Source organism: Tripterygium wilfordii, chromosome 9 (genome assembly GCF_013401445.1).
Source record: "Tripterygium wilfordii isolate XIE 37 chromosome 9, ASM1340144v1, whole genome shotgun sequence".
Classification (NCBI taxonomy): Eukaryota; Viridiplantae; Streptophyta; class Magnoliopsida; order Celastrales; family Celastraceae; genus Tripterygium; species Tripterygium wilfordii.
Window position 1 is genome coordinate 10,557,480 of NC_052240.1, and position 68,639 is coordinate 10,626,118.

The window sequence follows — 68,639 nt, forward strand, 5'->3', positions numbered from 1 at the left end:
GACAAGTGAAGCTGTAAGCACAATGTTGGAGGAGAAATGGTCAATCAACTATGTTGCAAGTCCCTTGTTTCGGAATGTTTCCCGAAATCTAATTTGAGTTACTATTCACTAGCTTTTTTTAGTTTAGTGTGTGCTATGAGATGGGGTGTGTGCCCCTTTTGGTTGCCTGTAGATGCAAATTGTGTTGGGTCAGTTAAAATTGCATGTAAGGGTCAGCTGTAGTTTGAATGTTTTGTGCTTCTGTCAGTCAAACAGTCACCAGTTACTGGTTTGTGTTATGTCAGTGTTAGCAAACGGTCCTTTTGGCAATTTTGTCGCAAAATTATGTCAATTTCTGCCAGTTGTTGTTGACAAAGTATTTTGTTTCTGTGCACATTGGCCCTCTCTTCAATGGATTGTGTATATGTTATGTAATATGGTCAGAGCTTGACATTCCATACATAAAAGAGTTGGCATGGATCTCAAGTTGAGTTTTAATCTGTTTATGAATGTCAAATAGTTTAACTTTAAATCTGATCATAAGCTTTTAGAAAATAATTTACGTTCTTTAGGCAGATTTGGAGGGTGAGGTTTTGAGTTAAAATGTTACATTGTTTGCTCAAATAGTTTGACTTTAATATACACGTTGGGTCATTGGGAGTCTGGGTCATTGGGAGTTTGGGAAGCATACGAGTAAAATTGACACCCTGTGGAACATACTACCCTTGTCCTTAAATTGCATATGAAGCCATTGCATCATTGAACTCTTCTCTACTAGCAAATATTGACCATTACGTCCTTGAACTCTTCTCTACTAGCAAATATTGTGTGTAGTGAGACACATCTTTTCTAAGAATAAAATTTGGATAATTATGTAGAACAACGCATTCCTTCTTTAGAGATACCATCATCACTAGGAATACTATGCAACTCCTCATATTCATTGCCATCATCACTAAGACCCCTAACAGTCACAGTAATCCCTCCTCAACTATTTTCAAGCACATCTTCTTCATCCTCATTGTTATAACTACCCAACAAAGGCTCCGCCTCAACTCCACTGTCAACATAGTTGTCGTGTGCAAGCTCTATCTTCTTCAATACCAAATGACCTATCATCACTGTCATACAGACTGCCATTATCAGAACTAGCACTGTCATGGGCATCACCAAAATCACCCAATTCAACCATTATAAAAACCTTCCTATATGTAAATTTCGATAAAAAATACAAAAAAAAGCTTCAAATACTTTGCTACTCCACGACAAATGACCAAAAAAAAATTGATTGTGGAAGAATAAACAACTCATAGTGATCACGACTCTGCACCCTATGAACACACGAAACACAATCCTTCAGGTTCCAATTCCAATGGTGCGAACTTGTGCATCTTGCACATTAATCTCCAGTCCTTCACGAACTCGAGCCTAGGTTTTTTATCGATTTGGGGTAAACTTGTTTGAGTCAAGGATTTTGGTTTTGTTTATTGAGTATTAAAAATGACATGTAATTGTTTTAATGTTTAAAGCCAAGTAGGATCCTACGTGGCTTTCACTCACCAAAGGTGAGTGCCACGTAGGATAACTCGTCCAACAAACTTATTAGAAAATTATGTCAGGATAGAAACGATAAATTTTGTGATACGTCGAGACATAATTGATAAATTTTAAAGTTTAAGGACATAAATGAGAATATGATGATAGTTGAATAACAAACAATCATTTTGTTCATTTTTTTGTTATGTGCTTATGAACTTATAAATGATTGCTAATTGTTCAATGTAGATATTATTGATGTATTTTTATAGTATTATGAGTATTATAAAATATGAAATGTGTTTAATATATATAATAATTTATTATGTTGAATCCGGTTTGAATCCCAAATTGAACCATTACACCGTGAGCCGAAGATTTTTTCAGTTACATGACCGATCCGGTTTTTAAAAAACTGTGTTGGGTCACCTTGTTATGTTCTCTTGCCTGTTGGTGCAAAACGCAAATCGTCTGTCGTTTTAGGTGGGTCTTTCGCTCTTTTAGAAGTGAACACACTTCTTCCTCCTCTGCAACATATATCGATCTTCCCTCTGGATCTCTTCGGTTGTTCCTCAGCAATCTCTCTTTTCATCGTCCTTCCTACGCTTTTCTTGGCTCCATTACCATCGCCAGAGTAACAGTTGCATTCCATTCACAGGTATCTTATCTTCGTTTCTTCAATTTCGGGAGATTTATTTGCAGATCTGTCAACGCCCAAGAGTTTTGTAAGTATAGAATGATTCGGTTAGCTTTTCTGATACACATCGTACGATACGAATTGATTATCAGTCAAGATCAATAAGTTCTACTGGTTTCGTAACCATGATGCGATTAGGCTGTAGATGTGATTAGTCTGTAGACTATGGTACCGGGCTTTAGGTTTTATATTCTTTCATCTTTTGCGATGTTCATGCTTGATCTATATTTTGATAACCATGAACTTATTCAGATTTCCATTTTGCAGTCTCTGATTATAAGGATCTGCGTGGCCTTCTTTTAATTGGTGGTTGTCTGTTCGTGATTGATCAAGATGGTCAGTATTTCCTTTTGTTAACTTACAGATCTACGTAAATATAGCATGTGTGTTTAGGACTGCTTCTTGTAATTATCATATTGTACGAGATTTTGTTTCATTTACATTCTATCTCTGATGTAGGTTGTTCTTGCTGCTTCCATTGTAAGCAAGTCTGGAAAAGGTTAGTTTTCTTCGTTTTCCTTACTTTTTATTTTACAAGGACTGTCTTTCTGTTTCCTTGCATGTATTGTCTCATTTCCTATTACATTAGTCAGTTGGTCATGCCTATGTTGTCATCTCGCATGCCCATTGGTTATGGGTAACTTAACCTTGAACCAATACCCATTTTAGGTTCTGTAGTTTTGTTTGGCATAGTTTGGGTTATCATATTGTTGCAGCCCAGATGCTACCTTTTAAATTTCTGTTTCATTGCTGACACTCAGTTCCTTGCTGCAGTTCTTGTTTCGAGACAGTTTGTAGAAGTGACTCGGATAAGAATTGAAGGCCTTCTTGCGGCCTTCCCAAAGTTGGTAGGCACGGGGAAGCAACACACGTATGTGGAAACTGAGAATGTTCGATATGTTTACCAGCCAATTGAAGCTTTGTACCTGCTGCTAGTCACAAACAAGCAGAGCAACATCCTTGAAGATTTGGAGACTCTGAGGACGCTCTCCAAGCTTGTATCCTTTTTCTGCTGGTCAAAGTTTTTCTTTAACATCATAAATCAAATATTTTGATAATTTGATTACCCTGTATTATATGCATAGCATAGGGGAGATAGGTTGAACATTGATTTAATGATTCTAATTTTTTCTCTCGCGATTGATCTCACGCATGCTTATTTATTTATCTGTTGAACTTTTGTCTGTTGTTAATTTACTCTTTTAGTCTCTCTCGGGCTCTGTCGTTTAGTTTTGAAAATTTTGAAAACATGTGATTACAGAGGTACAGAGAGATGCACTGTGTTGACTCCTTAAGTGTTCTTAGGTACCTGAATATTCATTCTCTCTTGATGAAGAGGGTATTTGCAGGGCAGCATTTGAGCTGATTTTTGCTTTTGATGAGGTCATTTCCCTCGGGCACAAGGAAAATGTGACTGTTGCACAGGTGAAGCAGTACTGTGAGATGGAGAGTCATGAAGAGAAGCTGCACAAGTTGGTACTGCAGAGCAAGATCAATGAAACCAAGGATGTCATGAAACGCAAAGCTAGTGAGATTGACAAAAGCAAGGTATTACGGTCCTGAAGTTTTGTAGTATGTTGCCCTTTTGAAGTTTGAACTCTTTTATGTTATGAATCTTTTTACCCCCTTCCCAGATTGAAAAGAATAGAGGTGATAAAGGAGGGTATAGTTCAATGCCATCAATGGGCTCTGGAAGAATTGATGGTAGCTATGCTGATATCAGCATTTCTAGCAGTGGAAGTGGATTTGGAAGTGGTTCTGTGTTTGGATCAACCACTGATGTTGAATCCTATCCTAGCAAGTCCAAAGGTTTGTTTTCTGTTATCCAAATAACATTTCCAAGTGTGCTTCTAGCATAAAGAAGTAGTCAATTATGCTCTGCGTGCCACAAGTTAAAAAAACTTTAGCATACATTATAGACATTTTTTCATTTGTGTATATATATATTTTTTCTATCGAAGTATGGTTTGCATGAGAGCTTTAAATCGTTTAACGATTTGGTCATATTTAATACAAGTCTATTATCTGTTGATTGGCTGTTAGGGGACAATGGGATAGTAGATTTCGTTTATGATGTTTTTTTCACATAGACTTTTTATGTACAAATTGAGTAGTTCTGTTGGCTGTGTACATATCCACCAGGACGGGCACCTTCTTTTGCCACAGCTCCATCTAAAGGTCTTGGAATGAAGCTTGGTAAGTCCCAGAAGACAAATCAGTTCCTTGAATCCCTGAAGGCTGAAGGCGAAGTCATTCTTGAGGATGTTCAGCCAAAAGTTGGCTTGTCCAAATCAGCTGCGCCACCACCAACTGATCCAGTCACTTTGACTGTGGAGGAGAAACTTAATGTGACACTAAAACGTGATGGTGGAATTAGTAACTTTGATGTTCAAGGAACACTGTCTCTTCAAATTCTTAACCAAGAAGATGGGCTAATTCAAGTACAGGTGCTCTCTCTCTCTCTCTCTCTCTCGTGTTGGTATGATATTGCATGTGTACTTGTCTTTGTGCTTTTAACTTCCTTGTCTATGTTCGGAAAAAAGTATTTTTTGCTGTGCATCAATGGAAATAGATTTGTTATGCGAAATGTTTGGTGGTGCTTTTGGATTTCTTTATGCTCTGCTAGTAAGCAATGGACCATCTTCTTTCCAGTTGGAATGCCATGGCTTAGGATATTACGCAACATTTTCATTTTAGGTGATGTAAAAATGATATAATGGGATATAGGAATTATAGTTTGGTTCATCATTTTTTATTTTATGTGTTGGTAAGTGTTCATTTAGAAGTAATGATATTTGATCCTTTTGCTACTTGGGAATTGGAATGGTACTTTCTAGAGTTCTATTGCTTGCACCAATACTTTAGGTTAATGCCTGATATTAAGTTCAGTTTGCTGAAGTAAAATTACATTAAGTATGGTGCTCTGGTGCTGCTTTGATTTTTAATTGTTACATGATTACTCCTTCTGACTGGTGAAAAACTCTCGATGTTTTTTGCTGTATTATTTATTCTTTTTGTCCCTTGAGATGGAGTTTTATTTAAATCTTTTTTCTCAAGTGTACGTTGTAGTTTACGATATTTCATTGAATTACTTTGTCTTCTGATGATATAAAATTACAAATTTATGGTAACAGTGCATTTAGTTGAAATATATGTTTGGTGATTTGTATTTGATTTTGTATAGTGACGAGTTTCTCTATTACTGTTTGAATAACTCTAGATTATTTTTATCACAATTTATTTTTTGTTTCTTAAGATAATACTTGTTAAACAGTTGCTGTTGTTAAAGCCATGTTTTTCTATCTGTGTTTTTTTGTGGGCTGATTTTTATTTTGAATAATGGCTGCATAAATTTGTTAGTTTATTTTTAATGCTTGGGTCGTCTTTTTTTTTTTTGATAAGGTTGAGTCGTCTCCTTGGAGCACCTCTAACATGGACTAGAGTTTCATATTTTGTTAGCGTATTATCAATTTTTTTTTTTTTGCTTGTTTTAAGAGATATGACTACCTTCTTATGATTGTAGTACCACACTTATCCCTCTCTCTCTCCCCGACCCCTTATTGAAAATGAATTTGTCTTTTGCTTCATTCTTCAGGACCCTCTTTCATTTATTTTCAAATGAAGATTTGAGATTATAAACAATGATTTCCTGCTAATGAGATTGTTCTAGCATGTTGACTTTGTGCCAAGTGATGGCTGCGATTTGCTGTCACCACCTCACTTTACCGAATTGAAGAACTTTTAGTTTTCTCTGTTGCAATATGTCTTTTATGAATGTTTTGACTCAGATACTATATAGTTTTGTGGATGGTGTTCTATTTTTGTTTTAGCAGTAAACATCTCTTAGAATTCCTCTTCCAGCTTTTATCATTTGAAGAATTATATCTTAGATGTTTTAGGTATCTGTTGTGATTTATTATATCGATTTTGTTATGTGGTGTTTCTTGTTTCCAGGTTGAAACAGGGGGAAATCCTGGCATTCTTTTCAAGACACACCCTAACATGAACAAGGAATTATTTGCCAGTGAAAATATTCTAGGCTTGAAGGACCCAAATCGACCTTTTCCTACTGGTCAAGCTGGTGATGCAGCTGGTGTTGGTCTTTTGAAATGGAGAATGCAGAGTGCAGATGAGTCAATGGTGCCACTGACAAGTATGATAACCTAGGCTCTTTGTCGTTCATGATGTTTTCTGTGCTCCCATTGTTAACCAACTTTTGTTGCATTGCAGTTAATTGCTGGCCCTCTGTTTCTGGAAATGAAACTTACGTAAGCATAGAGTATGAAGCTTCATCAATGTTTGATCTGCGAAATGTAGTGGTCTCAGTACCCCTTCCAGCTCTTCGTGAGGCACCAAGTGTTAGACAGATTGACGGTGAATGGAGGTGAGAATGTATATCTATGTGTATATGCATGTGTTTCTGCAGACATCTTTGTGCTGACGTAGATGTATATTTTGTCTGTGAGCTGTGGAATTTCAATATAGAACCATGGAAGCTATAATTTGGTCAGCTGTTTGTTTTGCATTTTCCTCCACCTTCATGTGTTTATTTACTGGACTTTGCCTGGTAGTTGAATATGCTGAATATAGAAAGCAAAATCTTTAAGAAACTTATGTATTAGAAAAAGCGTCCAGTTGGTGAAGTACCACATATTAAATGAAGTATACAATCATTATAATTAAAGTCTATCCTGACCAATTTGGTGTTGGCTACATGAATCCTTGCAAGAAATTAGTTGGAATCCATTGTCTGGATTTTCATCATCTAGTTGTTCCAATCTAAAGCTACATCCTCTGTGAGTCTTTGAAGTCTAAATCTTTCATTATCACTTTCATCCATGTCTTTTTAGCTTTACTTTCGTCTTTTTTGTATCTTCTGCTTGAATTCCCTCAACTCTCTGCACAAGTAAATTCGACAATGAAAATAAGAAGAAAAAAAACACTTTAGACAATTCATATTTTGCTTTAAAGCTATAGAAGTAACTTCATATTCTTATTACTGTTGTTGTTCCAATCTAAAGCTACATCCTCTGTGGGTCTTTAAAGTATATATCTTTCATTGTCACTTTCATCCATGTCTTTTTAGCTTTCCTTTCGTCTTTTTTGTATCTTCTGCTTGAATTTCCTCAACTCTCCGCCCAAGTAAATTCTACAATGAAAATAAGGAAAAAAACACTTTAGACAATTCATATTTTGCTTTTAAGCTATAGAAGTAACTTTACATTCTTATTACTGTAGTGTTGAGGAATTGCTTCATCTTTTTGACTTAGTATTTTAATTTATTAGTATTTTAGTTGGATGTTTCCTTTTCTGAATCATACTTCATCTCTTACTTCCACCGTTGAAGGTGGCTATGAATTAGAGCTCAGATTTCCCTTAAAATATGCAAATAGAAATTTATGAGAGAAATGTTGGGTTACTGATTACTTGGTGATGGTATTTTCTCATTTTTACTTTTCTACTCTTTTTTTCTTATATTTTCATCTCCCAACTTGGTTTGCCTCATGTGCACTCTTTTTGGCTGCATTTTTTCTTTTCATATTTATTGTCAAAGTCATTTATATATTATTGTTCGTTAGTGGGTTTTAAATATTTGCACCTCTTTCACTTGCAGGTATGACTCTAGAAATTCTGTTATCGAGTGGTCCATCCTTCTCATTGATGACTCAAACCGCAGGTTAGCAATCATTGGAGTGCTTTATTAACTTTAGATTTTCTTTCTTAATTTTCTATCCATGCTAGTTCTTATTGGTTTGTCATATGATGCTAAATTAAATTGTTTGCAGTGGATCAATGGAGTTTGTTGTGCCTCCAGCAGATTCATCAGTATTTTTCCCCATTTCTGTACGCTTTTCAGCCACCAGCACGTACAGTGACCTGAAGGTTAGTTTAATTTATTAGTTATTGCCTAATAAATAATTGTTCTGTGCTATATAATAACGCTATTATATCCAGATTTATGGCCCATCTTATGTTTATTTATGTTTCTTTTGAATGGATTGCTGAATCATATCTTTGTACTTCTGGCGCCTTTTGTCATGATTGCATTTGAACTGGATATAATATATTTTTTAATCGCTGGGTGCCATTTTGGAATCCATCGCAGGACAGTTGCACTGGGACAAGGCATGAATTTATCGTTTTCACCTCTTTTAGCTTTAGTTTGTATGTAATTTGCAATTCTGATATAGTGTGAATTGCTTACGGGAACTCCCTTTCAGCTTCTTCATAGCCGGACCTCTTTAGTTCAATATAATATAAGGCCACATGTTTGAACTTGTGTTTTTAAACTACACAGATTTTTGAATTGGTTCAAGATTCTCACAGAGCATTTGTAACCAATACTTGAAGCTACTTTTGTTAGAATTTGAAACTTCTTGCATTGTCCCCCGTGGATTGGGGGGGGGGGGGGGGGGGATGCGTTGACCATAACAAACAATTATGATAGAAAATCATCCCAACACAAGTTAATAGTTAGTTATCAAGCCAATCGACTCTTGTGGTTTAGGGTAGACTTGTTGTTGACTCCATGAATGAATCTTTTTAACTTTATATTTTTTTCTGTAGGTTGCAAATGTCATCCCCCTGAGAGGTGGTGCCCCGCCCAGGTTTGCTCAGAGGACACAATTGGTCACAGAGAATTACCAAGTAGTATAACTGTGTCATCCTAGGAAATTTGAGAATTGAAACTGCTGGCTTCATTATTTTTGGGGTTAATTTTTTGTGTTTCTTTTTGTCAACTTCTGGATATCTTGCATCATCATTATGAGATTGTATGGATTGGACAAATTTTAAGGTTGAAGTAGCCATGAACCATCATCTCACAACATCGTAATCTTGATGATTGTGTAGGGAGTTTTATGAACTTAAAAGGAGACGAACATTTTCATTTCTTTGCTTTATACTTTAAAATTACTTTCCAGAACCCCACTCTATCTATGTTTATACGTTCCTAATCAAATCAACAAGTGCATTGAACTGTGCAGCAATGAACCAGTCCCTAGATTCTGTTGATAATTCAAAAGGGAATAAAAATCGATGAACCTTAACATGAAATGTGAAATGATATATGGACAAGAATCCAACAACAACTAGTCTAACAACAAAATAAGCTCCAGTAGAATCGTTTGTCCTAGCAAGTGCAAAAACAAAATAACTCTTCCTGAAGCTATGGAGCATGACAACATATGTAAGTCTTAATTAATTACTTGCCCACCTTGACCACCCTTAACGATAACATCTGTGTATCTCATAAACAAGTCATTATCCATATTGTCATCGAACCTTTCATTCACAACACTTTTATCATTGTCAGCATCTGTGCTATCCTCACCATTAACCTCAATATCTGCAGTTACGTTTTGTGATCTCATACAATCATCATCACCATGCGACATACTAGAAGCCTTTGCTTTAGAAGAACTTGTCTTCACCATTTTACGATACCTACAAGTCAGATTAGTGCTGTTTAGAGACACTTAGAGAGATGCCAAATGAAATCTGTGGAAACAAATCGATCAAAGAGAGCAACCTATGATCATACAGTCATAGTACACCCAAAAATGAACAATCGCAGAGAGAAGTCATAGTGCAAGGAGAGCTTCGGCTTATCGAACAGTCATAGTGCACCCATAAATCAACAGTTCTGGACACCCATTAGCTCAAATCGACTAATCAATTCAAACTAGAATCATCAAATGAGAAGACAATAACTACAATCATCAAATAGACTAATCAGCCCGTACATAATGGAACCGAAGAAACATTACCCAGCAGACGACAAATGGGACGAATTCTAAGTTAGGTCGTGACATTGCAAAGGAAATTGAAGGGAGAAGGATCAACGAATCAAATATTCCCAATTGAGACTAGAATCTAGGAAATGTTATTCTATGGATTAAATATCGAATACCGTACAATCACCGATCCTTTGGTTATCGAAAATGACATTGTGGTGGTATACCTTTACCAATTCTTCGGTACGATATTTTACCACGAACTTTTTTTTTTTTTGAAAAGCAACCGCTAACTTTTGTACCAGTAACGGTGATCAAAATTCAAAATCGAGAATTTTACCGATTACCGATTACTTAATTCTATATGTCCAAGTGCAATTAAAATGAACTTTAAAATTGCCGGTTGCTATTGCATAGTCTTATGGTGGAATGATTTAGGCTATTGATTACTTGAAGTACTGTTAACTGTGCATTGAGTTCGAATTGTGCATTCATTTTTGCATAGTCTTATGGTGGAATGATTTAGGCTATTGATTACTTGAAGGACTGTTAACTGTGCATTGAGTTCGAATTGTGTATTCATTTTTGCATAGTTTTATGGTGGAATGTCTTATTTTACCATGAGACTTAATTGTTGATGTAGATTTATTGATAGATACTCTATGAGCATAACTTCTTGAGAATTGATAATTTATCAATTATCGATTCCCTATTATCGGTCGAGATCGGTATACCGACTGCAAGACGAAGATGGAGATAATCTCTAAAATGGGAAAATTAGGGGATTAGGGTCATTTGCTTCACATCTTATTCCTCGTGTTTTGTTTGTCCTACATGGATTCTTACACATCATTCCAGTTTGTAGAACTTACACCATCTTGGATGCCAAAAATGATTTTTCCGTCACCGAAACTTTTCGAGGGACAAACTAGGTACTTTCCCATATTTGAGACACGAAACTGGGAAAAAAAAATTTAAAGGACGAAAATGAAACCACTTGTATAATTTATATTTTGAACGGATGCATGTGGTGCACCCTACATAATTTTTATATCCCAAGTGAAATTAGAGCTTAGATTGTGATGACTAGAGTCAACTGAAAGTTGTACGTTCGATAGCCTTAAATTTCTTATTCGTGACACTTTAGCAGCCAAAGGGGCTGATAAATCATACAAAACAATAAAATAATATTTTCCAATCTTCTAACATATGATAATTTAAGAATTTGACATCATGTTAATTGATGAATTATTATTAATCAATTGTAAATTGAGGTATTAATCAAGAAAATCAACAAAGAATTGATGATGTGCAAAACTACCAGTTTGTCTGTCTGGCTACTTGGTTTTGTCTGCATAGGAGAAAGCATGAGTTTTGGGTCTCGAAGTGTACCCCAAGAGACGCTCCGCTCAGTAGGCAATGAGACTATTAAGACTGTTCGGTGCTTGGAGCTCACTCTTTAGCTAATAGACAATTATATTGGTCAATCAAACATTCAAACCTGCCAATGTCCACTCAAGGAGTATCGAATATTACGTTAAAAAAATTTGCTAAAACAAGTATGGTCTTTCATGTTGAACTAAAAATCAGGAGATGCGATTAGGAATTCTGAATGCCGTAATCAGTACATTATTATTCTTCAGCTTTCTAGGCAAACAGATGAATACAAAATGGAACTTTCCCACATATTTTACACAGGAACTGTTTCCAGCTCCTTCACTGCTGAACAAAGAATGTGGGACAAACTCATTTGCTTTGCCTTTGACCCAACTTACATATTTGCAACATTATGACATGGAAACTTGAGTTCGTGAAACTTATCTTCTCTTCTGAGGTTACCATTTACCAAGTACCTTCTCTATTTCCTGCACATGACATGAATGCATCATTGTTTACATGCAAAAGAAAGAGACAAAGGAAAAAAACACAGTAACCACTTGCTAACAAATTAAACCTAATGTCTAGAAACTTGAAATTACTATAAGAGCCATAATGGAGATTTAAACACTTCCACTCTCTCAACCGTTCATTCATTGGTTCAAACTTGAAAGTAAGATACTTGCATGCTCACGAAACTGTCAGCCGAGAAGGGAAAATTTTAAAATAAAGAAAATAAGTTTTTTACCCTGAATTTTCTTTTAATATGACATTGGTAAATACTTAGCTAAGAGCAAAAATATATCTCATTTGACATGGGTTACTGCCAGAGTAGCAATATTCAGTAGAGACCTGACAGAGTACATACCAAGGAAACTTGAAAGTGTCTTTCCACCATCCCTGTTTTGAGCAGTTGGCAACTATTTTGTCCAAACGTACAATGATCTGAGAAAAAGTTGGCCTAACAACTGGTTCTGGATCCCAACATTCCTCAATCAACCTTCACATAAGATAGTATGAAGAAGGCCTTAGAACTTTAACATCGCTGTGTTAGTGCACAAGCAACATGTAGCATAATTCATCACAAGCTTTGCCATTGCCATCAAAAGTTCTCTGTGCAGTTAGTAATTTTAAGCAACTCGATGGTGTAAAATCGTGGCTATTTCTAGTGTATAAATAGAAGAAGCAGTATAACCGAAGAGGGATTTGGTGATTGCGAAGGAATCAACAGTTTGTTAAGCTCGTGTAATGTAGAAACATTTGCAGTTTAAAGGTCACCCTCTCAACCCACAAATGCAATTTTGACGAAAACCCCCATCCCCTTTCATCCTCACCCAAGGGAAACGGCAAGACAGAGAAAAGCCACACCAAGACTTATTTTGGCATAAATACAGTTACAGTTCAAAATCTGAGGGAAAAATATCCTCCAACTAAGCAAAAACCTTAAAGTAGACTTATGTATAATGGTTTTGTTAATAGTTGAATGAACTCTAATAAACATTATAATAGAAATTCAAGTTCACCATTGACAGCACATCTGAGGCTAGAAAGTTAAAAAACATTTCCTTGGGTGAGATCACAAAAACTAGACAGCTTAAAACGAAGTCATTCTGTTATGATATATGAAAACTAGACTTACTCTTTTAGATCTGGAGGATAACTTCTTGATTTGATTTTGAATTGCGGTCTCTTTTCCTCCAAACACAGCAATTTTAGAGCCTCTTCAGGGGGCTTGGGATGGAAAGGCTGCACTCCCTCAATCATCTAAGGACAAATGGAAAAAGTACAACAAACAAGTGCTTAACAAATAGTTCCTACTGACGAAAATAGCATAGACGCAAATGCATACAGATACAGGACATATTTTACAATTAACAAAAGCGCCATCAAAATAAAATCAACATAAAATGTGGAAAAAAAATCATCAGTTCCATCGCTTTCTCACCTACAACTTTTTTTAACTAAACACTAATGCAAAATAGAATTGATCTCTCACTTGGGAAAACCAGTGAATTTTTGTCTATAGGAGAAGGCAAGACATGCATATGAAGACGGATGTGCCAGGGGTTATAAAAAATATTCTTATAACCGTTAGTATGTAACACTGTTAACATTTCTGGACCTCGGGGTTAGCCCTTGTTAGTGGGCCTTGACATAGCTTACAATACAAGAGTTGGTAACCCACATTTGCTCAAAAGCCAATGGCTCATGAGCTAGGAGCCTAGGGCCAAACCTAACGCATTATAAACTAGTTTCACTTCTCTTAAGTTTTCAATGTGGGAATCATTGTGTGGGTTATCTCCAACAGATACACAATAAAAGAAATTAAATAAAAAATTTGAGAAAAGAAAGGTACCTCATATAAAACAAGACCATAAGAATATGCATCAACGCCTCTATCAAATATTTCATCTTTGAAAATCTCTGGGGCCAAGTACAAGTCTACGATAAATAATGCAATACCATTAGTTGAACATATCATCATCTAATATTCATCAAGTAAAGTGTGACTACACATTCATTATGTGCATCAGCTGATACCACAAGCACAAATGAAGTACACTATAACAGCAGTGGAAGACTAGCAATGTTGTTAAAGACATGCATAATGCAAAAGTGAAAGAAAATAAAAAAAAAAAACGGAAGAAAGATCCTTTGCTCTTTCATAATTGTACAAGTGTAATTCAACATGGAGATATTTTCAAATTGCTGCGAGAACTTAAAATCGCTCTTTCTACCCAATTAAGCAAAAGCTTAAGGCAATTTCATAATTGTAGCATAAGTAATTCAACATGTAGATGCCAAAATCCTTTGCACCTTGCCCCTTTTTTATAAATTGTGTAGAAAATTACTAGTAAGGCTATGTCATAATTGCACAGAAATTTGTTAATCAAGTTTCATATGAGTTACTTTCAGCATATACGGAAACAGGAATTAGAACTGAGCATTGAAGGTGATGTTTCATAGATGAAACATCCAGTTGAGTGATTTTGAGTCCTATATAACTTACTTGAATGGTCAATTTGAGAATCTGGATGCGCTAGCTTTGCTTTGTCAGATGATATTTTTGACAACTTTATCACGCCAAATCCAGCTACCTTCAACTGACCTCCACTATCCAGCAAAATATTTCTGGCACCTTACCAAAATTTCAAATATTAAAGAACAGTTCATTCAAAATGAATTCATGCCAAAGAAAAAATTGCACTTTGTGTAGGAATCAATCAACTTTTGCATTTAATCGTCTTACTTTGGCCTTAAATCACAGTGAATGATTGGATCCGGCTTACATTCGTGAAGATAATTCATGCCCCTGATAACAAGAAGTTACCAAAATCTCTTTAGAAAGCTGAAAAAATTAGACTTCTGACAGAAAACCCAAAATAGAGCTATTAGAACTTCGAAATTTCCTTAGGCTACATGCAAACGGAAAGACTTATGAGCACATCTAGAAAATCAGTAAGGGCAGAGGTCTCTTTAGAAAACATGCTTGGATTTTTAGTCCATAACCATGCAGAAATAAGCTTTTAGATACGAGAAACTGCGCATGCCTGGCAATGTCAAGAGCAAATCTTAAAGCTTTAGATGGTGAAAGTCGCCCTTTCTTTTGAAGATAGCTTCCCAAGTCACCCTGCAAGAATATAAATAGATTCAATCAATACAATGAAGTATTCCTGCTACCACCATCTGCTTCATGGAAAAAGTTCAACTAATCCAAGGAAGCAACTTTCTACAAAATATGTACTTCAGCATATCATCAACTCTGCCATATGATATTTTATACATACCTTAACACAAGTATTAAAGAAAATATAAATATAAAGGGGAGGAAAGCAGGGATTTTGGACGGGTTTGAGAGAGAGAGAGAGAGAGAGAGGCTTGCTTACTTTTGCATGATACTCTGAAACAATCATCATCGGTATATTTTGGGTAACAGCTCCAACAAACTGAACAACATTAGGATGCCGGACCTTTTCCAATAGTGTTAGTTCATGTTTGAAAGCATTTCTGTTGGGAAAAGAGAAGAGAATAAGAATATGGAGTCGGGATGTATTTTTAAGCTACGCGATAAAGTTAGAAAAGAACGTCATATTTTGTAACTCATTAAAATCTAAACAGAATCTTTTCTGGAGATTAGGGAGAACTTGTTCAGTCAATTAATGGTTATAAAAGGATATCTTCATATTTACTAATCTTGAAAACTACAAATCCCTTTTTCTTCTGAACACAAAGCTGTTACAAAATATGCTCATGCACAATCTAAACTCACTTCGGTGGGCCTTAGATGGTCATTTATTTTTCATAGTTGGAGTAAAGCTTGGTAATATGGATGAGTACTCTTTCTCTTTTTGATCAATAAGCAGGGTGGGGGATTCGAACTTGGTACTACCAAGTCAAGTGCATACCTTAACCACCTCGGTTGAGAGGTTGTTGGCTATGGATGAGTACTCCCTACTCAATGTAATCTAACTAATATCTTGTCAACAACTTAATGTCATACCCAGGTGGCACCCCCTTAGTGGCTCCATTATCAATTCAAATATTTCTGTTTCAAACAAAAAAGGCCCATGAACCATCAGTACCCTGAAGAATTGGAAGCGTTACATTCCAATATTCGGGGCCAGATTGTTGTATTCATTCAACCAAAAGCAAAAATAACTTTCTGTTCCATCATAAGATTGCGACTCAGAGGTATTCTCTAGTCTAATAGGAGGAAAAGGATACCCTAAAAATGCATCCGTTAATTCTTAAAGGTAGGCTGAATATCATATACAGAGCATATGCAGTCATCTTAAAGAATCTCAAAAGGAATTTTCCTTGCCGTAAACATTAAGCAATATCAAAGGAAGGAAGATTAATGCATTTTGGCTTTTTCTCTGAATTTTTGTGCACATGAATCTGTTAATCCCAAAAAGAAAAACCAAGCGACAGTTAGAAACAGACTACTAGTTCTTTGTATGTGCCACTCACACATGCAGTCCATGCTCCTACTGAGCTATTATGGAAGGATGCAAGGTTTACCAAGTGGCAAATAGATACAGAAAACAAAGAAAGTATGTCCAACTCCAAGATGAAAAGACCATAAAAAAAAAAAAAAAAAAAAGGCATCCTGCAGATAGAATGATGAAAGGTTTCCTCAACGCCAAACAAAAAGAAATGAAATAATTATTTTAACTTATAAGCACATGATGAAATGAAAGACTCAATAACATGGAATTACTAGTGACCAATGAAATGGGCATCAAGGAAATATAATTTAACTACTGGTATCAAAGAAATGAGAGCATAATAAAATGGGTCAGTTATTAGCGAATTGAGCAATCTACAAAAGTAAAAACATAATAGCAAAGAAACTAAAACGCATGATGTTTGAACATACATGATATCAGGATCTGAATAACCATCCTTATCAAGTATCTTCACAGAAACCTTTGTGCCATTCCATTTAGCCACTTGATATGTTCCCTGTCAATATGGGAGGCATCTATTAGCCATTCGCATTGATTAATTAGCTGACAGGACTTCAGAGGAAGATCAAGAAAGACGTGTAACTTTCCCAATTAAGAAAATGCAAAACGCAACATGCCCAGACATTTATAAAGATGCAAAGAAATCATCATTTTACTGAAAATATAATGAGTGTAAATTTAGAATGAAAAAAAAAGAAGCACATTTTATGAGGTGTTACACTGGAAAGAGGAAAAATGAAACTTAAAATTGCAGCATTCAATAATTAGCTTCATGGAACTGCAAGATGCAAAAATGAACTAGCAGAACTATTTCACAAAAAATAAAATAAATAAATAAAAAAAGAAAAGAGCATATGAATGACTAGGCTTTGCCTCATTGTTGAACTCCAGAGGTACAGAAAATATAATCCTATAGTGGTATTGAGGTAACGTCAAAACACGCTAAAGGGAAAATTTTGTTTTATACATGTTTAGTAGAACTTTCAAAGGGGTCAAACCATTGTAGAATTCTATTGAAAATTTCTTGATAATATCTTACCAAAAGCAACTTTTAACAGATGACAAGATAAGTCAGTAACTTCTAATAGACATAAGAGAGGTTCAACGTTGTTCATATTTAGGACAAGGTTAGTGAATAGTGATACTTCTTTGAGACTAACGCAACGTGTCAAAGACTCAAAAAATGATATAAGCACTGCAAATTTGTTCCATGCCATAAATCATCCTAAAGAGAGTAATGAGAAAATGATTGTCATATATTGCCAATACTTAAAAACTATGGAGCCCCAATGCCCCTTCAATGTAGTTTCCCAAGGCTGTATTAGAAATGCTGAAATAGCAATTATCAACTACGAATCAAACGAGGAACTAGTCCAATTAGTTTTTACTAAACAAAAGCGATGGAGAACTACTAGCAACATCAGTAAGTGAACATGCCTTTGAGATACCATCAGACTTCCGGACTTGAAGCTCCAATGGATTCAGTTCGTACTCTGGAACTTCACGAGGATTTGCGACAGCCATTGGTGTCCTCCTGGTTTTCTAAAATAGCATAAAAGATTTAAAAACCAGTGCCCATACAATAGCCAACTTTTAAACAATAAACAGAGGTAAAAATGGATGAATTTCAGTTATCTGAAAGAGAAAGGTAAAGTAAATATTATACCGGGACTTTGGCTCCACGGGCCTTCAAAATATTGTAAACTTCAGCGTTCCCATAATACTTGGCATCCGCAGCTGCCTGTCCAAAAACATTTTTAAGAAAAATCAGTCGGTTGAGTACCGTGACTAGGCATCAAATCATTGCAGACAAAAAAACTCTTGAACAAATATTCCCTTAAAATCAGAGATTAAATTTTCGAAAAGACAAGAAAGACGAAATATCCAGGAACTCGTGAAAGAAAGAGAAAATGTGAATACCGTACTCCCCCAACGATCACGAGCATCAATATTAGCCTTCCGGCTAAGGAGATGCTTGACGACCTCCACGTGACCTTCGCAAGCGGCGATGTGGAGGGCAGTGCGTCCATCCAAATCGATACTATTGACATCGACGCCGTCATTCAACAAGTCATCAACGCCCCTGACGTCGTTACGGCAGGCCAAGAAGAGGAGCTGCATGGTGGAATCGAGGTTCTCTGGAACAGAGAGCTCATCCTGGGCGGGACTCCTTCGGATGGGATCGAGAGAGGACTGTCGGCCAAAGCTAAAGCGGAGGTTGTTCCTGCGGGGATCCAGCGAGGATTGGCGCGTGAACTGTCGGCTAAAGGTCCGCCTCAGCGACCCCGTCGAGAATTGCCTCGATATCCCCCGCTTCAATTGCGCCGCGATGTTCTCCATCTCCGATTACTCCTCTTATTCGTGGTTGTCGTAGTTGCGGTTCAAAATGGCGAACAAACTACAACATAATATGTTGATGCAGAAAGTGTAGAATAATGGCTCGACGGATCGAGAGCGAATAGAGAAGGAGAAAGGGAGCGCTCGCTCTCGATGCCGAGCTGTTATTGTTGTGGAAGGAATCAGGAATTTGGATGGAAGGAAAGAAAGAAAGCAAGCATAGACAGTTTTGAGATCCGAGCGAAATGCGAGGGAGGGAGAGAGCTGGTTTCCACAAAATGGAGCGAGAAAGTCGTTACCGGCTCCCCTCTTTCTTTCTTTTTTTCATAGTAGAAGAAGAGGTATAACCTTGGTTGATGCCAAATATAGGCGAGTCCAGTCCACTTGTGGTAGTTAATAGTACCGGGACAGCGGCAAGAAAGGGAGGGAGAGGGAGATGGTGGGTGGAGGCCCACATGTAACCGACATTTGGAGAAAAGCTCACGCGCAGAGGCTGGACAACTGGCGTCTGGCAGTCACAGTGGTGTCCTCCATTTATTTCAGCGTGTCGGAGTAAATAAAGGATAAGGGATATATTATTTAGACGGATCTTGATGTGCTGTCCATGCTATGCTGTCACTTTTCATAATCAAGTTGCTTCCACTAGATTTTGCATATTAATTAATTAATAATATTGTTTAATTAACAATATCGTTTTGTGCAATAATTCAATATTAAAGAACCCAAAGCTGATAATTAGGGGTTTATTTTGTTGACTGTTTCTGAAGAAACCCCGTGCATATGATTCATTTACTAATTTCAACCAATAATGAAGGAGACAAATTATTTTGAATAAGAAGCACAAACTTTTTTTCTTGAGTACAAGTACAATGTACGACACCTCATCAGATCAAACCTATGAAAGTACATATGTCAACATGCCCCACGCAACGTAGGGGCAGACTAAGCCCACACACCTCTTTATAAATATTCGAAGGAGGTGAGACTAGAACTTCTTACCTAAGTCAGGGACATGCAGAGTCATTGCCACTCAACCAATGGCTCATTTACAATAAGAAGCACAAACTTGTCTTACATGATTATATAAAAAAAATAATATATATCTCGTTGGGTTGGTAAAACCAATCAAATAACAAATATTATTTTTTCAAATTTTTAAAAAATATTTTAAACCCTAGAGTAATTCTAAAAGTTAGAAATAAGATTTCATCGGAAAATTCATATCTATATATATATATATATATATATATATATATATAGGGTTCATCTAAATACACCCATGTTTTTACTCTACACAATCCCTCCCTTTTTTTGTTTTTTTTCTCTATACACCCCCTCGGTCCCACAATTGACCCCACATCTTTTATATTTTTATAATTTTAAATTTATTTGGATAAAAAAATTATTATGAAAATAATACTATTAAAAAATAATACTATTGAAATATAATATTAGAATTTTTATTTTAATATTTTGTGTTATGATGTGAATTTTTTGTATGTTTATTATTATTTTAATTTTAATTTTTATGATGTGAATTATTTTTGTAGGTTTGCAATAATTTTAGTATGAATTATAATTTTTACGATGTGAATTCCTTTGTATGTTTATAATTATTTTAGTTTGAATTTTTATGATGTGAATTTTTTTGTATGTTTGTAATTATTTTACATCGAATTTTTATGATGTAAATTTTTTTTGTGGGTTTGTAATCATTTTAGTATGAATAATAATTTGTATGATGTGAAATTTTTTGTATGTTTGTAATTATTTTACATTGAATTTTTATGATATGAAATTTTTTTGTAGGTTTGTAATCATTTCAGTATGAATTATAATTTTTATGATGTGAACTTTTTTGTATGTTTGTAATTATTTTAATTTGTATGTTAAATTACTATAATACCCTTTTCGAGTATTATAAATACATGACTTCAGTATCATTTTCTCAACATCTTTTTTTTTGGTATATTATACTCTACGTTTGGTTGTAGATTAAGTTACCTATCCACTATAATTTAAGTAACTTATCTATACTATTTTTCTAACTTATGGATAATTATATAAGTTTATGGATGGACGATTTAAGATTATCCAGTGGAGGATAAAGTGAGGTATTTTCATGCATTACTGTTTGTACAATTTTAAAAAAAAAAACACACATATATGCATATACATATTTCTAATATTTATATTAATTCATTTATAAGCATGATCATCCAAGCCAAGAATAAGTTGGATCAACATCAAGCAAGTTGGATCAACGTTTGAGCAAGTTGAGCAAGATTTTACTAATGAATTTATAACAGATACGGTATGTTTATATGTAAATGGTATAGTTTGAAACACTATATTGCAAAATTCTAATTATTTATAATATGTGAAAATATTCCAGTCTCGAGAAGAATTAATCCAATGGACACGTCATATTGGACGAAATCTTGGGTTCATTGTTATCATCTTATGATCAGAAATTGGAGGTCTTGGAAAGCGTCACAAATTGTTAATGGCATGCGAGCGTGGTGGAAATTATAGATCCTTGAAGAACTCGACAAAACTTACAGGATCTAAGAAATGTAATTGCCCATTTCGATTGAAAAGAATGAAATTGGAAACCAATGATGATTGGATGATCAGGGTTCTTAGTGGAATTCATAATCATCCAGCAACAGTTTACATGGAAGGTCATTCGTTTGCTGGCAAACTCTCAACTGAGGAAAACAATATTATGATTGATATGTCAACGAATTTGGTAGAGGCACGCAACATATTGTCTACACTAAAGAGCAAAGATCCAGAGAATGTCTCCACTATAAAAAAATCTACAATGCTCGCCAAAAGTATCGAGTTGTAGAAAAGGCTAGTAAGTTTCAAATGCAACAACTTCTCCATATATTTCTATCTGGCTAATGATGAGACTAACGAGCTACAAGATTTTTTTTTGCTCATCCACGCTCATTAGATATATTGCGTGTCTTTCCATTTGTTTTGTTCATGGATTCTAGTTACAATATTGTTTTCTTACCAAATAAATTATAAATTATAACCAAATAAATTATAAATTATACAAATATAAATTATAAATTATAAAAATATAAAATATAAATTAAAAAATATAAAATATACATATATACAAATTTAAAAATTTAAAAATTTAAAAATATAAATTTAAAAATTTAATATATAAATTTAAAAAAATTTAAATAAAAAATTTAAATATAAATTATACAAATATAAAAAATATAAAAATATAAATTATAAAATATAAAAGAGGTGGGGTCGGGGTATATAGAGAAAAAAAAATTAAGGGGGTGTATAGAGTAAAAATATGGGTGCATTTAGACTTTGGCATATATATATCACCACAATCAATTATGCGTAGAATAAAATAATGGTGGGATGTATCTCTCACTACATTAGCATAAAATAAGTGTGCCTCTTCAATTTTGAATGTTAATCACCTCAATCTTATCAAGTACGTGATAAATCGTAAAGTACTAATATGAATAGTTAAACTTGGGTTTTCAAGAGTTGAAAGGATTCATCCCCAGCCAACTCGATCACTCCTGAGTCGTTAATATATGAATTTAATTATCTACTTGTTTTGGTGGTTTTACTCTTTTTTATTACATTTCAGGTACAATATAATATATGGTAAGGAAATCATGAAAAAAAAATCAAGAACCTTAAGATGCAAAAGACTAGTTTATGGAAGAAAACACAATATAATAGAAGCAAAGATTATTCATCAATTAAGTGTAAAGTTGCAAGGCCAGGTTACAATGAAAGCCCAGAACGAGGCCCATAACACCACAGGCTCAAGCAATAAGGTCCGTTCCTAATAGTACTAGTACATACTCATTGTTGTATACATGTATGGTAGTACATAGATATTTATTATTAAACTCCCTTACAAGCAGGCTGAACAGGACCAGAGTCAGTTCCACCAGCATTAACACAGGAGGCTTGAGCTGGTTTGTTCATGTAAGTAAGCTTCACATCCTCCATTGTAATACCACTACATGGGTTCTTGTTGCTACAATCCAACTTCACTGCAACCTCTGTCGCCGACGATCCATGGATGTCTTGGTACACCACATCGCTTATCTTAACTCCAGAAGCCTCTCCGGGACAACCTTTGTCGTCAGGGCAATAATTTTGATCGATGACAATCGGGTTTTGAACACTGGTCATGGTGCAATGTTGGAACAAAATGTTCCTAGCAAAGCCATTACTTGCTCTTCCCCAAGACTTGATTCTCACTCCATTCTCTGTTCCACTGAATTGAGCACCGGTTACTGTCACATTCTGTACCCCAGCCTCTTGAGCCTCCTTTCCTAAACTTCCAATACTACAATCAACATTAACGTATATATGTTTTAGCATACATTATGACCAAACTAATACTTATTTGTGATTTACATTAGGTTAATTTTAGGAGTTAATTACCTAATGCCATGACCAGGGCCACAAGCGACGTTTTCAATCCAGAGGTTGGTGGTGCCAGGGCCAACGGAGACACAATCGTCACCAGTTGCAATCCTGGCATTTGAGATTGTGACGCCGGTGGATCTCTGGACGTGAATACCGTCAGTGTTTGGGCTATTTCCTGAGGCGGACACCTTTACTCCTTGCAATTTCACATTGTGGCAGCCATTGATGACAATGTGGAACATTTTGCTGTTTAAGGATGTTAATCCTCCGATCACTATGTTGTCTGAATTTGTGAATTCCAGTGACTGCAAAACATATATAGTTCTCCAATCATACCCCAAAATTTCAAGAAAGAAATCCACAAAGTGTAACAAATGGATTCAATTAGAACATACCGTAGCGCCTTGGTTACAGCTCTTCCCGGAAGCCTTGCAAGCCCACAAGGATGAGCCTTGGCCGTCGAGTGTCCCTCCAGAGACGGTGACACCACTGACATCCCTGAAGATGACCCAATTGTCAGCATTCAAGTCAGAAGGAGCCACAAGTGTACCATCAATTTGGACAACAATGGCAGTATTCTTGCAAGGACCCTTCAAATCCAAATTGCCAAGCAAGAAACTTCCTTTGGGGACATAAATGGTGGCTGGGCTTGTGGAGCCACAAGCCTGAGCCCATGCAGCCATGAAGGCCTTAGTTGAGTCAGTGTTGCCATCTGGTGTTGCTCCTAAAGTGACCACATTGTATTGTGCTGCAAATGCTCCAAAATGAGAGTATGTGAAGAAAAGCAGAAATAAGACAGCTGAACAAGTATAAGTATATGCTGCCATTTATATGTAATTTGTATTTATCTGTATCAAGTGTATGAAAGGCAAAGGAATAAGAGAATTATGTGAGAAGTTGTGGGAAGTTGGAAGGGTATTGGGAGGTATTTATAGATACAATTTCACTAGTGTTGATATTAAATTGCACTTTTTTTATGTTTTATTTATTCAAAAATAAAATAAAACAAAGAAATAAAAAGTTGGTGTTGAATTGTTGGATTTGATGGGATTGGGATGAGAAGAATCTACACACAGACAGTCCAACCGTATTCCTTAATTTCATCGATTTTTCCGTGTATGTCTGATGCATGTAAATTATGTTGAATTTAATTAAATATTAACATTAATATTAATATTAAAGAGGTCAACATATCTATGCCCAGTGATTTTGGATGGTATAAAAAGTGACTTGAAGAATCACTGAAGGTGAAGGTAAGAAAATCAACAGATTCATCATTCATGTGTGTGTGTTGTGTGTTGTGTGTGTGTGTATATATATATATATATATATATATATATATTGCTTGAAATTTGGATTATTATAAAATTATGATTCCAACAATGAGAATAAACGAACCAAAAATAAGTTAGGCTTTGAAGTGCTTTTAAGAGTCTTGTCTGTGTTGTTCTCTGTTCAGGTACACAAACTGTGCCTTTTTATGAGGGCAAGCAGTCATGGGATTTTAATTTTATTTTTTCTAGTAAATTAAGGAGGAGGACATGCACTGATGGGACAAATGTGCATATATATATATGCGTTCTAGATTTTCATTAATATAAAAACAGAAACTGAAAGAAAATGTAAATTAAACAAAGAGAGACTACAAATTGAGGGTTGTAAGTGCAATATATGGGAAGTTGGAGGGGCAAAATATAAACAAAAAAAAAAAAAAAAAAGGGAGGGAACGTGGGTTGAGGCATGATAAGTGGAATGTAAAACGGAGAAGAAAACGGCTGAAGATTGAAGAAGAATTAATAATCTTCTTCCTTTATCCGAATCTATGCCTTGTTTCTGGTTTCAATCATATCTTAATTGCCTAACCATGCATGTATACACACACACACACTTTATGTAACTTACATAAATCAACTACTATTGTAATCCAAGGCATGGTGGCATGAGTCACTCTTTTTAGGCCTCCATTTCTATTGCCCAGTTCTGAGTAAAGGAATTCATTCAGGTCAACTGATCTTTTACAAAAAAAAGTAAATCAATTAATTAAATTTTATTACTATAAATATAATAAATAATTTCTCTTTCACACCTGTACCCATTCTTCAAATTATGACATTACAAAAAAAAAAAAAAAGAGTTCAAATATAATTATCATACAAATCTCATAATTTTTATTTTTTAATAAAAATATCTTATTGACTCTATATGGCGCACCGCGCACGTATAAATTCTAAAGGTTTCAGCTTTTAGATATTTTCCTTAGAGGCAACACTACTAGTGATTAGTGTACTAGCATTAGTAAATATTGTTGCACACACATACCTAAGCAATTAAGTTCATGCATTTTGAAGATGATTTTTTACTTCGATTACCAAATTCAATCACATCTGCTTTTTTATTTTAATTTTTTTGGTGATTGATTTATAAGCTTCATGTACATTAATCCTAATCCACATCCAATTTTATATATATTCAATCCCCATGTGAAGAATGAAGATCTACACGTCATATGTTGACAATATTGACATATATCGTAAGTTTAGCAGAAGTTCATGATGGTTTATAGAATTTGCTATTTTTCTTTCTTTTAGAAATATGTTGACAATGTTGACATATATCGTAATTTGAGCAGAAGTTCACGATGGTCTATATAGAATTTGCTATTTTTTCAGCAGAAGTTCATGTTGGTCTATAGAATTTGCTATTTTTCTTTCTTTTAGAAATATAGAGAAAGAGGGGACCATTTGAGCAATGGTGATGCAGCGCCGCCTCACACACCCAAGAGAGTTTTCTTGGGCCTGGGCCCAAACCCAACATCATAAGTTGGGTCTAACTTATAACTGAAAATCATGGTTGACAGAGAGAGGATTGTCCGCCCTTATAAGCAAGACTTGAGACTCCAGTTTTAACGATGTGGGATAGTCCTATATCAAATAGTCTAGTTGGTGAATCTCTCTAAGACTAAATCGTATGGATTCGGGAGGTCTTGAGTTCGATTTCAACTAAAATCAATACCCTTGTGGCCACCAGTTAGATTTTGGCCCAAATTACTCTATCATCAGGTGGAAACCTTTTATACGCACGGGGTCTGACAGTCCGAGTTTAGGCTTATATGATGTCATTATCTGTTAAAAATGAGACACATATAAACGTATATATACATAGAAGATGGGGGCCTCTTCAGTGTTTTAGGGTTTTGATTAGAATGCCTTATTTCAAGGCATCCTTGTTTCAGTCATACTTTGTTTTTCACATAATTAACGTTGAATAAACCAGAAAATTAGTGTTGAAAAACATAGATTCTAATGGTAGGTATAATGTGAAATACAAGTAAGAATTTTACTTGGCCGCCTCTTAAGATTATTCATGTCAACAATCGCCCGTATGATCCACTATACTTGGTCAAATCTAATTGATCATCTTTCGCAGTTAATCACGCATTTGATTTATTAGCTACTGAGTAAGAACCCAATTCATACCCAAATATACAATATATGTTGATGATTTTCAAAATATTAATGAGTATTGAAAATATTTTCTTTTCATATAAAAAAGTGTAATTAAAATGATATTGTAGTGTTTTTTTTTTTTTTTAAAGGGGGAGGGGGATTCAAACCTAGTCATTCAATTCATCCTTATAACCCTAACTAGTGGTTCGAATATAAAATGATACTGTATAAAAATAATAATAGAAAAATAATTTTGATTATATAATAATGATAATAACAATAATAATAGAAAAACAATGTGTAGCGAAAGGTAATTAAAGATATATATCCATATGGTCTTGGTGAGTAAATGGCATATTGTCAAGCTAAAAGTCAATTGCTTTTCAAAATCAAATTTTGGTCAAACTTTATAAACTAACTTCAACTGTATTTTAACCGACTCTCAAGTGCTCTCTTTTGCTTTATCCTTGATTGGAGGCCAGCCCACCTTGAATTTTGTTTTAAATTATTTTTTTAATGTAAAAAAAAGTTAGACCCTTTAAAGTTTGGTATACTTTAGGATGGTATAAATTCTTTTATTTGATGTGGAATTTAATTTATATATATAATTTTCAATTGTGGTGCATTAAGTTTTTAGACATAGGTGCTTGTGCAAAATTGTGTTGTCCATGTACTATATTTCGTGCTAAACAAACTTTTCTACTTTGTGTAAGGTTTGCTTGAACCCTTAACTCAAATTTATGTGAAGTGTTCGCTACATCAACATCGATTTAACGGAAATTTTGAGTTTCAAAAAGTAAAGAGGCTTGTTTGACACTTTCTTCAAAGTACATGATCTTTTGTCAAATCTTATCACAAATGATCATGCGATTCAAAGTCATTCTCATTGTCTTGTTCATGTGGGGTTTGGTAAAGGATAAAGGGAAATAGAGCACGTCAGAGTCAGTTAAAATACAGTTGAAGTTGGTTTATAAGTTTGGCCTAGATTTGATTTTGAGAAGCAATTGGCTTTTAGCTTGACAATATGTTATTATATACGTACTCACCATGACCATATGGATATATGATAGATCTTCACCTTTAGCTACACATTTCTTACTTGTATTTCACATTACGCCTACCATTAATCTATGTTTTTCAACACCAATTTGTTGATTTGTTCAACGTCATGTCATGTGAAAAACAAAGTGTGCTTGAAACAAGGATCCCTTGAAATAAGGCATTCTCATCAAAACCTAAAACACTGATGAGTCCCCATCTTCTATGTTTATATATGTCTATCTCTTTTTTAATCGATAATGATACCATATAAGTTTGTCTTTGAACATTCTATATAAGCCTAAACTCGGATCATATATCAAGCCCATGCACATAGAAGTTTCACATCCAATGACAGGGTAAGTTGAGCCAAAACTCAATGTGTAGCCACAAGGATATTGCTCATAATGAAAAATTGAATTCAGAAACTCTCGAGCTCATACAGCTTGGTTTCAGAGAAATTCATCAACTAAATTATCACTCAAGTGTTCCCCTAACTCCCTCTCTCTATATATATAAGACATGTTGATGTAACGTATATTTCTAGAAGAAAGAAAAAAAAAAGAAAATTCTATAGACCATCAACTTCTGCTAAAATTACGATCGTACGTCAATATTGTCAACATATGACATGTATATCTTCATTCTTCACATGGGGATTGAATATATATTCCAAGTGGAGGTGGATCAGGATTAATGTACATATATAGAGCTTATAAATCAATCACAAAAAATTAAAAAGCAGAAGTGATTGCGGCGTGGTACTATTAATAAATCATTTCATTGACGGAATTTGGTAATTGAAGTCAAAAATCATCTTCAAAATGCATGAACTTAATTGGTTAGATATGTGTGTGCAACACATATCTAACCAATTAAAAACGGATGGAATAAGTGGAAGAGTGCATCCGGGGTGTTATGGAACCGGATAATTCTCTTAAAGTTGAAGGGAAAATTCTATAAGTCAGTTATTCATCCTGCAATAATGTATGGTTTCGAGTGTTGGGCTATCAAGAGACAACATATCCAAAAAATGCGTGTAGCAGAAATGCGAATACTTCGTTGGATGTGTGGTCACACTAGGAAAGATATGATAAGAAATAAAATTATTAGATTTAAAGTAGGAGTAGCACATATTAAAGATAAGTTATGAGAAAATCGGTTAAGATGGTATGGACATGTCCAACGTAGAGATAGCGATGCGACAGTGAGGAGGAATGAAAGAATTTTTATAGGAGAGAGTAGGAGGAGGCGAGGTAAACCTAAAAAGACATAGCTTGAAATTATATGAATTTAATATGAGTGGATAAATGTATGATTCATGATAGAAATGAATAGAGAAAACAAATACATGTGGTGAATTTCCAATGATGTTCTCATAAACTTGTGTAGATGACCCCAAACTTTTGGGATAAAGGCTCGGATGATGATGAGGATGATGAGGATAATGATATGTGTGTGCAACAATATTTACTAATATTGGAGGGGATGGAGATCCTTCCTCTCCAACTCCCCCCCTTTATTTTATTTCTTTCTCGCGGGGTAGCCTTAGTAAGCTAGATAAATACATATGTGTACGTGCGCATGTTTGACGAACCAAACTTAAACACATAGCGAATGTTGAAAGGAAAAACTTATATGATATCTTATTGGTTAAAAAAAATGTATGTATGCAACCAAGCCAGTAGTGTAACGACAAATTGGTTTGTATGTATGGGACAGCCCACCCTAGCGTGAGGGTTCGAATCCAACCCCTCCCAATTCGCCAATACCAAAAAAAAAAAAAATTGTATACATGCATGGTTAGGCAATTAAGACCAGAGAGAGAGAATAGGAGATAGTCTGGTTGGTCAGGTTGTCTGCCCAGGACCTTGAGGTCCAGGGTTCTATTCTCACCAGGGGGTTTGGGATTTGGGTAGTTTTCCATCCGCAGTGGTGGCCTTCATGCCCCTTGGGCACGGCTTAGCATGTGTGACCTGTGGGCCTTTAAAAAAAAAAAAAAAAACCAGAGAGAGAGAAAAAAAATAAAAATAAAAATAAAAGGCATAGATTCGGATAAAGGAAGAGTATTAATTGTTCAGCCGATTTCTTCTCCGTTTTAGATTCCATTTCTCACGCCTAACCCACATGTCCTCCTTAATTTACTAGCAAAAAAATAAAATTAAAAAACCCATGACTGCTTGCCCTTATTAAAAGGCTCAGTTTGTGTACCTGAACAGAGAACAACACAGACTTGGACTCCTAAAAACACTTCAAAGCCTAACTTATTTTTGGTTGGTTTATTCTCATTAATGTTGGAAATCATAATTTTATGATTAATTGGATTTTGGCCCCTCATTTTCAAGCAATTTATGTATACACACACACATGAATCTGTTCATTTTCTTACATTGAATGGTTCTTAAAGTCAATTTTTATACCATCCAAAATCATGGGGATAGAATTGTTGACCTCTTTAATATTGTTCATAATATTTACTTAATTTTAGCATAATTTACGCTCATGTGACTGTTTATACATGGAAACATTGATGAAATTAAGGAATATGATCTTGGACTCATGATCTCATCCCATCCCATCAAGTCATTTTTTCTTTCTTCTATTAAATAAAACAAAAAAAAGAAAGTGATCTCTCTTTGAAATTTAATATCAACACTAGTGAATTTGTATCTATAAATACCTCCCAATACCCTTCCAACTTCCCACAACTTCTCTCATAGTTCTCTTATTCCTTTGTCTTTCATACACTTTATACATACAAATACAAATTACATATACATGGCAGCATATACTTATACTAGTTCAGTTGTCTTATTTGTGCTTTTCTTCACATGCTTTCTTTTAGGAGCATTTGCAGCACAATACAGTGTGGTCACTTTTGGAGCAACACCAGATGGCACCACTGACTCAACTGAGGCCTTCATGGCTGCATGGGCTCAAGCATGTGGCTCAACAAGCCCAGCCACCATTTATGTCCCCAAAGGAAGCTTCTTGCTTGGCAATTTGGATTTGAAGGGTCCTTGCAAGAATACTGCCGTTGTTGTTCAAATTGATGGAACACTTGTGGCTCCTTCTGACTTGAATGCTGACAATTGGGTCATCTTCAGGGATGTCAGCGGTGTCACCGTCTCCGGAGGGACACTCGACGGCCAAGGCTCATCCTTGTGGGCTTGCAAGGCTTCCGGGAAGAGCTGCAACCAAGGCGCTACGGTATGTTCTAGTTGAATCCATTTGTTACACTTTGTGGATTTCTTTCTTGAAATTTTGGGGTATGATTGGACAAATATATATGTGTTGCAGTCACTGGAATTCACAAATTCAGACAACATAGTGATCGGAGGATTAACATCCTTAAACAGCAAAATGTTCCACATTGTCATCAATGGCTGCCACAATGTGAAATTGCAAGGAGTAAAGGTGTCCGCCTCAGGAAATAGCCCAAACACTGACGGTATTCACGTCCAGGGATCCACCGGCGTCACAATCTCAAATGCCAGGATTGCAACTGGCGACGATTGTGTCTCCGTCGGCCCTGACACCACCAACCTCTGGATTGAAAACGTCGCTTGTGGCCCCGGTCATGGCATCAGGTAATTAACTCCTAAAATTAACATAATCTAAATCACAAATAAGTACTAGTTTGGTCATAATGTATGCTAAAACATATATACGTTAATGTCGATTGTAGTATTGGAAGTTTAGGGAAGGAGGCTCAAGAGGCTGGGGTACAAAATGTGACAGTAACCAGTGCTCAATTTAGTGGAACGGAGAATGGAGTGAGAATCAAGTCTTGGGGAAGAGCAAGTAATGGCTTTGCCAGGAACATTTTGTTCCAACATTGCACCATGACCAGTGTTCAAAACCCGATAGTCATCGACCAAAATTATTGCCCCGACGACAAAGGTTGTCCCGGAGAGGCTTCTGGAGTTAAGATAAGCGATGTGGTATACCAAGACATCCATGGATCGTCGGCGACAGAGGTTGCAGTGAAGTTGGATTGTAGCAATAAGAACCCATGTAGTGGTATTACAATGGAGGATGTGAAGCTTACTTACAAGAACAAACCAGCTCAAGCCTCCTGTGTTAATGCTGGTGGAACTGATTCGGGTCCTGTTGCAGCCTGCTTGTAGGGGCGATTAATAATAAATATCCATACATATATAGAACAATCAGTGTGTACTACTAGTAGTATTAGGAATGGACCTTATTGCTTGAGCCTGTGGTGTATGGGCCTCGTTCTGGTCGCCTGGCCTTGCAACTTTACACTTAATTGATTGAATAAATTCCCCTTTATTATATTGTGTTTTCTTCCACAAACTAAAAGTCTTTTGCATCTTAAAGTTCTTGAATTTTTATGATTTCCTTACCATATATTATATTGTGCATGAAATGTACTAAAAAGGTAAAACCACCAAACAATTAACTAATTAAATTCATATATTAACCGTACAAAGGATGACCAAATTGGTTGGGATGAATCATTCCAACTACGGACTCAAGTTCAACTCTTTACATAAAAACTCTACGATTTATCAGGCACTTGATATGAATGAGGCCATTACCATTCAAGATTGACGAGACATACTTATTATATGTTGATGGACCGAGTGGTTTCATCTTATTCTAGGCATAATTGAATATCAAACATGACACTCAACGATGATAATATAAAACATCAACAACCAGGAAATATTTTCTCTCTATCACTTTGTTCTTGATTTACAGAAGTTTATCGTTGCGTCAACCGTCTCGGCACCAGAGTGTGGATGTCCAAAAAATTGCATCAACAACTCTCTTCCTAATAACAAACTCTATCTTTAATGCTTAAAGTACAATTAAGCTTAAAAAAATACATATATATACATGTAGGGTGAAAGTTGTTGGGAGTCACGACTTTTGAAGAGCAATATCTGTCGCAAGCAAACGTTCTCTGTGTCCGCAAGCTCTTCCACGATGCACGCTCTTCCTTTAGACTCTGTCAATCATCTCTGTTTCTCTTCCTCTTCTGGTTTTCTTCCCATTTTTCAACCTCCATCCATTCCATTTCACCTTTTTTTTCCTTTCTATATGATTTTTTCTAATCCTCCATGGATGACCGCATTGAAGACGATGAAAAGGAGGCATTAGCGGGCCTAACCTCCGCCCCCACGAGAGCCCAGAAGATACATTCTCACAGCCAACAACTTCGTGCCTCCTCCGGACAGAAACGCCACCATCATGTCCGCAAGCACAGTCTCGACGACATCCCCAAACCCATCATCTCTACCACCGAGGGACACTTCTGCGAATCCTCCGACGATGAGTTCTTTCCCTACTCCACCACCACAAACAAGGCTGGTGAAGCGTACGTCACGCAGAGGCTAGATCAAGGCCTTGGATTGGACATTGGGCCCGAAGAGCTTCGACAATACCAACCAATGCCGGAATTCATTGGGAGTGGTGGCGGAAGTGGAATCTTCAAAGTTCCAATTCGGGCCGCTGCCCATCCCGCACGCCCACCGTGCCTCGAATTGAGGCCGCACCCTTTGAGGGAAACACAAGTGGGTAAGTTCTTGAGGAACATTGTGTGTACGGACAAGCAATTGTGGGCTGGGCAGGAGAGCGGGGTCAGGGTCTGGAGTTTCGAGGATGCGCACGAGGCTGGCTGCGGGTTCAGCGGGAAGGTCAGGAGGGGGGACGAGGATGCGGCTCCATTCCACGAGTCCGTTCACATGTCGCCCACCATGTGTTTGATGGCTGATTGCGGGAACAGGTTGGTCTGGAGTGGCCACAAGGACGGGAAGATCAGGTCATGGAAAATGGACCAGACATTTGAAGACAATGCTTTAATCAGGGAAGGACTTTCGTGGCAGGCCCATAAGGATCCTGTTCTTTCCATGGTCATGAGCTCTTACGGTAACTAGCTTACTTTTTTCCCCTGTTTTGCTAGTTGGTGTAATTATGCCCTCTTTTCTCCCCTAATTGACAGTCAATTTTTCTCTGATTCAGGTGACTTGTGGTCAGCTTCAGAGGGTGGCATTATTAAGATATGGCCATGGGAATCCATGGAGAAATCTCTTTCTCTTTCACCCGAGGAGAAGCACATGGCTGCTTTGTTAGTAGAGAGGTCAAGCATTGACCTTAGGAGCCAAGTCACTGTTAATGGTACCTGTAGTATATCTTCTTCAGATGTAAAGTGTTTATTGTCCGATAATGTGAGAGCCAAAGTTTGGTGTGCTCAGCCTTCATCCTTCTCAATCTGGTGGGTTGTCGATTCATTCATTATCTTCGACAATGCTGATATATGCTGCTTTTTGTTGAAGTGTACATTCAGGAACGTTGATTTTGTGTATTTCTCTTTTTTTATAGTATCATGTTCCTTTGTTAGATTTCTTTTTTGCTGTATAAGCTTTTAACCTTTAAGAAGCATATGTTTTTCCTTTGTCAAAGTCAAACTACAAAATTTCGTAAGGATCGATGTTAGAACAAGCGATCATGTTTGGAATAGAAAGTAATAATGGTCAGAGCAATTGAATTCAGGTGCTGCTGGAAAATGAATATTTTAGTCCCATAAGTTCTTGTTCTTGCTATTGGCTTGATTGAATTACCTCAACAATCAATTTAATGTTTCATGTGAATCCTGTGATGAAAGAGTGCTAGTTTTCCTATAGGGATGCTCGTACAAAGGAGTTACTAAAAGTCTTCAACATTGATGGTCAACTTGAGAATCGAGTTGATGTGCCTTCATCACAAGATCAACAACCAGTAGAAGATGAGATGAAGATAAAATTTGTCTCCACATCAAAAAAGGAGAAATCTGGGGGCTTTCTTCAAAGGTCACGTAATGCGATAATGGGAGCTGCAGGAGCTGTTCGTCGTGCCGCAACCAGAGGATCAGGTCATGAAGAAACCAAGAAAACAGAAACACTACTTCTTGCTGTAGATGGAATGATATGGACTGGAAGCACAAATGGCTTGCTTGTACAGTGGGATGGAAATGGGAATCGTTTGCGGGAGTTCAATCACCATTCCTGTGCTGTCCAATGCTTCTGCTCATTTGGGACTCGGATCTATGTAGGGTATGTGAGTGGCATGATCCAAGTATTGGACCTTGAAGGAAGCCTAATTGCAGGATGGATTGCTCATAACGGTCCAGTTATAAACTTAGCAGCAGGGCATGGCTATGTTTTTAGCTTGGCTACTCATGGAGGTATACGTGGATGGAATATCACCTCTCCAGGACCTCTTGACAACATCATTAGATCAGAATTGGCTGCACAACAAGTGATTTATACTAGGCGAGAGAGTTTCAGGATTCTAATTGGTACATGGAATGTTGGTCAAGGTAGAGCCTCCCATGAATCACTTATGTCGTGGTTAGGTTCTGTTGCATCGGATGTTGGTATTATTGTTGTTGGGTTGCAAGAAGTAGAGATGGGTGCAGGCTTTCTTGCAATGTCTGCAGCAAAAGAAACTGTAAGATGTTGTTTTAGCTTTCCTTCTTAAAATGCCATCAATTATTTGCTTAGACTGTGGTTACTGGAATGCTGCTCTATTTAGTAGCATTTCTTTTTTTTAATATGCATGTTTGTTTGCCCTCCCTCTTTACTGCTTAATTATACTTGTAGGTAGGACTTGAAGGGAGCTCTGTTGGGCAGTGGTGGCTGGACAACATAGGGAAGGCCTTAGATGAAGGATCAACTTTTGAACGAATGGGTTCTAGGCAGCTGGCTGGCTTGCTTGTTTCTCTTTGGTAATTAATCAATTATGAATAAAATGAATATTTATTTTGGGCCTTATACTACATAAAGACTGCTGCAGCTCATCTTTTTTTTCTTCTTTAGGCAAGTTTTTTTTTTAAACCATATCATTTCATGTCTTAAAGCCGCATAATAATAATTAGTTATATTATCAGTTGTCTTCATTAACTATAAGTTGTCTTCATTGATTCAGGGTGAGAAAGAACCTTAGAACACATGTTGGGGACATTGATGCAGGAGCAGTTCCATGCGGGTTCGGACGTGCTATTGGTAATAAGGTTTGTGTTTCTCCCATCCCCTGGCCATGCAAGGGCAAGAGTTTTAAACTCTAGATTTGATTTTTGTCAAGATTGCCAGTCTGTGCTTTAATTTTTTTTCCCTGATAGGGAGGCGTAGGATTGAGAATTAGAGTATATGATCGGATAATGTGCTTTGTGAACTGTCACTTGGCTGCTCATTTAGAAGCAGTCAATCGCCGGAATGCTGATTTTGATCACATTTATCGAACAATGGTCTTCAGCCGTTCATCAAACCTTTCCAATACTGCAGCTGGTATGGTGCCATACCTGATTTTGTGTTTCTCTCTTGCCTTCTTCACATATTTACTTTGGCTGCTTTATATCTCTGGCTTGCCATGGGTCCTCTCTCTTGCAGCTGGTGTATCAACTGCGAGTCATACTCTCAAGAGTACAAATGTATGTGCTTCATTTTTCCTTTTTTGGTTTTAGCAGTTATCATATTGTTTTAGCTTAGATTTGAGTCTCAAGGTCCTGATGCTTTCACAGTCTACAAGTGTCAATTCTGAAGAACGGAAGCCTGATTTGTCTGAAGCAGATATGGTTGTATTCTTTGGTGATTTTAACTACCGGCTTTTTGGCATATCTTACGATGAAGCAAGGGACTTTGTTTCTCAAAGATGCTTTGATTGGCTAAGAGAAAAGGATCAACTCAGGGAGGAGATGAAAGCTGGGAAAGTTTTCCAAGGAATGCGTGAGGCGTTGATCAGATTCCCACCAACTTACAAGTTTGAAAGGCATCAAGCAGGCTTAGGAGGTATGTTGTTTTGAATAGTTTTTTGGTGTTTGCTTGATTTCCAGTTATATTATCAATTTTGGAATTTTTTCAGGATATGATTCCGGGGAGAAAAAGAGAATTCCTGCTTGGTGTGATAGAATAATATATCATGACAATCGGTCTGATCCAGTGTCTGACTGCAGTTTAGACTGCCCTGTAGTCTCGTCAATAGTAATGTATGTTTGAAGTCAAGGTTATTTCCCATCAACCCGTTCCATTCTAGTATTAAAATATTGGGTTATCCTTGTGTAACAGGTATGACGCTTGCATGGATGTGACGGAGAGTGATCACAAACCCGTTCGCTGCAAATTCCATGTTCAAATTGCCCATGCGGATAGATCAGTTAGGAGGGAGGAGTTTGGAAAGATCATTAGTTCAAATGAGAAATTGAGGTCTTTGCTAGAAGAACTACGTTATGTTCCAGAAACCATTGTTAGCACCAACAGCATAATTCTTCAAAACCAGGATACATCCATTCTGAGAATCACTAACAAATGTGCGAAGGAGAAAGCCGTGTTTCAGATTACTTGTGAAGGTCAGTCGACTCTCAGGGATGATGGAGAGCCAGCTGATTATCGGCCAAGGGGAGCTTTGGGATTCCCCAGATGGCTTGAGGTATTATTCCTCATTGTTGAAGTTGAATGCAAATAACTTCTGTCTAGAAATATAAGAATTTAACCTACTCCTTAGCTACACAGCCAACAGGCTATCTTTAGGTCATTGATAAATACAACTGTTTGATGATATGCTTCTGGACTAAGTTTCTAAAAAAATTATCATTACTTTGTTTTTTTTGTAATCTTATATTTCTTATCTCGTATCTGATTTAGGTGACACCGGCGGCTGGCATAATTGAGCCACATCAGTATGTGGAGGTCTCTGTCCATCACGAAGAATTCCACACCTTAGAAGAGTTTGTAGATGGCATTCCACAAAACTGGTGGTGTGAAGACACGAGAGATAAGGAAGTGATTTTGGCTGTGAATGTCCAAGGGAGTTGTTCAACAGAGAAGAGTTGTCATCGGGTCCATGTTGGTCACTGCTTCTCAGCTAAGACGGTTCGGATTAGCTCAAGATCCAACAGTTCTAGGAAAAACCAAGGAGGTTCTCATCACAAGTCAGAACTTAGGCAGTTTAGCAGCTCTTCTGACAAGGCTGATGGTCGGAGTTCAGACAAAAAATGAAGCTAGAAATCGATATTGCAGGGCACATGTTGACGCATCTCCTGGGGGGTCTTTTCTAGAGGGAATGCCTTGTGATGCCACTGTCAGCCAGCATCTTATTGTATGTACATTGAAGCTGGGTTGCTATTTTGAATCACATTGAAACTGGTCAATTTTAGTTCTTCTTATCATTTTTTGTATATGTTATCAGTTGCCAACTTTTAGTTGTAACATCCTAGAGCAGATGATTTGTTCCACATTTTCTGTAATCAGGTAGAGGGGAAAGAAACTTGGAGCTCTTCGGTTTTGCTTTCTGTTTTTGTATCGGACTAAATGAACTGCAAACAAAACATGCTCTCTCTCTCTCTCTCTCTCTCTCTCTCTCTATATATATATATATATATATATATATAATTTTTGATCCACTATTCTTATGCTTGATTTGCATTTTCAAATCATGAATAAGAGCTGCGAGGATATATTACGGTTATTACCATATGAAGCAGCATCTTTGCTGCTTCTCCATGTAGTATGAGAATTGCAGAGTAAACAACTGGAAGAATTAAGCTATCAAAGATTTCCAGTCAAAGAAAACTCTTCTAAAATTCTAGTTGTTCATCAACATTGCAAATATTGCAACATTTTTACATAAAATTGGGCATAAACCCAAGCATACAGTGGAATAGACATCAACTGCTGGCCAAATTTATCTACCCTTGAACATTAGGGATTATTCTTAATTGTCTGTACTATCAACTTCAGATACTGAGAACCAAGACACTACAATCCAAGGCATTCATGTTAAAAGTACATGGAAAGCAGCAGATGCATCATAGGTGACCACCTCTGAATTGCTGAATCATGGCACTTATTATCATTCTTGTTCTGTAGGTCAAGGAACACCTCAGCTCAAGTTTACCTGACGAAAGATGACTATTAGAGCGGGAGCAGAAAGGGTATAGTACCTCATCGCGTCTTCTTCTAGATGTCTTTCCATTTCGATTGCTTTAAAGTGCATACATTCTCTTGTATTCACTGTTCAAAATCTCTGAATCGGATACCACTGACATAGAATAAGAACGTGACCGGCTCTCGGCTCTCCTTATATTCCTCATCTTTGTCTCTTCCATCCTATGTACAATAACACAGTAGCACATGGATCCAATTGTAGTCAGCATGATCGTGCTACCAATCACTGTTGCACACACGGCGAGCCACATATGATCCTTGCCCACAACTATATAAGTCAGAGAAATGAAGGCAATTGAAATGAAGAGGCAAGCCAGCCACATGAGCTTGTTAATCACAAAGACCAGCTGTCTCTTTGCCTACAGATGTCTGGACTACAACAACAGCCAAGGAGATGAACAATGCCAGACTGTCAAAGATAAAGAAGACAATGAAAGGTCCCTTGTCTCCGATATGAGCTTGCCCACGAGAAGCCCCGACTTCGCTCTCCTCAACATATTGACCAGGCACAGTAAAGATTGCGGCAAAAGCAACAGTGGCGATTAGAACAGCAACCACAGTTGCTGAGTTTATAGCATTGTTGAGGCCGCTAATGTGAAGCTTCTTTAGCTTCTTTGCAATTTGCTGAACCTTCACCCCAGTTTGATGGGTTTGTTGGAGCTGGGATTGGACTTCATGTTTTATGTCACTGACAGTCTGCTTAAGTTGCTTTGCTGCATTAGGGGGTCTTCGGTTGTCCTTAGAATTGGTCGCACCTGCTTCCTTCAATAAGGAGACAAGTTCTGGAGTTCCTAATTTTTCAGCAATGTCAAGAGGGCTCTCCCCTGCCTTGTTAGTCGCATTGATGTTGATACCCTCTACCGACAACAGACAACGTACATTCTGCCATGACAATGAAGACAATCTTAGTAACAGATTTAAACCATATTTCCAATGACATAATTTTTCATAAATTCAAAAGAATTCCAGTGTTTCTCGATCGACAAAGAGAGCAAAACTCCACTTTCTACCTAAAACAAGCATCAAGATGTCCACGGGATAAGGAGCTTAAAGGTCTACTACTTTAGTGAACACGAAAACAGGACTACCGAAATCGAAAGGCAGACTTTATATAAGCAGGGATCTCAAAGTCTCCATTGAGCAACCATGTGCATGAGAAACATGCCTAGGTGCCCAAGTCCAGAAGCTAATAAAAATAGCGTAAACAATTTAAGATATTTTTTTGGGAATTAACGCATCGCAAGGCATTAATAAACAACAAAGGAAAAGGTCGGCACAGAAAAGAAAGCACATAATATGCATCTTACTAAAATGATTTCGAAATGATAAAGGAAGAAGGAAGAGAGAGATAAAGAAATGACAAAGAACCTGAATACGACCCTTCTTTATGGCAATATGCAACGCTGTGTTTCCCTTATTATCTTCCAAGCTCAAAACTGCAGGGTCAGGTTTTATTAATTCAAGTACAATTTCCACATTTTGCCCTTTCACGGCCATGTGCAATGCAGTTTGACCTTTTTTATCGGTCCTAAAACCAGTGCTTGGATCCTTGTTTAGAAGGGATTTGACAATTTCCAAATGCCCCATCCTCGCGGCTGAATGAAGGACAGTCTTTCCATTATTTCGGGTTATCTGAATGAGATTTGAGTTAGTTTCCAAAAGAAGATTAACTACATCAACATGTCCTTGAGCTGCAGCTGTGTGTAAGGCAGTTGAGCAGGAAAAATCTGTGGTCATTGCCAAATTGGGGAATTTACATAGAAGTTCTTTCAAGACCTCTGCAAAAGCAAGCACAAACAAAGAAACATGTCAACATGTGGCACACTGCAAAAGGATTGTTTTCACATTTCACTAATTACTCTACTACGTGGAAACAAATCACAAAACGAAATGTGAACATAATATTTTTTCCCTTTCTATCAATGCATTAGAACAACTACGATTTCTAGGAGTAACAATAACGCCATCCAAGCAAACCCACTGGGGGGGGGGCAATTTTAGGAACAAAAACTAAGAATTGAAACCATTGCTAACGAAATGAGAAATTTAAGCATATTGAAAGTTGAAACATATCATAGACAGTGGGGATCTCCTAAACAATAGGAATTTGCCTCCTTCAATTATTTTTTATTTTCGTGAGTTTCTGATTTGCCTCCCTCAATTCGGATACGAATATAATTGTTATAAACGAACCAGTTCTAATTTTTCTCTACAAACTATATTCCAAAATAGATGAAAAGCACATAATCAAGTCAACATACCAAGATGACCCTGCTTTGCCGCAACATGAAGTGGATCATAGCCATTCTTAGCAGGAATGGATGCAGCTTCACAGTCCATACGTTTCAACATCTCCTGAACAACCATAGCATGGCCATTTTCTGACGCTGCATAGAGGGGTGTTTCCCCTTCCGTGTTCTGCTTCACCAGCAACTGCTTCAGATCATTTTCATCACAACTTTGGAGAATCTCTTTAATCCTACTCAAATTCCCTGCTCGAGCTGTCAAATGAAGTTGCAAATCACCTCGCTTTCCAGGCGATTCCTTGTTCCTCCTCTTCTCTCCAATGCCAATGAAACTAAGTTGCCTCTCCATCACTACGCGAAAGCTTTTCTGTTTCTCCATAAGCCCACGGAAACTCTTCTGTTTTTCCATTAACCCACTACTGCTCGCCTGATTTTCTGGTGGACACTGAAGACTTGGGTGTTTTTCCATTACTCCCCGTGTACTTGATGGTTTTTCATCTACACCGTGAAAACTCAGATGTTTCTCCATTGTTTTGTGCTTAGTTGATGGTTTTTCTGGCACACCATTAAAACTCAGGTGTTTTTCCATTCTAGGTGCCCGTAAAATGCTCTGTTTCTCCATGTGATTGCAGAATACTTCACTCATTAATCAAATAAACAATCTCAGAGCAATCACTTTTGTACCAGCTCCTGATTATTGGATTCTAAAGCCCATAAACTATTCACATTTGGCCATGATAACGCCCATAAACCACACTGAAGGATACAAATTTCGAGAGAAATTACTGGCTCTTACTTGGATTCCTGATTCTTGGTTTGAAATTCGGCAACCAAATTCGATTCCTCCATGATCAAACAAATATTTCAGACAGATATAAACAATATCACTTCACTTGAAAGTTAAAAGAACAAAATTTCAAATTTTGCAAAAAGGAGGCACCAGATTCTGCAGCAACTTCAAAAGAAACAACTCATTGGCACGTAAGGTTTCATTTTCCTAAGTTAAGCGGATTGAAGCTTAGCTCAATCGTTAAAGAGAATAGTATCCGACAATTACTTGAGACTTTAAGCAACAAACCCTAGTAAGCTCTTCAATGAATATCAAAGTTCAATACCTTGATTTAGAGCTCAAAACTTGACTTCTGATGCGAAAATGAATACCCAGATTAGCATTTGCACTGAAGTTGAAAACCCAGAAGCCGATTCTCGAGATTTTCCAGATCAGGAGCTCAAATCCTAAAGTTGGTACAGAGGACGCCAGAGAAAATATCAGCTGCCACTCCTTCAAATAGTGGTAAAAATGTAAGCTTTTTATCCATCCATCCTACTATTTATATACTTGGCTTTTGTCTGAAGTGAAATGCCGCGTCTGTTTCTGTGCCAAATTTACGTATTGAGAATTTGAGATGGTATTTTATGTCCTCCATATGTTGCCCCCTTGGTGTTTGAATTAGACAAGTCACCACATATCCATGTATTTTTGGACATTATTATTATTTTGTTATTTTATTTGTAGCAATATAATTATTATTTTTTTAAACCGGAAAGGGGATTCGAACCTTGGTCATTAGGATGTTACACATCATCTTTATCATTTCAACTAGTGGCTCGAGTGTTATAGAAATATAATTCTTCTATAGTAATTATCCTATTTTTCACACTAATCCAAAATGTATGTTTTCTATAGGAATTAAGTAAAAATTCAATTAAACTAACATTTCCCTTTTTTTGTATTAGTTACTAATAGAACAATAATTATGCTGAAAATTGGATCATAATTGTTAATAAAATATGAAATTCATAATTTAGTCAATCTCTATTTAATTCGTGTGTTATTATTATTTATTTTTTTTGAAATACTATAAAGAATTATGTTTCCGGTTAGAATCGAAGCTTAAACACAAATATATCTAACTCAGTTGATTGTCAATCAAGCCAACTCTCGCTGGCAATTTACAACCACACATAAATATATATTTCTTTACATATGGTAAATATATTTCTTCACACAAACTAGAGATGAATATTGAAAATTCATGTATTGTTCACCAGCCACAGAAATTCCAAATGATCAATTGCAAAAATTTCACAATCTAATAAAAATGTTGCAACCCATATAAATAAATAAATAAAAAAGTAAAAGGAGACAAGAACTCTTGTGGGGTATCATTCATATTTCATATTCATTGGCAAGTGGCAACCCACTTGACACAAGCTGCCTAATTAATGGAGCTTAAAATAAACGGGAAAATATGCAGTAGCAGTAATTGACTTGGGTCTTCTAAAAGTCTCTAATAATTTCAAGTTGGAGGAAATAGAGAGGACAAAAAAAGTAAAAAATATATTCATTATTTTTACAAAAAAAAAAATCTCTGTATTTCATTAAATATTGAAGAATAATTAACCAAAATGACCACATAACAGAAACAAATCTGGATATATACTTACCAAAACCTTCACAGTATCCAAGTTGTCTAATTAACAGAGCTTACATTATTAATTGTTTATAAATATATATATATATATATATATATATATATATATATATATTGATCTTATACAGGCCTGCAAGGAATCTATATATATATAAATATATGTATTAATTATGTCCTCTTTTTATCAAAAATCAATGGGGTAACTGGTAAGCACAGTGGCGGAGTTTTGGCGGAGCAGCATTGTCTTCAGGGTGTGCTTGAACTTTTGAAAATTTATTTACCTCTATATTGTATACCGTGGAAGAGCCAAATTGGGGTTACCCCACCCTCAACTTTTAAATTTATTTTTTTAGTTACATATATATAATATTTATAGGGTGATATAAAGTATACATTTTTCAAAAACATATATATGTATTTCTGCTGACTATCCCCTTAAAAATACATGTATTTCTACCCACCTTAGTATAGTTTGAGGGTAGACACTCTAGTTACCAAAAATCGGATGGCCCCACTACGCCACATAATGGCGAATCCAAGTCTTGAATACCCAAATTCACGGGCTCAACTAGCACACTCTGGCCCGTACTAAGGCTCATACGAAACGTTCGAGGCTCTGTTCATTAGCAACACTGTCACGTGACAGCAAACAGTGACCCTAACATCATATCCAACAACTATATCTAACAATAGTGGCTAAACGTCCCCTTTTATACTTGTTTTACTGTATTCACGACGTCATTACTTAACAGAAATTTCCTTTGATCACCTAGCAATGGCACGACCACAACAAAGGCACCTAGACGCCCAGGCGACAACCTTACCCATGATCGTTCCCTCCCAGGGAGCATGATCCAACCCATTTCACACCGACATCCTTGTACCTAATAGATACGTATCCTTGCCCACTACTACTCACCATTCTGTGACCAACACATGTCAAACTACCATCATATCATATATCTCGACATTCTCATCTTGCTTTTCGCCTACCAACCCTGACACGTATGATATACTTGACTTTTGTACGCATATACCCTGGGTTTTACCAAAAAGGACACAAATTTGTGACACAACTCCCGAGGCATGTCTTCACTTTCATATAAATACCCTTCTCCTACCTTGGAGAAGGGGATCCGAATATTGAGAACCAGACATCGAAACTCTTCGACCCATCACTTGATATTCAGCCATAAACACTCCAGTCATCACCGGTCTTCCACCTTCGATCACTACTGACTTGATCGTCGAAGTCTCTACGACCGGAATCCCGCAGTCCTGTTTGAGAACTTTCACAGTTTGCTTTTGTTGTAACGTTTGCAAGATTCAAAGGTGTAGACGAGCCTCTACGTAATCAAAGTTGACTCTTCAGAAAATTGCTCCTCCAGACACTCTTATTTTGTCTTTTCAAAAGTCGAAATTCGGTTTTTTAAGAATCAATAAATAAAGCTTTAATTTTGAAATTTGGGTCATCAATGAGTTCATCCATGATCCACTGCAAGGCTTTCTAAAGTGTTTGTTGTCAAGCACACTAAATGGGCTATTATGCCCATAACGTGGCCCATGATGCATGTACTAATGCTTTTTGAGATATTTGACCAACTTGAGTAGTGAGATGTTAAAGCTTCACTGAACAAAAATTTTAAGGCCCAGTGAGATTCATTTTGCTATTATTTTTATTGCCTTGAAGAGTATAAACGAACACAAACTAAATTTGTAAGCTATGATGGTGTGTCCGGAATTGGGTCTAGGTCAGTGAAAGGGAAACAAATGCAAGATATAGTTCTAGATAGTAAATTCCGCAATAATTACTTGTTATTGTGTAAAATTGTAGAGCTATTGTTACGTTTGTTGAGGATTGTTGATAGTCTAACTTTGGAATATGTTGATGAAGGCATTTTATATGCATATGTGTGCATGTATTTTTCTCAAAGTTGTGTTGATACAATTTTTCAATAAGACCATTCAACTGTGCATGTACCAAAGGAATTTTGGGAATGTGTGTAACACACACATATACATATATATGACTGGGCAGCAAGCAAATATATATAAATTCCACATGCACATATGGCGGCATTGGTTGTGCTCTACTTAACGTGCATTTGGGAGCAAGCTTAGCTTTCCAAAGTCGGACCATTTATTTTATCTATGTATCTTCACACAAATGCTAATTAAGCTACCTATATAAATATATTTATTCTTGACTACAAGTCTAATAATATATAAGAATCAATATGATACACAATTGGATGAGGGATTAATTAAAACTTAAAGAAGAATATTAATAATGTTTATAAAAATAAAAATATACTTAGGATCATGATTCATGAACATGCATGATTAATTCACATGGGTTAATCATCAGGCAAAAAAGTCAACATATATATACATGTACATATACAATTCTCTTATGCGGACACCCGTAAATTATATTAACTTACACACCTCTATTTCACCATTGATTTGAAACATGTGGGACCCAAAACAAAGAATCTCACTTGTCATTTCATTTTTGAAAACACTTAAAAAATTGAGTGCGCTAGTTATTAAGTTCTGAACGTCCACATAAGATAATTTATGATATACTGTATACATATATATGTATTAAATTTATAGTTTATAACGGTTTAGACAGTTAATCTATACATACCAGAAATAAAGCGGAGTAATTAAAAAAGCCATTAATTATTGGATTTATTGGTTTTAATAATACCAAGCCCTATTTCTTCTCCGTTTTGAACTCCACTTGTCACGACTCACTCACGTACTACCCATGTTCTGCCCTCCTTGATCCTATATTGCCCTTCCAGTTTCCCATTAATAACAGTTATAGCCCTGCTCTCTGATTCTCAATTATTGTTTTAAATAATAAAATATTTCCATGGATCTTGAATTCCTTTTAATATTCCAATGAAGGCACATGACAATCATAGAATAGGAGAGTGCGTTTATGATAGACCGTACGTTTAAGTAAGGAAAAGTGGATGGATTAAGGAGGCCATATCATATGAACACAGACTGTGTGAGATTAAAGCAAAGAGAAATAACAGAAAAAAAAAAAAGTGTCAATTGATTTAGTTAATTTGTTATTTTACTTTTTGATTATCTCCATTTTCAAGCAATCCCCCATATATATGGGGTGGCAAAAAAAATCGGTTCAATGTCGGACAACACCACGCGTTTAAGAAATGTTTACATATCCGAAACCTATCCCGGATTGGATTTCGGACGTACTTAATTGACCATATCTAGATTGGTTTAAATCCGAACAATAACCTAATCCGGACAAATAAATTGGACAAGATTTATATGTTTAGATTCGGACTCGGTTTTAAATCGGACAAAATTTTTGTGTTTGGATCCGGATTTCAGACATGTAACTTATGTTCAAACTTGGTTTAATCCAAATCGGACAAATTCGATCATCCGGACAGAACATAGTTTTGACCATACCCGAATTTATTTAAATCCGGACAACTAATGCAACAATATATATACGTGAATATTCTGCTATCGTTGCATTGCTTCTTCAAGTGAATTACTTGCTTAATTATATCTCTTTCAAGAGCTATAAAAGTATATCACATTATACGTCATGCATGCATTTGGCTAAATGTATGAAATGAAGCATCCATGGAGTGATGGTGCAGTCATGTAATAAGCCGTCATCTTTTTTGTAACAAAAAGTTAAAAAGGGAATGAATAAATTAAGCCGTAAATTCATCTCTCAAAATTAAACTAATTATAAATTAAAAAATCATTAGTGGTAGTATTAGTACGGAATTCAATTCCATTTCTATATAAAGCTTAGCCACCTCAAACCGTTCCAACTCCCCCCAACACACAACTCTCTCACTTTCTTCCTTAACTTCCAAATTCCTCTCCCACACACAGAAATGGCATCCTCCGTTGCATTTCTCCTAATCTTCTTACCCTTATTAGCATCTGCTGCACAGTACAATGTGGTCAACTACGGAGCCAGACCCGACGGCAGGACGGACTCGACCAAGGCCTTCGCATCCGCATGGACCGAAGCCTGCGGGTCAGCAAGGCCCGTGACCATTTACGTGCCCAAAGGAAGGTTCTTGCTCCGAAATGCGGAGTTTGTGGGACCTTGCAAGAACTCTGCAATTGTGGTCCAGATAGATGGGACCCTGGTGGCTCCATCCGATTATAATGTCATTGGAAATGCTGGGAATTGGGTTTACTTTAGCCATGTCGATGGAGTCACTGTGTCTGGTGGGACCCTCGACGGTCAAGGTGCTCGCTTGTGGGCCTGCAAGGCTTCCGGGAAAAGCTGCCCCGCTGGTGCCACGGTATTTATGACTGAAATTACCTTATTATCCTTCCAATTTACATTGGATTTCGTCGATTGATTAGGGGTGGTTATGTCTTTTAACATTAAATGACTTTTTTTCATCGTAGAAATATGAAACAAGTCCATGATCCACTTAATTTCTCTAATTCTATATTATATTTATATAATTATAATTAATTAAATGAAAATCCGATCCCTTTGTTATTAAATTTGGTGTGTATGAATTGAATATGGTGCAGTCACTGGCCTTCACAAATTCAAAAAACATAACAATCCGTGGATTGACATCACTCAACAGCCAAATGTTTCACATAGTCATCAATGGCTGTCAGAACGTGAAAATTCAAGGAGTGAAGGTGCTTGCCGCTGGAGACAGCCCAAATACTGATGGGATTCATGTCCAACTTTCAAGCAGCGTCACAATCTTGAATTCTAGGATTTCAACAGGGGACGATTGTGTCTCTGTTGGGCCTGGCACCTCAAACCTATGGATCGAAACTGTCTCTTGTGGGCCCGGTCACGGCATCAGGTAATTAATTTAATATAACCTTTACATATGGTGACCATATAAATACATGTTTTGTGGGTTTATAACAAGTATATACATTATATGTGCAGCATTGGGAGCTTGGGGAAAGACATTCAAGAGCCAGGGGTCCAAAATGTGACAGTTAAAACAGTTACGTTTACTGGTACACAAAATGGTGTGAGAATCAAGTCTTGGGGAAAACCTAGTAATGGTTTCGCAAGGGACATTCATTTTCAACATTGTACAATGAACAATGTACAAAACCCAATTGTCATTGATCAAAACTACTGCCCTGACAATATAGATTGTCCTGGACAGGTAAATTATTCACTCCCTCCCTTCCTACATATACATATACATATATAACTAGGAATTAAGGTAATTAATGAATTGATTAACAACAGATTTCGGGGGTTAAAGTAAGCGACGTGACGTACGAAGACATACATGGAACATCGGCAACCCAAGTAGCAATAAAACTGGATTGTAGCAGGAAGTTCCCATGTCGTGGGATTAGAATGGAAAATGTGAGGCTAACTTACAATAACCAACAAGCTCAATCATTTTGTGTGAATGCCGGTGGAACCACTGCTGGTTTTGTTCAGCCAACAAGCTGTTTGTCCTAGCTAGTCATATATATATATATATATATATATATATACACACAGATATCATCCATATGTAATATGGGGAAGGCACTAGGCACACAGTACAGTACTTATTTCTTCTTGTGGCTGGCTTTGTCCGCCCAACTGCAGCTCTGTTTTGAAGCCTCCTATTTCATGCATCTCAATTATACAATTATACTAGTGTGTAACCCGCGCTTTGCTGCGGGGTTGTTGTTTGTAGAAGTAAGGGCAGTTTTGTCATTTTTGTTGAAGTGATGTGATTGTAGTTGTGATATAACTGGGTTTGTGGAGTTTTTTTCTACGTATTGATTTGGCAGTTTATGTTGTTTGTAATAAATGGTTTATGGGTTGACAAAGTTGGGCTTGAAATTGACCGAATACTGGGCCATTCAGAATATCATTATGCGGAGGTTTTTCAATGGTGGGCTGGTCAGTGGTGACAGTTTGTGGACGTCAGGTGTGAGTGTGGTATGTCATCTATGTGTGTGAGTTTGTTGAGGAAGTTAGGCCTGAATTTTAAGTTAGGGGTAGTCCGTGCGGGAAATATTTATTGTCCAAAATAATTTAATAGGCCAACCCAGAGGAAGACGTATATGAAAGAATGAGTGATACAGAAATTGATAATGGGAAGTAAAAGTAAAGGAGAAAATAAGAAGCAGCAGCTGTGATAGAGATAATGGCAATAATATCGTTGAAAGAGAATATAGAATATCGTTGTGTTTTACTTGTTTTGTTTATCTTGGTTTTGAAGCTGTTTTGGAGTTGAGGTGCATGCGTGGCAGAGAATATGATAGACATAGAAGCCAAGAAATGTGGATGGAACGAAAGAGAATATTGTTTTTTTTGGAGAATATGAAAAGTAAAACTTATAAGTTTGTCGCTTGAAGTGTGCAACCCGTGGACACAAAAGTAAGATCTATAGAAATTAGAGGTTTTTTAATAGGGATACGAAGTATTATATCATTGCCGACTTAGGATATGTACAACAGTTGAATCCATTGAACAAAAGGTTGAGCCCGTACTGAGGTAGTAGTACTCATAATAAATTATGTGTATATAGCCACAGACAGCTAATAGCTTCATTTTATGTATTACCAAAATAAATAAGCCTTGGAAATTTCGGTTGTCTATGCGGCACAAGTTGCTTTGCTGAGCAAAAGAGTTGTTACTCTGAGTTTTTGTGGCTGTTAATCTCCTTCTATAAGAAGTGGTTTTTTGCTGGAAGTTGGAGGAGCATCTTCAGCTTGTGGAATGAATTTTTTCTTCATTGGTAGTTCGTCCTGTATGTTTGATTCTCTGTCAAAGGTGTGGAATACATAAATTTATTAGAGTGGTGCCGAATGGTGTAGAATTTGGAGGTTTTGTGGAAAGGAGCATTTTTAGGAAATATGGACATGTAGTTTCGTTCTTACCTTGTTCTTTTCTGCTGGGTGTTGTTGTTGTGGACAGAATGTTCAGTCTCTGGCTGACCTATAAAAGAGTTGATAAAAATGGGAGGTCATTGAGATATGAACAGTAGTTGCGCTGTGCGGATGATTACTTTGGTTAAGTTTTGTACCTGTTGGTCTGTCTATAATGACTTCTGCGACGTTGAATGTGAGATCTGGCATAGCAATCTCTCGTTCGTTAATAGATACAGTGAATGTGTATGCTTTGCCACATATTTGATGAAAGATGGATGGCAGAGTATTTCGCTCTGAAGATGGAAGATTTGTGAATTCACTGGCTGGTAGTTTGATTAATTTCTCCACATGCTTCCCGAAAAGGAAGAACTTGGCATCACCAGAAGCATCAGTTACTATCACTTGAAGTTTATACCTAAGAGACATTGTAATGTCATTAGCTTCTCAAATGCGACAGAGCAAGTGTCAGGTAGACATTATTAAATGAGCGATTGTCTTACCAAGGTATTGGCAAATTTTGAATTGGACCACATTTTCTGCAAGAGAGAACACCATGGTAATTTGTAACTCCAACCCGACACTTTGGACATGCATTGTACCACCATCCTTTGCTTGTGTCAATTTGTTTTATGGTTGCTTCGCAGATGAACTTTTTCCCCTATAAACATCACCACAAATTTGTAATGCAAGTGTGGGGACATAGCAGTGGTTTTAACATTTATTTATTGTAGATATGGATTGAGAATGTACCAGATCAGTAGTTCGATGGAGATTGAGAAGTTGGGAAATAATTTTTTTCGAATTCATTGTGGCATCTGCATCATTGTGTTTGTCTTCATAAGGTTTTGCCAAGCTTGTCGTTTGCAGTTGATGACCAAGGCTTCAAGCAAAGTATTTAATAATTATGAAAAGCAAGATATATTATTGTCATCAAAGCAGATTAAAGCAATATTTATGAGAGTTCTGACCTATTACGAAAAGCAATAACTTCTTCAATTTGTAGATCTAGATATATCCGGGTTGCTGATGTACTTGACAATGTAGTTTGTCCTGTAGTTGCAAGTGATTGGAGATGGAATGATTAGTGCATGTTAATAAGTGAATTGTTTTGAAGCATTGGTATGAGACGAAGAAATGATGCCTCTAATATAAGCAAGCCGTTCATTATTTAGAGAGCATAAGAAAGAGCTATAATACAAAAGCTAGATATGTATGCCTATTAATAGTGGGTCATAAGAACAGAGATTTTAGTAAGCTAGAATCCAAGTAGTTTTCACATGTGTATAACATTGAAAGCCTTTATTGTTACAGCAAGTTCTCCATCTCATGTAAAGACAGAAAACAAAGAAATAAAGGCTGTTCCTCCCTCCTCTTCCTTGGAAGACAACGAAATAAAAGAAAGAAAAAAAGAGGTAAAAAAGAAATTGAAATTAGTGGTGAATATAATGTGTACCTTTGTTCATGATGATAATATATTTTAAAACACTATTCTTCATTCGGTATATAAAAAAGCGACAATTGAATCCATATTTGAGCATTAATACGTTTAGTTATGTTGCAGTAATTTGTGTTTCATTTTTCTAAGCATAAGACAACCAATGACTCTTCATGAAGCTCAATTATTTGCAGAGTCAGTGACATGATGCAGACGACAGGAAAAATACACACATAGAAGAAGATAAAATTGTGCAGCTACCTTGAAAGGCTCTTACGGTCATAGCTGTGAGGACTCCAATTACAGGATGTTTCTGCGCAAGTTGGAGTACTTCCTTCTCATCAAATGTCTGTGCATTTGTTCCCCAAAGCGTGACTGAAATGTGTCTTAGACTGTAGAGATTAATGATTTTATTAGTTGTGCTGTATTTTATTTGCAGCCAGTGATACTTGAGAAATGGAATTATTATTGTTCATACCTTGTGGTTTGGATGATGAGATTTTTTTTGGCGACTTCCCTCCCGTTTATGAAGGCATATGTCAATTCTGTCATAGAATTTAAATGGCCAAGTATGTCTGAGGAAAATGAGAAGGTTAGAAATAGCATAAAATCATTTGTAAATCATGAGGGTACATCAATATTCAATAATTTAAAAGATACCTGTTAGTTCAATGTCATTGTATAACCTTGCGTCCAAATTGCTATCGTCCACCAGGGAGAAGCTGTGGATTGGAATCTGTAATGCAGGATTGACCATTTGTTTTATGATACTCCATGATCCAATACGAATCATCAACTTGTGTGGACAGACACAAAATTTTTTCCTGGCATCTGTGACAATCAAATTTGAAAATGTATATATTTCTCCTTCTCGAATCAGTTCTTTGATACGTGGTGCATCTTCCTTTCTAATAGATCGTTGAATGGCTGTTTTCTGGAGGCATTAATCTCTGTGAGGTTGTGATATGAATAAGTTGGATAAGGATGAGGATGCAATGCATACCTCGTGATCAACCATGATAAAGTCAACTGACATCAGCTCATCTTGCATTGTTGGATTTGTGGAATCCCATATTTTTGTGACACGACATATAACCTTGCAACCTCGTTGTCCCAGCTGTAATTGTGCTAATAATGTTGGAGCATCCATGTCTTCGTTTCACTGCAACTGCAAAGCATGAAGATAAAATATACACTTATATAGGTTAAACCTGAAAGCAAAAGAGTGTGTACTGGATTTATAGAGGTTAATATGAATATAAGTAAATACCAGTGTATATGCTAAAGTTCGTCAAAGATTTCATTGTACACAATATTTTTTGTATAGAACTTCTGCTCATCTTCTTGATTTTTGATAAGAATTCTTAGGCCTTTATATGTTGTAACTCTGGATAATGCCACATATAACTGACCATGACAAAAAATTGGTTTGGGAAGATATAAACCAACTTTCTCAAGTGTTTGGCCTTGGCTTTTGTTTATAGTCATGGCATAAGATAATCGAAGGGGAAACTGCCTTCTTTTCATTACAAACGGCCATTTTGATTCTTTTGCTGACATTATGATTCTTGGAATGTATACCCTGCTGCCTATATGGCTCCCTGAAATAATGGTTGCTTCAACAACTCTGTCACCCAGTCTGGATATTATGAGTCTTGTTCCATTGCACAATCCGATGCTTTGATTTATATTTCTCAGAAGCATTACTGGTGATTGAACCTTCAACTGAAGTTGATGATTTGGAAGTCCATTAAATGTGAGAGAGTTTAGAAATTCTGTAGGATAAAGGACATCCATATCAGCTGATGCACTATCATCGTTTGAAATAGAATCAAAGCTAAGATATGTTTTGAGCTCAGTTGGTATCAGTGAGAGTATATGAGCATTTAATTCATCGACCACTGCATTTGTTCCTGTGATTATAGCTCTTTGCTTCAAGTATTCAGCATTGGAATACATTGATGATAGACCATCATAAACTGCTGATGTTATGTCTTGTATATCTCCTTCGTTAGGATCAACTCGAAGATTATCTGGTATTTTTATCCAAGTTGGAGATTCTTCTTCTTCATGCATTGCAATGGCTTCAATTTTGCCCTCTCCAACATTCAAAAGCCATTTTGAAAACATTGCTAATTCTGATATCTCTTCATCGTTTAGACCTGCTGCATTTAAGCGCATATTTTGTTTTAAGTAGAATATTTTACAATGCTTCCATAGATAGGATCTAGCAATGGATGCATGAATTGTGCCAGACCTGGAACCTTTGGGAACCACAGGAAGTATCTGTCTAAAATCACCCCCAAGCAAAACAGACTTACCCCCAAAAGGTTTATATGCACCATCGAATTCGTCACCACTAATTATGTCGTTTAGTGACCTATCTAGTGCTTCAAAACAATTACGGTGGGCCATAGGAGCCTCATCCCACACTATCAAGCTTGTTTGTTCTAATAGATCAGCAAGGTGAGTCCCCTTTTTTACATGACATGTTGACTGGTCATGAATGTCTATTGGTATCTTAAATCTTGAATGAGCTGTACGACCTCCTGGTAACAGCAAAGAAGCAATTCCGGAAGATGCGACAGCAAGAACTATTTTCCCAGTTGAACGTAAACGACTAATAATAGCTTTATAGACAAAGGTCTTACCAGTTCCTCCATGACCATAAAGGAAGAATAAACCTCCTTTGTCAGTGTTTATAGCAGTGAGGACTGCATCATATATCTTCTTTTGTTCTGGATTAAGTTGATCTTCCATATTCACAGCAGAAAGGAGAAGTTCATGAATGTCATAAGCTATTTCTTCTCTTAACAGTGTGTTGCCAAGTTGTTCGATGAGTGTGTGTGTAGGCACAGGGAGATTATAGTCAGCAAGGGTAGCGCCATTCTTTGAGAATACTGCTTGTATTTCAACTAAAACTTGATCTCTGACATGTGATGGTGAAATCGTTGAAGGAGCCATGTCAAATGTATTCTGCAGCTTGTAAATAATGTCATCTTGGAAATTTGGGAGATGTGCATGGAATAATTTTGCTGAATCTGCAACTTCACAAAAGATAATTAAGGTTACATATAGAGTTCTAAGTTCATTAGATGTAGCCCAGATTGCAGCCTCATCAAGAACTTCATGTCATTCTCGATCATCTCCTGTTAGGCCCATTGCTGCACAAGCTTCCTTAAATGTGTTGTATATTGTTCCATTTACAGTTCTTATGTGAGTAAAATTTGTCGGTCCTTTTACATATGCCAACAACATTCGCAGATAATAAACCTCCCCTGCGGAAGGGTGAATGTAAGTTATCCGGCCAATGCAATGTCCCCTTTTTCTTCGCAGCCATATCTTATTTGTTGAGTCCCACCTCCAGAATGAAGGAAATTCAGTGTATGTTAATGTACGTGCGTCAACAGCAACACTATTGGTGAACATCCACTCTGTTAGCATTGACTTTTCTATACCTGGTTGATGAATAACTGCACTTACATCCATATCTCCTCTAAAAATAATGTTATTCATTTGAGGCAGGTGGATAGTTAAATTTTGGACAGCTGGATACTTGCAATGAATCTCATATTCAAAAATTCTCCAAGTAGACTCATATGCACATAAATACCTGCAGTCAAGATATAGCTTTATCTCATCAACTGGTTGAGAATCAGCTTCTGAAACACCAACAGTATTATGGACATTTTCTTGTAGAAGTGCTCTTGTTCTATCTGGTCCTTTGTTAATGTACTTAAATAGATATTTTATGGATCTTGACTGGTTGCACCATTCGACATTCACATGTGCCTGATACTTGAGGAGAAGGCCTTTGTTATATGGGACAATAGACCTGTTGTCTAGCTCCACTCCTTGTTTAATTACAGATTTTCCATCTTCACGTCTTCTATACATTGCATAACCGTCCTCTCCTATAACTGTGTCTGCAAAATACTTTTTTGGGAAATGTTTACTGCATTTTTTATTCCTCATACATGGTGCGTTTGGATTTGCCAAGCCGCAAGGTCCATGTAGCATAAATCGTGACACAACATTGAACAGGGCAGGATCAGTTGCACGATCTGGAATTTCTGCACAAATGACTCTATTAATGTCTTCTGGAGTTGAGTATTTGTCATTTGGATGGAGCCAAACAACAATGTGTACATGAGGCAAGCCTCTTTTTTGAAATTCAACTGTGTAGATACATCCAATAGCTTGTCCAAAGTAGTTTTGTTGCTTGATATCTCTTATAAACTCTGCAAGCTTCATATGAAACACGCGAGAAACAATATCAGGCCGATCTTCAGCTTTCTGCCCTGGAATTAGGCTTAATGCAGTACAGATTTCAATCCACTGAATATTACATGTGAAAGTGATAAAAAGATCGGGATTTCCTCGAGATCGACATATAGCCATAGCATCGTGGTAATGCTGGATCATATATCGTGGGCTACCGGTAAAGCTTGAAGGTAGGATAACACGCTTACCAAGGGATTTGGCGTTGATATCACCTCGAAGGAATGCATCTTGCATACCACTGTAGATTTCACTCCTGAAATGCTCTTGCTGGTATTTGAATCTAATATATCGCAGCCTCTCATCTTCTATACATGTATATGCATCGACGATATATTGTTGAAACAACCTCCCTCCAAGATGAAGTAATCCATCAGCAACATTTCTTTGGTGCAATATATACGCATAATATTCTCGCCTGGTGACAGATTTGCGTTTCAATGTAGGTGTGTTGGTTGGATAATAATAGGGGATATCAAGTGTGTACCCATTTTCTCCATATGGGAATAAGATAGGCTATTGCATTGCCATAAAGCAAGGATGCAAATCATTGATGCGCTTCAATGTTCCGGAGTGCTGCTCAACAATGATATCACGCCCTTCATCTGTTTCACCAAGTTCTCCAATAAATAAACCAGCCATTTGAGGTGTAGCAGCCGCGTTGTACTGAATTGTGTCGCCCAGCTGTTTCTCACATAGTCTTAATGACAGAGAATGAATGTCTCCAGAGCTGAACCGATCCCTTGCCATTCGGAAGATTTTCACCAAAGTATTAATGCTGTCAAACATTTTTATGAGCTCTGACACAACATTGCTGTCAATCTGACTTTCCTTGCTGGAATCACCAAGGACAGCCATTCGATTAGCAACTTCATTTTCTGTGTCATATATGTAGAGCTGAGCAAATTGAGGCCTCTCACCATTTAATGGAAGCAATGATCCAATCCTATGGTGATTTTGACCATTCAATCTGAATATATAAGGAGCATCACCATTATTAATGGTCCTGTCAATTTTTCCGCCGGTTGAAGTGAATGCAAAGATAGAATTGTAGGCCCTTATTTCTTGCCGAAAAAGTTTTGAAGCCTGACCACCATTATAACGTAATAAACTATTTAATGGTTCAGGAGCTTCTTTTAGAGGTGGAAGTTTTATCCGGCCTTGCCTACAGCAAAGTGAGTATACTGGTGCTCGCGTGCTTGCATTCTTCACTCGTTCTTCAAACCAAAAAATAGCGCCACAATAAGCACATGAATAGTCTGGACCACCAAAACTGAATGGAACAAAGTCATCGGTCTCAATCACATCACTTTCATGAGGATTCATCCCACAGTCGTATACTCTGCGGCGCTTGTTTCTAGACTCCAACATGGAACACGGAGAACTCTCAAGAGAACTATGTCCATTATATGGCTGTCTCCGACTGCTCATAAATTGTCTACGCAAAATTCTATTTTGCGTACTTGACTCCCCTCTTTCCATCCTAAGCAAATGGAATCAATGAAAAAAAAGCCGAAAAGGAAGAAAATAAAACAACCAAAAATAAGGTTATATCTATAAAGTACACAATATCTACCTCGTCTTATCTGTGGTTGCACAGCAAAAATATTGACAAAGAAAGTACAGTAGGAGAACACCAAAAATAGCTAACAAAGATGTTTTAATCATGACATTTAATATTGAAATCTCTAAATCGGCCTAATAATGAACATACCACAAAATAGATAAAGCAGTTCATGAAGACAAAGTATATAATAGCAAAACAAAAGGTAATGAAACTTACCTTAACAAATGAAGATGGCAAAATAGTTGGAAGAAGAAAACCCACAGAAATTGATCCTTTAAGAGCTGCAAAAACAAAATCCAGCAGATCACAACACAGACACATTCTAACCACATAAAATCAACCAAAAGCATGCATGTATAAAAGTCCATCAAATAAGGTAAGTGAAACACACCAAAGCAGCTATAAAAGTCCATCAAACCTTCTTAATTGATAGGATTAGAAAGAAAGGGTTTTCCAATATTTGAAAACATACAATATACTAAAGAAACAAATACCGATTCATTCATTGGACAAACTAATGAATTAAACCACAAAGTTTTATCATTCTTGCGATATTGTCATTCTTGCATATGAATCCCCAATCTTATCTATACAGCATTTGAAACAAACACTGCTGAAAAATTAAGGGAATCCAAGTTAAAACACACACAGCAGACCAAAAATATTGAGAAACAAAGTACAATAGGAAGACTGCATAGAAAGAAAATCTACTAATATGATACCTGCCAACTAAAGCTACTATTTGTTTTTAAAAAATATTTGCTAATTGTGTTTCTGAACAATATATGCCTACGGAAAAAGAGAGATATAACCCAACAGAGAATGAAAGATGAGGAGAATATATTACAATTTTTGAGAGAATATATGAATCTTCTACAGTTTTTTTTAGGGAAAAGCATGGAAGTTAACATGTAAATACACAACAAAGTAGAGGTTGTACATATTAACAAATCCATAAGATTATAGGAAAAGTAGGGTTGTTTACCCTCAAAACTCTATAGCTGAAACAATCATATTTAGCAGTTGGAATCAGCTATTAAAGTCCATGAAAGGTTCATAATTGATATGATTAGAAAGTAAGGTTTTTGACACATGGAACTATGTACCCAGTTCATGAAATTTCAATAAGAAATGTGCAAATCAGGCACATAATGAAGGTTCCAGAACATAGATAAAGAAGTTCATGAAGACAAACAATATAATAGCAAAACAAAAGCTAATCAAATTTACCTTAACAAATCAAGATGCCAAAATACTTGCAAGAAGAAAACCCATGCAAATTGATCCTTTTAAGTACTACAAAAAGAAAAGACACCAGATCAGCTCACAATAACTCAATACTGGGCTTACCTCTGCAAGTTTGAGATAAAATGGTGAAATTAAAGGAATTGGGAGTTCTGCACAACTACCCGTGCAAGGCCAGAAAATAATGATCGGAGGAGTGAAAAAAGAATAATTGAACAATTGAATGCTTAAATTAGGTCGACAATTTCAAGATAAAGCATCTTCGGCAAACACTCGTAGCCGAGCACAACCACAAAGATTGATCCTAGCGGACTTTCAACTCCAAACAGAATATATCATTGCACAACACTGCAGAGTCAGATACAGGGGAAATTAAACTTACGCAGGAAGCGGAACACACCTATGCAGACGACGACGCTACAAATCTTCCTCCGCCTCTCGCCCGTACTAAAATTTTAAAGAGAAACACAGGAAAATCAAGTGCAAATGAGTAGACATCAACAGGAAGAAAATGACGGAAGATTAGATGCATGAACCACCGCAAGTCAAAAGCGAGACCCACAGGAGACGAAAACGACCATTTTGTCCACATCTGGTTTCGTCTTCATCCTCATGCAAACAACACTACTAACAACAACAGAACGATGCCGTTTTGGGCCACCAATTGCTCAAAAAAAAAACCATTCTCGCGAGTAGACAATACACACACGAACTCGCCACAGAATCTCGCCTAAACTTCCGTTTTTAGAGGAAGAAAATGACGGAAGATTAGATGCATGAACCACCGCAAGTCAAAAGCGAGACCCACAGGAGACGAAAACGACCATTTTGTCCACATCTGGTTTCGTCTTCATCCTCATGCAAACAACACTACTAACAACAACAGAACGATGCCGTTTTGGGCCACCAATTGCTCAAAAAAAAAACCATTCGCGCGAGTAGACAATACACACACGAACTCGCCACAGAATCTCGCCTAAACTTCCGTTTTTAGAGTATATTATAGATTATAGATATAGATTATAGATTATAGATATAGATTATAGATTATAGATTATAGATTATAGATTATAGATATGTATGTTGTAGCATATTGATTTTTGTTATATATATATATATATACACAGTTTGTATGGTGTTGTAACTCGAATTGTAGAGTACAAAAGTAAAGAGGTATACTCACTAATTGTCCTGATCGAAATGTCTTACAGCAACAATGCTTCTGGTTGTAATTGTTACAAGAACAAGTACACAATACCCACAGTACCGAACCCAAAATATTTCCTTTGCAAGATGGAAGTACCAAAGAAAAAAAAAATTTCTCATCATTCAGAGAGTTCTTGTTTCTCTCTTTTATAACATGAAGACATTAGTTACCAAAGGTAACTGATGTTGGTTTTGTGCAGTTGTCTCCTAGACAACTGTTTGCACAAAACTACCTATGGGTTGGGCTGGGCCTTGCCCTCATGGGCGGCCCAATCGTAGCCCAAAGTCTAACATCTCCCACTCGCCCATGTAAGGGCTAGGCCTCTTTCTTCATGTATATCTCTCAAAACTTGCCCAAGGAATTCATACAAGTGAACGGACAGTGCGACCTGAAGCACACGAGCAATGGGAGCTCCAATATAAACCAAACTTAAGGCCGTATAGGAGACATCGACCTCTCAAAATCACTCCCGAAAGTGTACTTACATACCCCAAGTATTTTCAGCTACACATGATTGAGTATTATTCAATCCCTCAAGAATTCTATACTCAATCCACTTTTACAATTACAAGTATTCTAAATCATTTCAAACTCCTTTGAGTGAGACGATCCCGGCCGGTGAATACTAGTAACAGGTGTAGAACCAAAAACACTCTTTCTTTCGCCCTCGTATCATTCAGTTTTGAATCAACATGCTTTCCTAGGAGTCTACCTTTAGGTCGAATCATTCCATGACCATAGGATGCACTCCTAAAGTAGCAAGCATTAATCCATCACATCATGATACAGTCAAAAGTTCCAAGGGTAATAATGATTGAGATCTTTTAAAAATCTCTTGGACTCACACAGTAAAGAAGCAGGGATCCATTCTTTACTTCCTGAATGGTCGCTAGCACATGTAGTATGAAATACATGTTATGATGGAGCTTCTCATGTCTTATCCTCAGATAATGAGTGTATGTCGTTGCTCTTCTCGTAAAAAGAAATACACCATACAAGCTTCAGTCTTGTCGCCAATTCACAGGTGCCAAACCTAAAATTCTCATCCGCACACTGTCAACAGTGCCTGACGACTAATTTCACACTTGGCTTTCTACAAATAGACTCATGAATGGTGGGGTGTCATTCATGTCGGTTCCCTAATTTTAGAACCTCATCTTTAACTTAACTAAGGCGACTCCATTTTAAATGGATTCGAATTATACTTGCTCCTACTGCGCCCAAGTCGCACACTAAGCACTCTAATTCAAATAGTCTCATCTCTACTCGTCATCCTTACGCTAGAGGCGATTGCTCTTGTGAATGAGCCAATCTATGTCTATTAACATACTTCATAAATTGTACTATCAATACTCACATTGTATTCCATAACTAAATATTGAATAATTTAATTTATTAAATGACATTCAAATATTATTCAATAGCTGCAAGTATTTACATGGTCCATTTAACACTTAACGTCACAAATCACATTCTACGTAAGCCTAGGGATCTTACATGTTTGATAAATGTGTCCCTAGTTATTGGTTTGGTGAGTGGGTCAGCCACCATATCATGTGTAGAAATGTGTTTAGGGACCACTTCCTGTTCAGCAATTGTGTCTCTAATAGAGTGATACCTCATCCTGATGTATTTGGTCTTTCCATGATATTTGGGATCTTTGGCAACAACCAATGCAGCAGTATTATCACAGAAAATTGTCACTGGTTCTGATGCTGATTTGACAATTTCCAAATGCTGTAGGAAACTTCTTAACCAAACGGCATCTTGTGTTGTTGCGGAACAAGCTACGTACTCAGCCTCCATCGTGGACAAGGCTACACAGGATTGCTTCTTGCTACTCCATAGGATTGCACTACCATTAAGCAAGAAAGTATGTAGCTAGCCTCACCCATGTCTTTCATTTCAAAGTTTGATGATAACCACTTTTTAGTGGCATCAATCAATTCTTTGTTATTCCCAGCCAATAAAATGTCGTCGACATACAAGGACAAAATTATGAAACCATTACTTGAACATTTTAAATACACGTAATGGTCTTCTTCCATCATCGTAAAGCCATCCCTTTGGATTGCTTGATGAAACTTGATGTTCCATTGCCTAGATGCTTGTTTAAGACCATATATGGATCTATTTAGCTTACAAACTTTGTGCTCTTGTCCTTTAGACTCAAAGCATAAAGGTTGATCCATATAGATTTCCTCATCTAGTTCTCTATTGAGAAATGCAGTTTTCACGTCCATCTGGGATAATTCTAAGTCCATGTGTGCGACTATTGCTGGGACGAGATGAACTGAAGTTATTCTCACAACTGGTGAGACAGTATCTTCATAATCAATTCCCTCTTCTTGAGTGTATCCTTTTGCTACTAACCAAGCCTTATATCGTTCTATTGACCCATCCACCTTTCGTTTAATTTTTAGAATCCATTTATTTCCAATGGATTTTCGACCTGGCGGTAAATCAACCAAGTCCCAAACTTGATTAGTTTTCATAGACTCCATCTCTTCTTCCATAGCTTTAATTAATTCCTTAGCTTTAGGACCAGATAAAGCCTCATTAACTGTTTTCGGCTCTTCATCATCCTGTGGAGTAATCATGAATATTTCCCCCTCAATCTTAAATCGGCGACGTGGGATTCGTTCACGAATACTTCTACGAGGTTGAGATTGCTCATGATCTTGCTCCATAGGAGTTTGATCAGGCATTACGTCGCTCCCACTTTCCCCAGTAGGATTAAGAGTTTCCTTTAATCCCTCTTCTGGTAAAGGTGCGCCATGTTCTAGATTTTCCATTTCAGAAAATTGGAAATCTTTGTTAATCTCACCTCTCACAGGAAAGTCCTCTTCTAAGAATACAATATCACGGGACTCAATTTCTATCACGGGACTCAATTTCTGTCACCTTCCCATCAGCTTCTTCACCAATAAATACGAATACTTTAGAGTGAGAAGAGTATCGAATGAAGATACACTTTTTCCCTCTAGGACCAAGTTTCCCATGGTGATAAGAATTATTGTGAACATATGCTGCACACCCCCAAGGATGCAAATTTTCTAAATTGGGTTTTTCACCATTCCATAATTCATATGGGGTGGAGGGGATAGATTTAGAGGGCACACGGTTAAGAATGTAGGCAGCAGTCAATATTGCATCTCCCCAAAAGGAAATTGGTAAATTGGCTTGTGCCATTATTGACCTAACCATGTCTAATAGAGTCTTATTCCTTCTTTCTGCTACACCATTTTGTTGCGGAGTATAAGGAATAGTTAGCTGTCGAGCTATACCCTTTTCATCACAAAATTTTTTAAATTGATCAGACAGATATTCACGACCTCGATCGGTCCTTAAAGCTTTGATCTTTGTGTTTAATTGATTCTTCACCAAATTGGTGTATTGTTGGAAGCAATCCAATGCTTCAAACTTGTGTGAGATCAGATAAACTTGACCAAAACGTGTGAAATCATCTATAAAAGTGATGAAATATACGGCACCATGCCTTGCCCTTATATTCATTGGTCCACATATGTCAGAATGAATAAGCTGTAATGGACGATTGGCTCTCTTGGCCTTGCCAAATGGTAATCTAGTTGCTTTTCTAGCTAGGCAATGCTCACAAGTGGGCAATTCTACTTTGGCGAGAGATCCTAAGAGACCTGCTCGAGCCAATCTATTTAATCGGTCTTGCCCAATATGTCCTAATCTAGCATGTCATAACATGCTCTCAATATTAGGAACAGAACTGGAACTTCCAACAACATAAATAGATGAATTATCATTTAGTACAATATTAGTGGTGTCTAACACCGTAAAACATTCCATTACTTAGCCAGAACCATAATATACATTGTCCAGAAATAGTTTCACACAACCATTAGCAAAATTAAGAATAAAGCCTAGTTGTAGTAACACTAAAACAGAAACAAGATTTCGTCGAACTTCTGGAGCATAGAGTACATCATCGAGATAGAGTGTGCGACCTCCCCGTAGCTCTAGCTTACAAGTACCGTTAGATCGATTATTTCACCGACCCATACAGAAGTGGGTCGGTTTATGGTTCTCAAGATGCTCAAAAGTCAATTGACCGGTAATTATCGACCAATCGATTTTTTTTATTTATAAATCTAACTTATTTTATTGATTACAAATAAAAATGTGACACATTGACCTATGAATACAGGCTTGGCCTAAGAGTAAGTAATAGGGATGACAATGGGTCGGGTACCCTTCCAATTAGGAAATACTAAAACCGTTTTCATTTAAGATAATCTATTCCAAAATCGTTCCAAAACCATTTAAAAAACCATTTAAATTTCCAAACCCGGAACCGTTTCATAACCGTTTATCATCGGGTACCCGTTTACCATTTAACTTTTAATATTTTTATTTTTTCTTTGATGATTATGTTAATATAAATTAATATTGAGTTCGATTATATTACTTATGATTTTATAATTCAAATTAGTCAAATTTATAGTCTTATTAGTATGTTTCTATAAATATATACGTTTTAATATGCTTTATCATGTTATAATTTAGTATTCTAATAGTATACTTTTATAGCAATCGGGCCGATAATGACAACCGACCCATGCATATTGTGGGTCGGTTGATAGTTCCTATAACACCTAAATGTCGGTTGACCGATATTATCACCCAACCGACTTTTTTATGAAAATGGGCCAAAAGCCCATAAATGGCCCAACAATTAAAGTATTTAAAAACTCTCACTAGGCTCACCTTCACATCTTGTGCGAAAATCCAAGCCCAAGAATTCATTGATTTGGCATGACTTTCTAACTTTCAGCGTTTCGTACTTTCCCTTTCACCGTTTCATGATTAGATTCTAGGGTTTGTTGACTACCTGACTTTGTTCTTTGTTGAGCTCGTCACTTCGTCTTCGTTGACAGCTTCCTTTTTAATTTTCATGATTTCCTTCACCACCGGTCCCCTCAGTCTCAAACCTCAGCCACTCATTGACTCAGTCTCAGGCAGTCAGGCTCTTAGCGTCTCAGACGACTCAACCATTGTTTGAGACTTCGAATAATAACTCACTTCAGTCTCGCAACTCCTACTGATCTTCTCTCTACTGTCTAGTCAACTCAGCCACTCAGGTAATTCTCAATTTCTCATCTCTATTACTCTATATGATTTTGTTTCTGCCAATTTTTTACTTAGGGATTTGAGCATTTGCTTTGCAGGAATTATATATGCCTATATGGAGTTCTGTTTAGAATGTTTTACTTTGGATTTTGAAATTTGCATTTTGCAGGAGCAATTAGCAATTCAGATTTCAACGTATATGGAATGATTCTGGAATTAGGAATCAGCTTTACATCTAAACTAGTTATATGTCCGCGCTTCGCGCCTGTCCGTTTTAAGAACTTTAGTATATCGTATAAATCAATGATAATTATCATAATAAACGTTAAAAAATTAACATGTTAAAAAAGTGTCAATTGTAAAAGCATACAACATTTGTATTGTAATAAAAAAAAATAATCGTTAATTTGAAAGAGTACAAAAAAGATTTACCATTTTTTCCACCATTTTTAAAAAATATTTTCACAATAACAATGTCAGAGAATATTTTCAAATTTTAGGGATGAGAACCAAATTTCACAGCAGTGGTAGCCTAGTAGAGAAACCAACGTTTAACGTCATCAACACTTTTCGAGTACAATGTTTTGTTGTGGCCCATAAAATTTATTTATAGAATTGAGTACAAAGTATCCCAATTTAGGTTTTAAAAACAATCAATAAGTTATTTAAGATCTTCACTTCCTCAATATCAATTAATTTTTACAAAAATATTTGAAAAATTCATCATTATAGCAAATAACACAAAGGTAAGATTGTCAAATAGTTAACACAATTTATATAATTTTTGTTGTCATTCTGATTAGGGGCGGATCTATAAAATAAATTTAGGTGGGCTTGATTAGTTGGGATGTAGAAATTTATAAGAAGAGAGCTGAAGTTACCCACTCCTTCAATTACAATTCCCAAAGAAGCAAAACCAAGTGTAAAATTACTCTTTAGCAGAGAAAGCGATCTATCATAGAACTTATTTGATAAATTACCTCTAGTAATCCCCTGTATCAGAATTGTTCTCACCTCTATAGCAGCTAACCTATACTCAGGAAAGTGAGACTTGCATGATTATGCATGTACGGAAAATTGATTGCCCAATTCTTACAGGTTAACAAACAATAATATGAACACCTATCCATTGCACCAAACTAATTGGTAGATATCCATACCTCTAAGTTGTTTGATATTGAAGATGCGTGCAAATGACTATGCAGCCATTCTTAAGTCCTCATGTGCTACAATAAGATAATAATCCTGCTTTTTTTATGGCATCACTTTGTTTGATGTATTGGGTTCAGGCCTCACAATCTGAAAAAGAAAATCCAACTTGAGTTTGAACTAAAGCACATTAAAAAACAACCAAGCTTGAGCAGAGGAACTGTGAGAAGAGGCAAGTATAAAGGCAAAATGTCAATGACAAAATGTTCAAATGAATAATTGAAATTAGTAAATTAGCCTTTTCTTCATAGTTTGAGCAAGTATATGCCCATTCATCAAACATAAAGTAATCTAACAGTGAAAATATAAGCATGGCATGAATATTGGGAGAACATATCATATTATATTCTTACAGTTTAAGAGATTCAGGAGATAGAGCCATTTGTTGATCACCAAAGAACCCCTTCTCTGCTGACAATGAATCCAAATTGCCAGTAGTTTCTCTCAGCTGTGCTTCAAGCATCTCAATTCCTGATACAGACTCAATAGTATTATCAAATTATTGCAATTTATACAATCATAGTGGAGTACTTTCAATTTAATGCATCTCCAAAATCATTTTGAAGTCGTTTTCTATAAAATTTTGATTATCTAACAATGAAAAATATAAGCATGACATAAATATTGGGAGAACATGCCATATTATGTTATTGCAATTCATACAGTCAAAGAAGTACTTTAACCTCAACGTATCTCCAAAATATTTTTAAAGTCATCTCCCATAAAATATTGATTTATCTCTTTTTAATTGATTACAAAACTATTCTCCCATTAAACTACTGTTTAAGAGCTTGGTGAAACAATTATTCAAACCTTAGCAGAAATATGAAGGGATTGAGTTAGTTTGTACATCATAAACCATGAGTGGAATGATCCATACCTACTCAGAAGATCCACAATAATCAAGTCCAATAGACTTCATGATAATTGCTCTTGTTCCAACAGAGACATAGCACACAGACTACAATAAATCAATCTTACAAAATCAGTCCAGAAAAAGATGTGCTGATTGATGAATTAGAAGAAAGTGGAATGATACGTTAGTTTAATAAAATTAAGGATGAATGCCATTCAAAAGGTAAGCTAATACTAACAGAGAGATGAATCAAAATCAGTTCCTTGAAAAATTGGTAATTGGTGATATAAATTCCCATGTCTTGCTTACCCAGCGCAGATTGATCAAAATCATATCATTCAAATAGAGGGTACTTAGTACAGTACCTAATTAACTCAAGATTCAAGTCGAGATTGCCCTCAAGATCAATATTTCATTCGCAAACCAATGTCCTGATCACGCCCCCAGAAAGGAATCCAAGAAAAGCCATTAATCACAACAAAACTACAATTAATATAGAGAACATGCAAACAAAATCAAATTGGGTACCTTTTTCTCCATTGCCGCGGCATTTTGTGAGGCATCTAGGAATTGCTGATGGGACTCGAGCATGTTCTAACTTATCTCCACCAAATCACCCTCTCTCCGCCTCCGTGCGCCGCTGTTGCAAACCTTCTTCCTCACTTCTGCTCTCATGCTCGATCGCAAAACCTTGTGTTTTTTGGTCGAGTCAATATGGTTCTATGTCGAAAAAGCATTCGGACAAAGCAAGTCAAGTGGCGATTCGGCTTTTAGATCCAAACGTGATATGCCAGTAGACCATAAATTAAATGGAGAATTTTGGTGGAGCGATTAGATGGAAATTTCATAGTAGAAACCTAATTGAGAGAAACGCGTCCCCCATACCAACAGTATCTAAATATGCAGAGAATCAAGGTGCTAGAGTTAATGTCAACAATAACTCGCATCAAAGCCAAGAAAGAGATGCATGAACGGACTTCATAAGATGAAAGGTCAAGCATGCACAGAAGAAAGAGATAACACTGAATAGAGGGTAATAATAATAAAAGAGTGATTAATGAAACTATTAGATTCTGTTTGGAAAAGATTTTGAAAACAATTTTTTGTTTTTAAAAATGATTTTGGTTTTGAAAATTCATTTGGTAGTAGTTTTAAGAAAATAATTTTGAAAAATTGTAACTCATATTTGGTTTTCAAAAACCAGAAAATGAAAACAAAAAAAAAACAGTTTTGACCAATTTCCAACAAAAGCACGCGAAATTATTTTGGAAACTGACGGATAGAATTTTCCGTAAGTGGCGTGCATCTCCTCATTCACTGCTAGACTCTCGTCTTTCTCTAATCCTAGCCGTCATACGAGAATTGTCTCTCCTCTTAGCAGAGCTCTCCCGTCACATGAGAATTGTCAACATCTCCCGACCAAGAGCTCTCAATTCAGGTACATATCTCTCATCGTCGCTTCTCCTTTCCTCCATTTTGTCAACATCTCTGATTTTGAAAACTGACGGGATAAATTTTCTGTCAAGACGAGTGCGTCTACTCATTCAACGATCCTCTCTGTTCTCTCTCTAACCCTAGACGCACGGGAGAAGTGCCTCTCCCCTTACTAGAGCCATCTCAATTCAGGTATGAATCTTGCATCTCTTCTTCTTGGTTCCTCCATTTTCTATACATCTA

The 68,639-nt window shown here is 36.6% G+C and overlaps 10 protein-coding genes and 1 pseudogene across 14 annotated transcripts in view; 6 read left to right on the plus strand and 5 right to left on the minus strand.

Moving 5' to 3' along the window:
* Nucleotides 1–414, plus strand: part of LOC120005457 (stearoyl-[acyl-carrier-protein] 9-desaturase, chloroplastic) — a 5,512-nt gene extending 5,098 nt beyond the window's left edge. The window contains exon 3 of the mRNA XM_038855093.1: nt 1–414. This exon is cut by the window's left edge and continues 544 nt beyond it. Within this exon, the coding sequence (XP_038711021.1) occupies nt 1–17 (17 nt within the window). The 3' untranslated portion in view covers nt 18–414.
* A 1,559-nt stretch (nt 415–1,973) lies between these two features.
* Nucleotides 1,974–9,105, plus strand: LOC120006116 (coatomer subunit delta-like). Of its 2 annotated transcripts, none has more exons than XM_038856012.1 (12): nt 1,974–2,173; nt 2,480–2,548; nt 2,672–2,711; nt 2,987–3,210; nt 3,518–3,760; nt 3,847–4,021; nt 4,355–4,659; nt 6,167–6,365; nt 6,443–6,596; nt 7,827–7,889; nt 7,999–8,095; nt 8,780–9,105. In XM_038856012.1, exons 2-12 carry the CDS (start codon nt 2,546–2,548, stop codon nt 8,867–8,869), a joined length of 1,593 nt encoding a protein of 530 aa, XP_038711940.1. In that variant the 5' UTR covers nt 1,974–2,173; nt 2,480–2,545; the 3' UTR covers nt 8,870–9,105. The 2 variants fall into 2 exon arrangements, with proteins under 2 accessions (XP_038711940.1, XP_038711941.1); XM_038856013.1 differs by lacking the exon at nt 1,974–2,173 and adding an exon at nt 2,222–2,240.
* Nucleotides 9,106–11,499: 2,394 nt separating this feature from the next.
* LOC120005582 (integrin-linked protein kinase 1) lies at nt 11,500–19,030 on the minus strand. Its single transcript, XM_038855308.1, has 12 exons — nt 18,216–19,030; nt 17,962–18,036; nt 17,733–17,837; nt 16,706–16,791; nt 15,213–15,333; nt 14,877–14,956; nt 14,576–14,638; nt 14,336–14,457; nt 13,682–13,767; nt 12,965–13,089; nt 12,194–12,325; nt 11,500–11,813 (listed from the first exon to the last, which is right to left on the minus strand). The coding sequence occupies exons 1-12, from the start codon at nt 18,633–18,635 to the stop codon at nt 11,807–11,809; spliced, it is 1,422 nt and encodes a 473-aa protein (XP_038711236.1). The 5' UTR covers nt 18,636–19,030; the 3' UTR covers nt 11,500–11,806.
* Nucleotides 19,031–21,138: 2,108 nt separating this feature from the next.
* LOC120006021 lies at nt 21,139–22,474 on the plus strand. Its single transcript, XM_038855900.1, has 2 exons — nt 21,139–21,482; nt 22,270–22,474. Exons 1-2 carry the CDS (start codon nt 21,139–21,141, stop codon nt 22,472–22,474), a joined length of 549 nt encoding a protein of 182 aa, XP_038711828.1.
* Nucleotides 22,362–23,946, minus strand: LOC120006463 (polygalacturonase-like). The gene is made up of 3 exons (XM_038856515.1): nt 23,462–23,946; nt 23,082–23,371; nt 22,362–22,983 (listed from the first exon to the last, which is right to left on the minus strand). The coding sequence occupies exons 1-3, from the start codon at nt 23,891–23,893 to the stop codon at nt 22,533–22,535; spliced, it is 1,173 nt and encodes a 390-aa protein (XP_038712443.1). The 5' UTR covers nt 23,894–23,946; the 3' UTR covers nt 22,362–22,532.
* Nucleotides 23,947–30,288: 6,342 nt separating this feature from the next.
* On the plus strand, nt 30,289–31,846 carry LOC120006669 (polygalacturonase-like). Its single transcript, XM_038856800.1, has 3 exons — nt 30,289–30,760; nt 30,851–31,140; nt 31,239–31,846. The coding sequence occupies exons 1-3, from the start codon at nt 30,329–30,331 to the stop codon at nt 31,678–31,680; spliced, it is 1,164 nt and encodes a 387-aa protein (XP_038712728.1). The 5' UTR covers nt 30,289–30,328; the 3' UTR covers nt 31,681–31,846.
* Nucleotides 31,847–32,407: 561 nt separating this feature from the next.
* Nucleotides 32,408–37,879, plus strand: LOC120006667 (type I inositol polyphosphate 5-phosphatase 12-like). 2 transcript variants are annotated; one of them, XM_038856798.1, is made up of 11 exons: nt 32,410–33,445; nt 33,539–33,791; nt 34,201–35,005; nt 35,158–35,282; nt 35,483–35,567; nt 35,676–35,841; nt 35,944–35,984; nt 36,075–36,342; nt 36,416–36,539; nt 36,619–36,979; nt 37,195–37,879. In XM_038856798.1, the coding sequence occupies exons 1-11, from the start codon at nt 32,638–32,640 to the stop codon at nt 37,546–37,548; spliced, it is 3,390 nt and encodes a 1,129-aa protein (XP_038712726.1). In that variant the 5' UTR covers nt 32,410–32,637; the 3' UTR covers nt 37,549–37,879. The 2 variants fall into 2 exon arrangements, with proteins under 2 accessions (XP_038712725.1, XP_038712726.1); XM_038856797.1 differs by having other exon boundaries at nt 32,408–33,445; nt 35,676–35,984.
* Nucleotides 37,880–38,114: 235 nt separating this feature from the next.
* LOC120006140 lies at nt 38,115–42,050 on the minus strand (annotated as a pseudogene).
* Nucleotides 42,051–44,903: 2,853 nt separating this feature from the next.
* On the plus strand, nt 44,904–48,653 carry LOC120006022 (polygalacturonase-like). Its single transcript, XM_038855901.1, has 7 exons — nt 44,904–44,928; nt 45,012–45,088; nt 45,546–45,611; nt 47,140–47,496; nt 47,738–48,027; nt 48,117–48,345; nt 48,432–48,653. Exons 1-7 carry the CDS (start codon nt 44,904–44,906, stop codon nt 48,651–48,653), a joined length of 1,266 nt encoding a protein of 421 aa, XP_038711829.1.
* A 973-nt stretch (nt 48,654–49,626) lies between these two features.
* Nucleotides 49,627–59,065, minus strand: LOC120005398 (replication protein A 70 kDa DNA-binding subunit-like). Of its 3 annotated transcripts, none has more exons than XM_038855019.1 (13): nt 58,988–59,065; nt 58,573–58,638; nt 57,559–57,623; nt 52,498–52,662; nt 52,155–52,428; nt 51,973–52,069; nt 51,756–51,886; nt 51,028–51,109; nt 50,810–50,939; nt 50,560–50,717; nt 50,215–50,474; nt 50,069–50,126; nt 49,627–49,952 (listed from the first exon to the last, which is right to left on the minus strand). In XM_038855019.1, exons 4-13 carry the CDS (start codon nt 52,642–52,644, stop codon nt 49,844–49,846), a joined length of 1,446 nt encoding a protein of 481 aa, XP_038710947.1. In that variant the 5' UTR covers nt 52,645–52,662; nt 57,559–57,623; nt 58,573–58,638; nt 58,988–59,065; the 3' UTR covers nt 49,627–49,843. The 3 variants fall into 3 exon arrangements, with proteins under 3 accessions (XP_038710947.1, XP_038710948.1, XP_038710949.1); XM_038855020.1 differs by having other exon boundaries at nt 58,970–59,043; XM_038855021.1 differs by lacking the exon at nt 58,573–58,638 and having other exon boundaries at nt 58,988–59,044.
* Nucleotides 52,776–54,458, minus strand: LOC120006023 (ATP-dependent DNA helicase PIF1-like). Its single transcript, XM_038855902.1, has one exon. The coding sequence runs from the start codon at nt 54,456–54,458 to the stop codon at nt 52,776–52,778; it is 1,683 nt and encodes a 560-aa protein (XP_038711830.1).
* Nucleotides 59,066–68,639: the final 9,574 nt, after the last annotated feature.

Bases quoted from the DNA above. Each gene is read 5' to 3' on its own strand.
- LOC120006023 (XM_038855902.1), bottom strand. From the start codon at position 54,458: ATGGCTCCTTCAACGATTTCACCATCACATGTCAGAGATCAAGTTTTA.
- LOC120005398 (XM_038855019.1), bottom strand. From the start codon at position 52,644: ATGGATGCTCCAACATTATTAGCACAATTACAGCTGGGACAACGAGGT. The intron at 52,070-52,154 runs GTATCTTTTAAA...CATTTTCCTCAG, and splicing joins CAATGACATTGAACTAACAG to ACATACTTGGCCATTTAAAT. The intron at 50,718-50,809 runs GTACATTCTCAA...TGATGTTTATAG, and splicing joins TCCATCGAACTACTGATCTG to GGGAAAAAGTTCATCTGCGA.
- LOC120006667 (XM_038856797.1), top strand. From the start codon at position 32,638: ATGGATGACCGCATTGAAGACGATGAAAAGGAGGCATTAGCGGGCCTA. The intron at 35,006-35,157 runs GTAAGATGTTGT...TTATACTTGTAG, and splicing joins TGTCTGCAGCAAAAGAAACT to GTAGGACTTGAAGGGAGCTC. The intron at 35,568-35,675 runs GTTTGTGTTTCT...TTTCCCTGATAG, and splicing joins GACGTGCTATTGGTAATAAG to GGAGGCGTAGGATTGAGAAT.
- LOC120006116 (XM_038856012.1), top strand. The intron at 4,022-4,354 runs GTTTGTTTTCTG...CATATCCACCAG, and splicing joins CTATCCTAGCAAGTCCAAAG to GACGGGCACCTTCTTTTGCC. The intron at 4,660-6,166 runs GTGCTCTCTCTC...TCTTGTTTCCAG, and splicing joins ATGGGCTAATTCAAGTACAG to GTTGAAACAGGGGGAAATCC.
- LOC120005582 (XM_038855308.1), bottom strand. From the start codon at position 18,635: ATGGAGAACATCGCGGCGCAATTGAAGCGGGGGATATCGAGGCAATTC. The intron at 17,838-17,961 runs GTATAATATTTA...ATGCTATTTTAG, and splicing joins CCCGTGGAGCCAAAGTCCCG to AAAACCAGGAGGACACCAAT. The intron at 15,334-16,705 runs GTATGTTCAAAC...TTTTCCCAACAG, and splicing joins TATTCAGATCCTGATATCAT to AAATGCTTTCAAACATGAAC.
- LOC120006021 (XM_038855900.1), top strand. From the start codon at position 21,139: ATGGCATGCGAGCGTGGTGGAAATTATAGATCCTTGAAGAACTCGACA. The intron at 21,483-22,269 runs GTAGAAAAGGCT...ATTACATTTCAG, and splicing joins CTCGCCAAAAGTATCGAGTT to GTACAATATAATATATGGTA.
- LOC120006022 (XM_038855901.1), top strand. From the start codon at position 44,904: ATGGTGTGTCCGGAATTGGGTCTAG. The intron at 44,929-45,011 runs GTCAGTGAAAGG...GTAAAATTGTAG, and splicing joins GTGTCCGGAATTGGGTCTAG to AGCTATTGTTACGTTTGTTG. The intron at 47,497-47,737 runs GTATTTATGACT...AATATGGTGCAG, and splicing joins GCTGCCCCGCTGGTGCCACG to TCACTGGCCTTCACAAATTC.
- LOC120006463 (XM_038856515.1), bottom strand. From the start codon at position 23,893: ATGGCAGCATATACTTATACTTGTTCAGCTGTCTTATTTCTGCTTTTC. The intron at 23,372-23,461 runs GTATGTTCTAAT...TATGTTTTGCAG, and splicing joins GCTGTAACCAAGGCGCTACG to TCACTGGAATTCACAAATTC. The intron at 22,984-23,081 runs GTAATTAACTCC...TGTTGATTGTAG, and splicing joins GGCCCTGGTCATGGCATTAG to TATTGGAAGTTTAGGAAAGG.
- LOC120006669 (XM_038856800.1), top strand. From the start codon at position 30,329: ATGGCAGCATATACTTATACTAGTTCAGTTGTCTTATTTGTGCTTTTC. The intron at 30,761-30,850 runs GTATGTTCTAGT...TATGTGTTGCAG, and splicing joins GCTGCAACCAAGGCGCTACG to TCACTGGAATTCACAAATTC. The intron at 31,141-31,238 runs GTAATTAACTCC...TGTCGATTGTAG, and splicing joins GGCCCCGGTCATGGCATCAG to TATTGGAAGTTTAGGGAAGG.